The 72,089-nt window shown below is 32.4% G+C and overlaps 5 protein-coding genes across 5 annotated transcripts; 2 read left to right on the forward strand and 3 right to left on the reverse strand.

Annotated features, from left to right (window-relative positions):
* Positions 1-2,035: 2,035 nt before the first annotated feature.
* Positions 2,036-2,407, reverse strand: LOC131657550 (AT-hook motif nuclear-localized protein 27-like). Its single transcript, XM_058926934.1, has one exon. It carries the CDS (start codon positions 2,405-2,407, stop codon positions 2,036-2,038), a length of 372 nt encoding a protein of 123 aa, XP_058782917.1.
* Positions 2,408-8,904: 6,497 nt separating this feature from the next.
* Positions 8,905-13,640, reverse strand: LOC131660315 (L-ascorbate oxidase homolog). The gene is made up of 8 exons (XM_058929535.1): positions 13,280-13,640; positions 13,040-13,149; positions 11,898-12,168; positions 10,759-10,861; positions 10,315-10,660; positions 9,799-10,164; positions 9,598-9,676; positions 8,905-9,478 (listed from the first exon to the last, which is right to left on the reverse strand). The coding sequence occupies exons 1-8, from the start codon at positions 13,424-13,426 to the stop codon at positions 9,266-9,268; spliced, it is 1,635 nt and encodes a 544-aa protein (XP_058785518.1). The 5' UTR covers positions 13,427-13,640; the 3' UTR covers positions 8,905-9,265.
* Positions 13,641-44,424: 30,784 nt separating this feature from the next.
* LOC131660317 (uncharacterized) lies at positions 44,425-46,941 on the forward strand. Its single transcript, XM_058929537.1, has 2 exons — positions 44,425-44,689; positions 46,240-46,941. The coding sequence occupies exons 1-2, from the start codon at positions 44,574-44,576 to the stop codon at positions 46,445-46,447; spliced, it is 324 nt and encodes a 107-aa protein (XP_058785520.1). The 5' UTR covers positions 44,425-44,573; the 3' UTR covers positions 46,448-46,941.
* A 140-nt stretch (positions 46,942-47,081) lies between these two features.
* LOC131660316 (lysine histidine transporter-like 8) lies at positions 47,082-51,352 on the reverse strand. Its single transcript, XM_058929536.1, has 5 exons — positions 50,944-51,352; positions 50,550-50,683; positions 48,188-48,615; positions 47,982-48,113; positions 47,082-47,705 (listed from the first exon to the last, which is right to left on the reverse strand). Exons 1-5 carry the CDS (start codon positions 51,294-51,296, stop codon positions 47,220-47,222), a joined length of 1,533 nt encoding a protein of 510 aa, XP_058785519.1. The 5' UTR covers positions 51,297-51,352; the 3' UTR covers positions 47,082-47,219.
* Positions 51,353-67,724: 16,372 nt separating this feature from the next.
* LOC131657551 (UPF0481 protein At3g47200-like) lies at positions 67,725-69,107 on the forward strand. The gene has a single exon (XM_058926936.1). The coding sequence runs from the start codon at positions 67,725-67,727 to the stop codon at positions 69,105-69,107; it is 1,383 nt and encodes a 460-aa protein (XP_058782919.1).
* Positions 69,108-72,089: the final 2,982 nt, after the last annotated feature.

The raw sequence follows: 72,089 nt of genomic DNA on the forward strand, positions 1-72,089 counted from the left end.
TTAATGACATATATTAATATAATAATATTTTGAATCATATAAATTAAAGTTAATGATAAGTGACACACATTTTTGTATTTTATCCAATGACACATCTTTTCAACTATATTTTTAAATTCATTTTAATTGAAATAACTTTTTAAAAAGTAAAATTATTATTATTTTCTTCAAAAATATTGTATCTTAAAATAAAAATTATTTCAAATTATATTTCTTCATTATTAATATTCAATTACTAAAGTTAATTTTTAAATGTAAATTAACAATCATTTAAAATGATCATAATAATCTTTTTATAAAAAAATAATTTATTGGAATATTTTGATTAATAATTTATTAGAAATAATAATAAAGTAATAAAAAGTGAAAAAGTGTAAAGTGAAAATTGAAAAATGAGTTTGAAATTGAAAAGTGAGTTGGAAAAAATCAACAAAAGATATTTTTTTCTCCTAAATTATTAATTTAAATTAAAATAATAAAAAAATATTTTTGTGATTTTCATAACTAACAACTTTTCTTATATTATAGATATATGTTAGGCCAAAAGATAGCAAATTCTCTTTATAAATTTGTGAAGAATTTTCCCGACTCCCCTCAAAATTATACATGATACACCCACAAGTGATGTAATATGACAAAAATACCCTTTTAATAAAAAAAGTTAAATTGTTATAAATTTTTAAATCTTTAAATTGTTTTACTTTTATTACTTGGAGAGTTTGTTGTGGATTTTACCAAAATTTCTATCTATAGGAAATACATCACCTACAAAATTTTCAACGGATTTTGGAATAAATGTTTATGTATTTTTACCAGATTTTCAAAAATTGTTGTAGAATGTTATGCATTTTTACCGTATTTAATAATATATATAGTAGAGGTGTCATCAATTTTAAAAACAAATACTTATATTTGGCAATTTTTTGATTTTTACCTGTTGGATTTGTTGTGGATAGTATTATTATTTCTGCAAAAAATACATTATCTTTTTTTTATCGGATTTTCAAAAAATCAGTATCTAAGTTTATACATTTTTACCATATTTTTTATTTAAAAAATTGTTAAACACATACTAGATTTAAAATAAAAAATTGGTGTTTGACATTTTTTATAATTTCATAATTATTTGATTTTTTGTATGCAAATGGTAGAAAAAATTTCCCAACAAATACATACCTGCGACTTTTTCTGTTGATTTTTTAATAGATGAATTTTAAGCAATTTTTAAAATACCGATACCTATTTCTACACATTTTTAGCACATTTTTTAAATAAAAAAAAAATCTAGAAAAGACATACCAATTTTTTATTATCACTATTTAACTTTTCTTATTTGAGTATAAAATTTTTAAAAGATTTTTAGAAAGGTAAAAAATTAGAGAGGTATTTTTGATATTAAATTATGAGAGAATGTCAAATATAACTTTAGAAGTGTGTAGATTTTTTCAAACTAAGAGACTTGCTAGGCATATTATGTTCTGGTAACAGTGATTTTAACAGGCGTAAAAATTGCTCGTATAAAATAAAGGTATAAAATTTATAACGATAAGAAATATTTATGAATTATTGATTAAAAAATGGTGATAAATAAGGTAAACCACAACTTATATGCATCAGAATACCATTGTTTGTTTTTCTTTAATTAATGTTTCCTCATAAATCTTTAGAACGTGTGTACCCTGCCATATCCTTTTTTTTAAATATTTTTTATTATTAAATTGTCCATCTTATACAAACATACATAATTTGTGTACTGGAAAATTCACTATAATTAACTAAACGCACCATGATAGATAAGGGATCATAATTAATTATTGTATGTTTATATATATTGAGTCATAAATTAATTAATTAAACAAAAAAATATGCATAATATTAATATATATATATATATATATATATATATATATATATATATATATATATATATATATATATATATATATAAATTTTTTTCCACAAATAGTTTAGTTTAAATAAAATTAAAATGTTTTTAGAATAATTGATCCCTGTAACTAAATGGAAGAAGAAAGATTTAAAATGCATCATTTGAAAAGGAGACAACTGTGACTCGCATCGGACTATAAGCCAATAGAGGGGAGATCACACTCCCTCGAATCACGTCATCTTCATCACTCCAAGGATCTGATAAGGTAATTTGTAATACTCCTAAACACTCCATTCTCGACATCGGGATAATTGTGCCATGAATTGACAGAAGATCAAACATTCCTAAAACAGATACAAATCTCCTATTAGGTTGTTGAAGCGTGACATCAGCCACCACTCCTGTTCCACTGAGGATGCGGATGGATCTCCCACGACTTCGAGCAAATTCAAATAGAATGCTTAATAGATCGACTCCAGCATCAATCTCAATTATGTGAGGAGTGAGTCCAATCGGCATGTTGCAACAGTCAACAACGAAGGACGATGCTTGATGACTATTTTTTGTGGTGGTAGTAGTACCTTATGTTTAGAAGAACAATTGCAATAAATAGGTGAAACTCTTGGGATGAAAAACAACGTCGCCGCAGGTGAAGTTCTTGGAATGAAAAACAACGTCGCAATAAATTACGTTGACCAAGGATACAATTTGTTTTATTATTTATATATATATTTACACCATCCACAGATTCACTTGCTCCAAAACCACTATCATTACTTCTCTTTTCATTACATTTACTTACTCTTTTTGACAATTATAACAATCCACCATCTCAAATAAATCAATTATATATATTATATATATATATATAAATATTTTTATAATGAGAGATGAGAGAAACAAATATCAACCATAGAATTAAGGGTTAAATATGTTTTTTTGGTCTCTATAAATATCTCAAAATTTGTTTTTGGTCCATACAAAAAAAAGAGACATGTTTTAGTCTCTGCAGTTAAACCAATTTATATTTTATTCAACGGTGATTTTTTTATATGAATATGCGATAAAGAGTTAACGAATGTGTCATGTTACTAAGTATGACACCTTAGTGTCATTTGATCTTGATATATATATATATATATATATATATATATATATATATATTCAACTACCCTAATGTCTCGTTGTAGTCTTTAAAAATATTTAAAATCTCTAAAATACCCTTCTTGTTGCCTTGGCAAAAAATGATGATATCATCTGCATAAAGAATAAGATATGGGAGCCACGTTCCCCTTATAGCCCGCATGGGCTTGATGATTCCTTGGTGCGCTGCTTTGGTTAAAGCGCGACTAAGAATATCTTTTGCAGTTTAAAATTGTTGGGAAAATAACAAACATAGAGAAAAAATCAGAACAAAATAAACAACACAAGATATTTACGTGGAAACTCTAAAAACGGAGAAAAATCACGGTCGTTATCAATAGGGAACCAGAGAATAACATTATTGGAGTTTGAAAGGAAACCAAACTTTTCTGAGAAATGTCGAAAGGTATGACACATATGTAGCATGAAACCAAAGGTCACAAAGCAATAAGTAGCTAAACATGATAAACCAGCCCAACCACCATAGGAGGTGGTGAAAAATCCCAACATAGCAGTAGAGCAAGAATGCACTCCATGGACTCAAGTCAAAGGAAATGGGAAAAAAATTAAAGCAAGTGTCAAATGCTAATAGCAACAGAAGTTATAAGGTAGAAGTATAATGTCGGAATGACTTAGAATCACTTAGGAATCGGAACGATCCTATAGTGGTCATTGACAAAGGTGCATGATAGTTATTAAAGTTATGGGCCTTTTGTATTACCTTCGCTTATGGGCTTTACCTTGTATATTGGGCCACACTCCAATCTTGTATATATATGGCCCATTGCTTGTAACTCTACACATGGAATAATAGTGTTTTCATTCAGTTTGCATTTCAAATTTCTATTTACCGCCAAATGGCTTTCTTCTTCATCACCAATGCTATTGCAGTATGGTACCAGTGAACAAACCCTAAATTCCCAAATTCATCTTCCGCATTCATCATCATTTTTCTTTCGTTTTCTCTTCATACTTCATCATGTCGTCTTCTTCTTCTGATGAAGAAAGACCTAAACTTACTGATCCTACACAAAAATCTGATGACCCAAGTCTCAATCCAAGAAATCCATATTACTTGTATCCTGTAGAAAACCCAGGTGCCACCATTGTTGCTCCTCCGTTGGATGACAACAATTATCATAATTGGAGCAAATCTATGCGGCGCGCGTTAACCTCCAAGAACAAAATCTCATTCATCAATGGTGCTCTTCCCAGACCCTCTTCATCAAACCCTGATTTCGAGCTTTGGGATCGCGCCAACAACATGGTTCTTGCCTGGATTAACCGCACTCTCTCCCCACTTATTGCCCAAAGCACCATCTGTTTCGATTCTGCATTCGATCTCTGGAGAGATCTCAGAGAAAGATTCACGAAAGGTAATCATTTTCGTTTCTCCGATCTTTTACGTGATTTACATTCAATTCAACAAGGGGATCGATCTCTTTCCACATACTTTACCGATCTAAAGATTCTTTGGGATGAACTCGAGTCTCTGCGTCCCATCCCATCTTGTTCATGTCAAACACCCTACACATGTGACTTAGCTAAGGCTGTGCGAAGCTACAAGGACATGGAGTATGTGACTTGCTTTATGAAAGGTCTCAATGACACCTATCATAACATTCACACTCAAATACTGCTTCTTGATCCTCTTCCCAATATAAGCAAGGTCTATTCTTTGATAGCATAGCAACAAACACCTTCATCATCTCTTACTTCCACCAATCCCACTATTCTTTCTACCAATTCCAACCCCAAACCCAAAGGCAAAACATATTCCAAAACCCCTATGTTATGCACTAATTGTAGCAAAACAAACCATACCATTGAAAACTGCTACTTTAAGCACGGTTTTCCTCCGGACTATCGTTCCAAGAACTCCAAGGATGCGGCTGATTCAAAATCTACCTCTTACATCATAAATCTTCCTGGATATTGGATTCTGGCGCATCCCATCATGTTTTCCTTCATTCAAAAAATTTCAACAATTCAATCTATTAGTCCTGTTAGCATACATTTACCTAATGGCACCTCTTTATTTGCACATTATTCTGGTTCCATTATATTTGATGATAAGTTCCAATTGCACAATGTTTTCTATATGCCAGCATTTACCTTCAGCCTCATATCCATATCTAGACTTTGCATTTCATCTCCCTACACAATCACCTTTTCACACACTTCCTGCTTCATTCAGGATGTGTCTATCAAGCAAATGATTGGACGGGTGACCCAGCATCATAATCTCTACATATTGGAAAAATTACCCATACAACATGCTCAATGTAACTACACTAGTCAAAAGGATCCTTTGAATTGTAACTACCCTTTATGGCACCATAGACTAGGCCACCCTTCTTTTGATGTTTTACACTCTATGTCTAAACAATTTCCTATTATCAAAATTTATAAAATCTCTGATTGTTCTACTTGTCATCTAGCTAAACAAACAAAATTACCTTTTCCTACAAGTACTTCCACTACTTCTAAATGTTTTGAACTTGTTCATATGGATATATATGGACCAATTTCCCATCCTTCTATGGATGGTTACCAATATTTTCTGATTGTTGTTGATGATTATTCTAGATATACATGGACTCTTCTCATGCATACTAAGGCTGAAACTAGATTGCATATTAGAAATTTCATAACATATTGTCAAAATAAATTTTCATGTACTATTAAAACTATAAGAAGTGATAATGGTACTGAGTTTATCATTCCCTCATACTATGCATCTCTAGGCATTATTCATCAAAGAAGTTGTGTGGAAACACCACAACAAAACTCCACAGTAGAAAGAAAACATAGACACCTTCTTAATGTCACTAGATCTCTTTTATTTCATGCTAATTTGCCTAAGTGTTTTTGCTCTTTTGCCTTATGTCATGCAACATACTTAATTAATAGACTGTGCAGTCCTATCTTACAACATACAACCCCCTTTCAATTGCTTTTTCAAACTGATCCTTCATATACAGATCTTAAGACTTTTGGCTGTTTGGTCTATGCCTCTTATCTTACCAGAAATAGGCACAAACTTGACCCTAGAGCCATCAAATGCTTGTTCCTAGGATTTCCTATAGGAATTAAAGGATACCTCTTGTTTGATTTACATAACAGATCCACCCTTATCTCAAGAAATTGTTCCTTCAATGAGGATGTTTTCCCTTACACACCTCACCCTAATCCTTCTTCTACCACTCCCTCACCCCTTGACACTCACACTTCTACTATCCCTTTTCTGTTTGACCACATCTCTCATAAACCTTTATTAACCCCTGACCCTGCCCACACACATCCTTCTGGTCATGCTTCTCCTGTACCTAACAATTCACCCAATATCACTCATGAAAACACTTCAGAAATCCTTCTCCCCACTAATTCTGATGATACCCTTTAACAGCCTATCCCTATCAATCTTGCCCCTCAGCCTGAACTGCCTAAAACTAGAACCTCTAACAGAATTAGGTCTGCACCAGCTCATTTAAAAGATTTTGATTGCAATGTTGTTTACTCTTCCACTTTATATGACATATCTAAATACATGTCATATTCTACTCTATCCCCTGCATTTTACTCTTATATATCTGCTATTACTACATCCTGTACACCAACCAATTATAAGCAAGCCATCCAACATCCACAATGGATTAAGGCTATGAATGATGAGATCTCAGCTTTGACATCCAACAATATTCGGCAACTCACTACTCTTCCATAAGGTAAGAAAGCTATTGGATGCAAATGGGTTTACAAGACAAAATTTCACTCAAATGGCACTATAGAAAGACACAAGGAAAGGTTAGTAGCACAAGGCTTCAACCAAGTCCAAGGTATAGATTTTTTTGAAACTTTTTCCCCTGTTGCTAAACTAACCACTGTAAGACTCATCCTCTCTCTTGCATCTTCATTAAATTTACACTTGTTTCAACTTGATGTTCATAATGCTTTTCTACATGGTAATTTGGATGAGGAAGTCTATATGTCTCTCCCTAAAGGCATGACTCCCTCTTATCCAAATCAATTATGTAAGCTACTCAAATCTATCTATGGCCTTAAGCAATCTAGTAGGCAATGGTTTGAGAAGCTTTCAACTGTTTTACTATGTAACAATTACACTCAATGCACTTCTGACCACTCTTTATTTATACATACTTCAAAACAGTTTTATACTTTCATTCTCATTTATGTTGATGACATCTTAATTGCAGGCAATAACTTAGATATCATCAATTCCACTAAACATACATTGCAACAACACTTTCACATCAAAGACTTGGGACACATGAAGTATTTCTTGGGACTTGAGCTGGCTCGCAATACTGAAGGCATCAATATATGCCAGAGAAAGTACACTCTGGATCTGCTGGACACTGCTGGATTGCTAAGCTGTAAGCCCTCCTCCACACCTATGGCTCGTGACACAAGACTCACCTCCACAGATGGCTCTCCATTACAAGATCCAAAGCCTTACAGGCGCTTGGTTGGTCAATTGATTTATCTACTCAACACAAGACCAGATATTTCATATGTTGTACAACAATTAAGTCAACATATGAACTCCCCAACCGACCTCCATTACTCTGCTGCTCTGCGTGTTCTTCGTTACCTTAAAGCCTCTCCTGCCCAAGGTCTTTTCTTTCCCAGCAAATCCATCATTCTACTCAAAGCTTTTTCAGACTCAGATTGGGCAACTTGTCCTGAAACACGAAAATCTGTCACCGGATACTGCATTTACCTTGGTGATTCTCTCATTTCTTAGAAATCCAAGAAACAGCCTATTGTCTCCCGAAGCTCCACTGAAGCGGAGTACCGTTCTATGGCCTCAACAGTTTGTGAATTACAATGGTTACACAACCTTCTAACTGAGTTACACATATCTTTCCTCAAACCAGCTATCCTCTACTGTGACAATGCATCCGCAATTCATATAGCCAATAACTCTTCCTTCCACGAACGTACTAAACACATCGATCTAGATTGCCACTTTGTCCGAGAAAAGTTACAACAACAATTGTTTCGTCTCCTTCCTGTTTCTTTCACCCAACAACTAGCTGATATTTTTACTAAACCTTTAGATCTTAAGTTGTTTTCAAACAACATTTCTAAAACTTGACTTATACTCCATATACCCCAAGTTTAAGGGGGAGCATTAGAGTTATGGGCCTTTTGTATTACCTTCGCTTATGGGCTTTACCTTGTATATTGGGCCACACTTCAATCTTGTATATATATGGCCCATTGCTTGTAACTCTACACATGGAATAATATTGTTTTCATTCAGTTTACATTTCAAATTTCTGTTTACCGCCAAATGGCTTTCTTCTTCATCACCAATGCTATTGCAATAATAGGGTCTTAGAATGTGAGGGGTTAAATAACTCAGGTAAATTCAGAGAGATAAGCTCCTGTCTCAACCAAATGAATACAAACTTGGTTATCTTAGTGGAAACTAGAGCTAAACAATCCAATGTTGTTTCCGTAAGGAGGAAATCAGGTTAAAGATGGTCTTTTATGGACAATCATTCTAAACATAATAATGGTAGAATTTGGCTTTTATGGGATGATTAAAAAATAAAGGTGACTTGTCTTTCAAGTACTGAAGAATTCATTCATTGTAGTATTTATGACCTCAAGGGGGATCTGAAAGTGTGGTGCACTGTTGTTATGCTTTCAATACCTTTGAGCAGAGGAAAAATTTGTGGAAAGACAGAGAGAAAATCCATCAAAAGACAATGGTTCCTCATGGGTGATTTCAATAATGTGCTTTAAGCTCTGAATAGGAATGATGGTAATTGTGTCAATGAAGTTGAATATAAAGACTTTGCTAGCATGAAGAAAAATTTTGAGCTCTTTGAGAAGGACAATTATGGTGATCATGTCAATCTACATTTAATAGAGTATGACGATGGGACCCATGTCAATCTACATTTAATACATCAATGAATCACCTTCTCAGCTAAGTGCAAAATACCACAACTTCTGCAATCTGTGTAACCTTACTTTATAACAATCATAGTAATAAAATTCTAGATAATACAAAGGGAACTTAAATAGTACTATTCTTCTTTTTTGGCTTGGAAAGAATGTGACCTCGAGTTGAGGTCATTTAGACTCGAACATGTTCATGATTCGACCGGAGCACAACATATATATTTGAAACACTCAACAATAAAATTACAAGTAGATAAGTTAACTACTTTTCATGATTCTAAAGCTGGAATGCCTTCAAAGGGGTCGTGTGTGTCGCCCACTTGCCCTACCACAGAGACGTGCATTCTTTGGAATAGGAAACTCATCTCTGATTGAGGTTGATGCGGTGTAAACACGCAAATAAAACTGTTGGCCAAGGTACTGTCGCGCCCAAAACTCAGTCCTCAAGTTCCACATTCCAACATTGTCGAGAGCAATATAAATAGCAGTCCATGAGTAAGGATATACCTTAACAAAATCCAAAATCAAATAATGTATTAGTCAGAAATAATCGGCATCAGTAACTAACAAACTGAATGTGTACCCACAAAGTCATAAATAGTATTAATTCTACTCTCAATTCTCACCTGAGTGGTGCAACGCGCGACTGCGTCTCGGAGATTGTAATTGTGTCTGCTAGAAGTTGTCCACTGTCCTCCATCCATACTACAGATAAACAAGTGTTCGATTTTAGAAATTCCAGACACAAATTATCAAGAAAGAGTAGCTATCAAAGAAAGAAACATAAGTATAAACATGAGGAGAAGTTAAATGTGTGGTGTACTCACCCAACCACAAAGAAAGAGTAGCCATCAAGATGATAGCTCTGAACGATGTTCTCGTTGTTTTGGAAGACAATCTCAACGAAAGATCTGTAATCAGCTTGCAAAACAGATGTATCGAGGTAAATGCCACCACCGGTGGGTCTATCAGATATGCTTCCAACACGAAAAACGCCAGAAATTTTGAAGTAGTCAGCGAGCTTAAGAGGAGTGTCTGGTGAAACATAAGATACACTGTTGATTGCGTATCTTTGCTTGCCGTTAACTTGACCAGGAGAACTAGACAGAATGATTGTCTTGGTCGTGTTTATGAGACCATAATGGTAGGATCCTTGTGGATTAGGCCTTGGTCCACTTGCTGTAAGGTTAGTCCTGAAAATGTGGATTGTAGCTTGAGTCACAAGAATCACTTCACACACTTTAAATAAAATACTATCTTAGTCAAACGATTTATCCTTAACCGAAGCTCATTAACCGTTAACGATACTTAATTATCATTCAAAGTAGCTTAAAATAAAGTACCTGATTGATCGAGCCTGGTTCAAAGACCAGTCAACTTGGATTGTCGGTCCACCAGGAGGTGGGCCTGATACCGGTCCTGCAGAGTTACTATAGCGAAGTACGCCGGTAGTGGTGAGGATCTTCGGCGAGAATCTTGTGGAAGCCACAATGTAGTAGTCTTGAGAAGGTTGATCAGCTGTTACTAGCACGGAATAGGATTGTCCGACATGAACATCGAGTGAGGAGTATGTAGTTTGAAGAGTGTGTGTCCCTTCAACTTCTACCAACTTCATTTTGTGATTCTGAATTCTGAAGTTAAGGGAATGTTGTAATCCCACATTTGATATTCTAAGCCTGTAGGTCTTTCCTGTTGTGTACAAATCATAGGACATTCAAACAAAATTATTATTATTTTATTTAATTAAATATTTATGTAGCTTATATAAAAAAGTAATAATTACATACCTTGTTCGACGTTGAAAGATAATCCGTTAGGGCCGCGACCATTGATGAGGATTCCATCGGGTATAGGAAGCTTCTTTCCATTATCAAGATGGGCTTTCAGAGTCTGCATATTATTAATACAAAGTTTACTTTGAGGGAAAAAATTCCATATAGTTATCAATTATCTACCCACATGGGAGAATTGAAGTTGAATTACATAATTATTATATGGATTTCTATAGAATATGTTCTTCATCTGGTTTAAATACCGAAATTGAAAGTTTATTTGATAAGATTAGAAAACTTATTAGTCAAAATTTAGTACTATGAATTTCTAATCAATAAAAAGTCCAAGTGCTTGATTGACTTATGTAAACATATACTAACTATAATTCACAGCTTAATTGGATATCCTACGTTCGAATTCAGCTATGAGAATGTAGTATTTCTCAAAAGAGAGTTTTTCCACTCATTGTGATCATTCCCGACTCAAGACAATTGTCACGTACATGACCGTCTTCGAGGACGTGCAGAGCAGACTATTGCACAGTGTCCAAAATTTGACAAATTTAGATTGTCACGTACATGGCCGTCTTTGAGGACGTGCAAAATAGACTACCGGCAGGGTCCAAATTTTGAGAAATTTAGGTTGCTACGTAGATGGCTGTCTTCGAGGACGTGTAAAGCGGACTACCATACCATGAAGGGCCCAAAATTTGACATGCTTAAGTTGTGACAAAGACCTCATAAAATATTTTTTCAAGCTAAACCAAGGTAAAATATAGTCCTTATTTGATTTGTCACACTTTAAATTCAAATTAGGGAGTATTACACATTCAGATAGTTAGGGGTTATTACCTAGTTATTCAAGTAGTTGAAAAACAAATGCAGCTGTATTTAGGTTAATAGTAGGAGTAATAAATATGAATGGTTATACAGCGTGAAAAAGTGTTAATCCCGCTGTATTGCATTGAAATTTGAAATGAATGAAGACACTGTCTCATCAGTGATCACCGCTTGCCAATTTCCCTATCCAAGAGGTAATACTACTAATTAAGATTATCGTGTCCATTTGTGGCACACAACTCAATAAAATATGAAAAAGACAAGTTAATTTTATTTCAATACACTTAAATAAGAAAATTAAAAGAGTTTGTTACCGTATGGTTGGACTTGTACCAATCACCAATAAGCACAGTGTAATCACCAGCTGGATCAGGAAAAGGAACTGGAATTCTTGGCCTACTCAGTATCCTAATACCTCCAAAACCACCAGCTGCTTTGTGAAATGCAAGAGATGGAAAATAGTAAAAGCTTCCAATTTGATCTTTCACTTGAAGTATGTAAGTAAAATTCCTCCCAGGCGGAATTGGACATGTTGTTCCAAATACACCGTCCTCAAATGAATTCCTTCTCTGCTGGATCCCATTCCTGCACCACAAACAAACAATCATTAATTAATAAAGTATTATATTTCTTTAATTTTAATTAATACTTTTAATTTTTTTTAAATACGTATTAATTTAGTTTTCACCTAATAATTTAAAATTTTCTAGTGCACGTGATTTGGAAGAAACCGAGATGGAGTAGGTGGTAAGTTATAATGGATTCCAGCAAGCAACAGCCAAGGAAATAGTAAAAGTACTAAATGGATGGGCCATACTATGATTGTAGCGTCTTAGTCCCGATTAAGACACCTCAGTTGTTAGTTGTACAAAGACATCTGATTATAGAGGCTAACATCTGATTGCAGAAGCGCATATTTGAACTCGTAACATTTTACTTATTTATCATAGTGAAATTCCGGTCGAAAGACTAGTATTAGAAAAGAAAAACTTTAATCTCTTTAATTCAATTTAGTTTGCTACATTTATTACTCCGACAATATGCTGTATTGGTTGCTTTCTTGCTACTTCATAATTATTGCTTCTAACAAACATCGTAACTGAATTCCATTAAGGATGTGTCGTTAACACACAACCATAATCATAATCATGTGCTTTTACCTTTTTAGAAAATAAAAAAAAAAAAAAATTTCATATATACAGAAAATAAAAAAAGTGTGCCAGATCTGGATCGGTGTCCAGTGACCACACATTTGAAACGGCACATGGGAAACTTCACTGTTGCTACTTTTCAAAATAGACAATTGTTTTTTGAATGCAACCGACATCAACATCAAACATACCCTTAACTCTGTCAACATTAATTAATCACATATGATATGTTTTGAGCTCCTAGTTAATGCTAGTATTAGTAATAATTAATTAAAAAATTGGGAGATTAAGAGAAAGATTTGTACCAGGAGAGGAGAAAGGGTTCATCTAAACTGTTGAAGACATTGATAATGAGGTTGTCGTTTGTAACAGAATGAATGTCTGGACCAGGGAATTGTCCATTGATCAATATACCCTGTAAAAAAACATCATAAAATTACAAACATATACATAAAACTTAATCTTAATAAATTGAAATGGTAGAATATAGGGAGAAAATATAAGTATGAAAAAAAGTGAATAAAGTTATGAGACACGAAACACACTCTTTGGCGAACTCCGAGTGGGTAAATGTCACCGTAAGTAACATTCCAGTTGAAGAATTTATATGGATCTTCAGCTGAAGTAATGTGGAAACTAGAAATAGCAACACATAGAAGAAGTGTTGCTGCTATCTCTAAGTTGAGCTTCATTTTTTGGGACTCTTTTGTTTCTCTAGGAGGCAATGTTTAGACTAAATACTAATTGTGGTAATTGGAGAGAGAGAAAGAGAGGTGGGGAAGGGAATGGGTGAGAAATGATTAGGGAGGTGCGGTGGGAGAAAAAGGTTAAAATAAAAGAGAGGGAAAATTGAAGGGAATTTTGTTTTGGAAGGAATAATAATGTTTTGGTTATAAGAAAAAGGGTTGAAATGAAATGGAGTGTCGGTGGTGGGAGTATATGATAATGGTACTTTTGTATTCCACATGGTTTTTCCATTTGGTGGTAAGTGGGGGGAAGTGTTTTTGTTTTTTTTTGCCACGGGCGAAGCACGGTGATATGCTCACACACATGTGACTTATTGTTTCAAATGACTTAACAAATGTCTCCAAGGCCACTTCTCAATGGATTTATTGATATTCTATTGATATTGCTACTACATTTTTTTAACAACCAAATGAATCTAATATCTACTTAAGATGTTTTTGGTGGTGTAAATACTGAACTCAAGTTTCAATTTGGAACATAATTCACTTTGTAATCGTTTTCAATTTAAAAAGAGAAGGTTAGTTAGAATTCTCTCTCTTTTCCATCTTCATCTTCAACTGTGTGCACCGATAATTGGTATCTAGAACTCCGATTTGATTCACATGGAAACACTAGTGTACGTGAGGCGCATGTGATTGATTTTTACTCATTTAATTCACAGTGAATTGAAGATCATAATCGGAACAGAATCACATTTCTTGATTCTGAGGAATTGGAAAACACGAGTTTTGGTGAGATCTAAGTGAATTTGCCCAAGAACTAAGATGAATGGCAGAAACGGTAGCTTGAACACAAAGCTTTCAGTATTTGATGGAAAGAACTGGAATCGGTGGATGATTCAGATGCGTGTGTTGTTTGGTGCTCAAGATGTTCTTAATCTCGTCAATGACAGTTACACGCTGGTTGCAACAACTGAAACGCAAAGAAACGCGCAAAGAGAAATTAGGAAGAAGGACTAGAAGGCATTGTTCTATATCCATTAGTGTGTAGATACAAATGTGTTTGAGAAGATCGTCGATTCAACGACGGCGAAGACTGCGTGGAACACACTGATACGGTGCTACGGCGGTGTTGCATCAACACAAGCTTCATAATCATTATATGCACCAATCTAATATGCATTGATCCAAACAATACATTCAAAAATGTATGTAATATGGCCAAGACAATAACGAGTTTTGTTACTGATTACAAACTTGAAAAGACAAGATTTTGATTATATAATGTTTTAAACTTGAGATTACCGCATAATAAAAGCTAAAAAGAAGATGTTGCTAAACATCTCAAAACATATATATCAACTTGTCATTCCCCAATTTTGACCTTAAGATCCCACTTCATTTTCATCATTCATTTCATATAAATTCATTCATGCGCTGTTTGCTAACCCAAAATATACAAAAATGTGTTTGCCTATTGCTTGTCTTACATGGTAGGTGATCGATTAAAGGACTCAGGCAAATCAGGGTTTTGTGATCTCCAAAAGGACACAAGTTTCTCATGTGCTCAAGTGATTCCCATCATTAATGTTCAAGCTCAAGAATGATTCAGTTCAATATCAACAACTTTCAAATTCATTTGGTACACCAATTAGGATTTTGACCTGATTCTCTAAGGAAGTTGACTTATAGTCAAAGCATGGTTTTTGGTTCAAAACATGATTCAAGGATCACAAATACTTCATCATAACCCACTCATATCATCCATTTGGCTAGAAGATCTTGATTCAATTTATAATTGAAGAATTGTAATTCTATTGACAAAAGTCAACTATGCAAAATATACCTTTGACTTTTGGGAATTCAGGTCAACTATGGACTTTTGAGGTAAAGGGTCATAAAAACATGTTTGATGGAACAATTTAATCAATAAAATTCAAGAATTTGAGGTTACTTGCAAAAGGGGCAAAAGTGAAAAAGTTGGAAAATTCACTAAGTCCACAAAATTACATGTTCAAATACTCAACTTTGGAAGCTCGTAACATCTTAACCAAGTCACCATTTTTCATGCTCCAAAGATCATATTAAAGAGCAAATTCCATGCAACAACTTTGTCCTTGAGGGAGAATTCTCAAAAGATGCATAAATTTTGAGTTATGAGACCATGAAATTGGGTCTCAATTACCAACACTTAGTGAAATTTTCAAGACAGATTTAATCCTTAAAAGTTCTTGACTTTGAGGCTATTTTCAACAATGATCCCTTGTGAATTCAGAGAAACACCAAACACCAAAGTTTTAGAGGATGTTTTGGGCTTTCCAAAAAGTACAAGAACTCATCCATAGCATGTGTGAGCTAGAAGATTCTAATTTAAGAAAAAGACACCATGGAAGATGTTCTTACGGTGATTTTCATGTTCTAAACCAAGTCCAAACCAAAGAAATACCTCTACAAATCTCTTTTTCAGCCTACATTGTCTCTAAATCACACCATAATCTAATCTTTACACAAATATTTCATGCATTACACAAGTGTTAGAAATATTGTCCAAGTAACATACCACTTATGGATCAAATTGCAAAAAGTCTCATATCTAAATACATAAAGCATTCAGTTTTCCATCAAATCTTGATTTAAGCATGGTGATTAAGATCTTAAGCTTTCAAATACTCCACCAAGGTTCTGCTTACACTCTACCAGAAGTATGGCCAAAGATTGCCAAGGATTTGAGCACCATGGATTTTCATGAAACTCAACATTGAATCACTTGAACAAAGGGACCAAAATCTCTAAACTTTATCTTCTTCACCAAGATGACTTGCAAACCACTTCAGATTAATTTAATATTCATTTTGCAACCTCTATAAATAGAGAAGTCAGTCTTAGGACTCAACACACCAGAATTTGCACAAGAACTCCATTGTTGCAAGCTCTCTAGCCATATCTTCGAAAATTCCATCTCCATACAATTTCTTTGCAAATTAATCATTCAAACACATCCCATATAGCATATAGACACTTATGTATGCATCAAAAACTCACTGGAACACTTTAATCAACATCTCTCATACCCATTTGCTAATCACTGCAACTCGAGTTGGCTAGAGGAATTGAGGCATTTTCAATCCAAAGTAGGCATTGCAAAAGCTTCTTGGGAGTTCACTAAAGCTATCGAAATCATCACAAACACCTCTAGAAGTGCTCTAATCCAACTTTCGATCTTCACTTTAGAGGTAAGTTTCTCTAACTTCAAACTCCATGTTTAGGGAACCATTTTGAGTAAAGCTCCATTCTATCTTGTTCAGCATGATGTGAAGATCATTAACCATCAACTGGTTGTTATTTATTGTTGTTATACACCATTTAATTTTGTTGTGAAAAATTAAGGTTTATAGTGTTTCCTGAGAAATTCTTGAACCACAGTTGAAATTAATTGATGTTTGATACATGTCTGGATTCGTCTTGAAAAATGGAGCAAATTTCATGTCTACAATTTTGCATTTGGTTGAGAATTGAATAAATTCTTATTTCAAAATATTTGAAAGTCCAAGGTTGAAGATGAAGTTCATCATTTGAACTTCTGGGCTTGATTTAAAATATATTTAGTGATTTGCGTTTTAATAAACTGATGTATGACCACCCCAGTGGTAGAATGCGTGCTTATTGTTATCTTGTTGCCTTGAGCGCATGGGTTCAAACCCCCCTCAGACCCTTTTTTGCGTTATATTTGATTTTAAGGCAATTATCACTTGTTTTGATATTTGTTGGACTGAAGCTACCTTGTGGTCATCACAAGCGTGTGGCCTGATGGTATAGCTTTTGGCTTGTAGAGTGAAGGGCATGGGATCAACACCCTTTGGCTACCAAGTTATATATTTATCACTATTTTTCTTTTCTTTTTTTCACAACTTCACATATTTATTTAGCATAGAAAAATTAATCATTTTGACTTGATTTGTTTATATACCTTATTTATGTGATATATTTTTAGACTATATTTTTTTGAAGCAATTGGGAATATATTACTATCAAAAACCATTAATACACAAGGTGATCTATAGATCCAACCCCCAAACAACCAAAAACTATAACATCAGTTGCGCAATGTAACTCCTAATCTTCCTATATTACTAGCCTCTATAAACTATACCATCGATTATACTCTGTACAATATCTATAGTACTATTGTGATTAAAAACTATATCGTTTCCTTTAATCCATATGCCATATAAAGTCTTTGTGAAAGAAATCTTCATGATACTAGCTTTCCAACCTTTCTTTGAAACAACCTACAAGATCCAATGCATTTCCTCAGGCCAAGGCAGAGGTTGATGATTATTCTTAAGCCATATCAAGACCTGGTTCCATATGGTAGCAGTAAACCTGCACTCAAAGAACAAGTGAGGGATACTTTCCTCAGTAGTATGGCAGAAGCTACAAACACTATTAGAGATCATATTGAATCTAAGAAGTCTATCTTTAGTGGCCAATTTGCCATGGCAAATCAACCAAGTTGTGAGCTTGGCTCGAGGCCTGGCAACATTTCGTTGAAACAAAAATCTCCACTCCACAGGATTATTGCCAACACACATAGCATCATACAAGGCCTTCATTCTAAACTTTCTTTGGGTCAGAAACCTATTCCAAAACTATTGATATTGTTGTACCACATCCTTCAGTTCCATAATTTTCTTTATTATCCAGGAGCTACTTTGAACTATCCTTGCCTCCATAAAATTGTGCCCTTTTAAGTAGTACATGTGAATCCATTTGGCCCACAAATTATCAGTTTTCCTACACAAATTCCATAAGCACTTGATCATAGTTATCTTATTCCACATAGTCAAGTTGATTACCCCTTGACCACCCTGGCTTTTTAGGCTGCAGACATTCCTCCAGGCCACAAGACTCTTCTTGCTAGCATCAGTATTCCTTGTCCAGACAAAGTATCTAAACATTCTATCAATTCTGGTTATAACAAATCGTGGAAGGGGCGGGCATTGCATCCAATATTGGGTGATGTCCAAGACAATACTCTTCACAAGCATGATTCTACCAGAGTAACTCAACAACTTTGCAGTCTAGTGCTTCATCCTCTGCATGATCCTGTCAATCAATGGCATGTAGTGATTAATATTTAATCTCTTACTAGTAATAGGCACCCCTAAGTATCTCATAGGCAGGTGATCCTCATCAAAACCAGTAGTCTGCACCATTAAGTCATTGGTTCCTCTGTCCATTCCACCACAAAAAGACTCTACACTTCGGAGGATTAATCACTAAACCTGTGGACTCAGAAAAGGTCTTAACAGTCCTCAGCAACATTTAAACAAAAACGGTATCACCTTTACAAAAAAGTAAAATATCATCAGCAAAGGTGAGGTTGGTGATACCAGCTTTCTCACACTTTGAGTGATAGTTGAAATCAGGATTTTAGACTATATTTTAAAATCCCAATTTTTTTTTTATTATTTGATCATATTTTGATTAAATCAAAAATAGTACTTTTTTACATCTTTTAAAGTCCCTTTTATCAAATATTTTGATTTATCCTTTACCAAATAAATTAATCAAACTTGTAGGATTCTATTAGGGTTAAGTTTAGCCTCTTTTGAGGAAGATGACATGACCTCCATTAGTTCTCACTTAAGGTTTAGTTTGTTTCCATGTGAATGAACTTTATACATATCCAAAACCCTAACTCGTGAACCTTTGATGTTTTACCTTGACTCTTGATGCAACCCCTTGTTCACACTAACTTGTTCATCATTTGCCATGATTATACTTTTGTTATTTACTTAATCCATATACATACGATATACCTTTGTTATATGTTATTATCTTTGTATATACATTTTTGACTAATCCCGCATACATGAGATGTTCATTCATTTGATCATTACATCATACTCATACATACATGATATGATTGATCTTGAGGTATGTCATCCTTTTTATTCATAAGCTTTTATACTTGAGTTTATTTGTATACATTAGTATCTTAACTCACTTTGATTACATTCATGATACACATAACATGTCTCATCCATCACTTGAGATGCTTATCCTTAATACTTGCTTGAGATGTTTGATTCCTCATTATTGCTAAAATCCACAGGATTGAGATGATATTTACTAAATTTGTCAAGGTACTCACTCTCTCTCTCTCTCTCTCTTCCTTCTCTTTTACTTTGTGCTTTATATTCTTAAAGCTTAACACTCTCCCCCTCCTGTTTTAAAACTGATTTTGAATTATTAAAGCTCAACCATTTTTAAATCAAACCTTTTTATGTATTGTTAAAGCTCAACATTTTTAAAACTCTTTCAAAATCATGCTTTGTATTGTTAAAGCTTAGCATGTCACCCCTACCTTGTATTGTTAAAGCTTGGCTCCTTTTAAAAGCTATTGTGTATCGTTAAAGCTCAACACCCAAAAAGATTTTTGCCACTTTGCCTCTTTTATTTTCCTTTTAAGGGGAACTATAAATGCTCTGACTTCCCTATTGCAGTTAAGGAGTATGTAGGCACAAGATGTGATGTCTTGCCGAGCACACTTTTAATAAAATTCTTTTCTCACCACCCCACTCTATTTCACAAACAGCAATTATAAAAACAAAACAATAATATATATTTTTCAAAGAGGTTCCTGTAGAGTAATACAGATGTGAGGGGTGCTAATACCTTCCCTTTGCATAACCAACCCCCGAATCTAAGATCTCTGTTTATTTTATTAGTTTTGATTTAAAAACTTCTCTGAGTTTTATTTATCTCTTTTTCTCATTTCCTTTGGAAACAATAAAGCGCGGTGGCGAATTTTACTAAAATATGAGTTGGGTCAATCCAATGATCTCGATCTCAATTTTTCACCACTACACAACCAACATAATGTGTGACTTCAACAGAGCACTTCATCGATTGGAGCAATAATCTCATAAGTCATTTTTTTATCCTACAACAACATGAAAAAAATATATAAAACAAGATCCAATTTCCAAATTTAAAGAAAACAATAGTGAAAGAAAGATTTAAAAGATGAAGATTAAAGTTATAGCATAAAAAGAAAAAAGAATACTCGTTTACCAACTAAGATAGTGCATGAAAGACCTCCTTAAACACAACATTTACTCAAACATGATGCATTCTCCTTGTTGTGTATTAAGCTTTTCAAATAATCTTGCCCATCCCTCTTGAAATTGCTACATCCAATTGGTCATGACTAAAAACAGGAGTAGGCAAATACAATCTTACACTATCAAGCGACTGACCTTAGGATTTATATATTGTCATAGGTATGAGACAGTGATAAAAAATTGTCTCCAAACAACTTAAATTGTCATGGTGATTCAGAAGGGAACATAAACATTCAGGAAATATAAATTATGATTTAAAATATAAAATAAAGTTCCGTAGGTACATCTACGAAACACTCTGTTTTTAACACGTTCCGTAGATATATCTACAAAAGATTTCATGAACTGAATTAATTTAAATTTTTCCTACGTTCACTATGTTTTTTATGCTTCCGTAGATGCATCTCAGGAAAAAAACCAAATTTTTTAAAAAAAAAGTGCTTCCTAATGTGTATCTACGGAAGCAGATGACACAATTGGAATTTCACCAGGTGGATAAGAGTATCAAAGGGTGTAATGAGATATTGCCTAAAGTATCTAAAAAGAAAAAAATTAGTAAGATAAATATTAAACTTACATCATATAAGAAAATGTGTGCTTGTTTTGAAATTTCAACTGGTGACAACGATTGATTAACAATTTCAAGCGGTGACGGCGGTGTTGTTTTAATGGTTAGGTTAGGGTTCTCTCGTAGCAGCAGCAAATCAACCTAAAGTAATTAAACATTTTCTTTCATTTTTATCTGGACTTCAAGTTAACGTGAGTTGGTGACTTGTGGTAAGTGGGCTGAGTAAGAAAATTGAAGTGATTGGTTGGGTTGGGCCAGCCAATATCAATTTCTTTTTGTTAAAATAAATATAATTTTTAATTTATTAATTAGTTAGTTTTATAATTTCATCATTTTATATCATTTTTATTATTGAAAAAAATAGTCGGGCTACCCGCAACCCAGTTGAACAAGTCCGAATAAACACCAGGCTTTAAACGGGTCGAGTTAAAAGGCCCTTATAATAATCGGGCCATAATTTTTTATTCAAGCCCTTTATTTTGGCGGGCTTTTCGGCCTAATCCGGCAGGCTCGATCCGTTTTGCCAAATCTATGCGGTACTGAAGCAGGGGCAGAGCGATAACTAGTAGCACCCACCCCACCTCTATCTATGTAATTAAAAATCGAGTTTTTTTTTTGCACCCACCCAAAATTAAATTGATTTTTTATTTGATTTAGGGCGGAAACGGACCGACCGATTCTAAATTTTTTTGCCTTACCTAAACTTAATTACTACTAGTAATTAAATTGCAAACATGCACCACATCGTCCTCACGTGTCATCAAGTATGAGAACATACTATTTCAATATTTTCCACATGCTGGAAAAACGCATATGTCCAAATTATTTACATGAAGAGGTTTGTCAGGAGATATTCGGTGAGTAGAGATCCACTCCATTTTCTAAAAAGAAATGGAGGGTCTATTACTATAGTTTTATGTGTATATTACACGGATTTCTAAAACATGTAACATATATTTATTATTTAGGGTTAAATATGTTTTTGATCCCTCTAAATATACTTTAGTCCCTCTAAATATTTTCTTCAAAGAATGGTCCTCTTAAAAATTTTAATTTTAACTTTTGGTCCCTCATGGCAAAATCGTAGCTAAAATGGTATCTATATTCGTCGCTAAATAAAAAACCGTCGCTAAAACCGCCGCTAAAACCGTCGCTAATTTGTAAAAACCGTCGCTAAATTGCAAGAGGGACCAAAAGTTAAAATTAAAATTTTTAGGAGGACCATTCTTTGAAGAAAATGCTTAAAGGGACTAAAGTTGAAAACCGGTATATTTAGAGGGACCAAAAATTTATTTAACCCTATTATTTATTTACTTTTATGCACTCAAAACTATAGTAATGGACTTCCATTTCTTTTTAGGAAATGGAGTGGATCTCTACTTATATTCGGTAGACAAAAGGCAATTGGAATTCGATTATTACTCATTAGTCATCAGTGAAAAATAATTTTTTACCACAATGTTCCATTTTTATAACTCAATATCCAAATTACTCCATTTTTTAACATTTCAAATATATTTTAATCCTAGTGTTGTCAATATTATCAGCGCACTATGGATATTTTAATAACTGTAAAATATTCGTGGCGCCAATCCAATAACATTGAAGACTGGAATATGAAAAAAAAAGTTTAAAATTGAAATAATTTGCAATTAATATGAAAAGTGAAGTAATTTGAATAATGAATTAAGAAAATAGGGTACTGTTATAAAAAATAAAATAAAAAAACTCAAAAAAATAAGCATACATGTAACAATGTTCCCGTGATATTCGCTGTCAGTGTCTTATCATTCATAGTCTTAGTGCTAGACACCCCCAAAGTATTTTTTATGTAAACTGTTTCTTCTCTAATCACATTCACGTTAATTTTTCCAAAAACAGCATGACAACCTTGAACTGCATAAAGTGAAAGTAAGTTTGAATTTGATATTTTAATAATACCTTTATTTCAAATTATACCAAGGATAGATGCAAAAGCCAAAATTCTATAAAAAAAAAAAAATTAAGTCACAAATCACTACTAAAACCCCCACTACAATATATTACTACGCATCATAATTAATAAAACATTTAAACATATTCCCAGACATAGTTATGAAACATTTAAAATTCATTCACAACCTATAAACGTATTTTTTTCAACAATAAAACATGGGAGTAAAATTGTAAAAAAAGTAAAATACATAAGAGTAAATTAAGGTTGATATAAACCTAAAGACTTGATATAAATGACATGTTTTTGCTTTAAAGTGACTCTACCACAATTATTAAGTCCCTTTATGACTTCTCAACCTCCTCTCTTAATAATAGAACCTATCAATTTTATATTTAGATATTTAGATGAAATCATCTAAGTTTATTTTTTATTATTTTTTTATTATAAGTGATACTGTAATATTGTCTCTAATATTGTCATTTATAATCTTATTTCGTCTAATCTTACTACACGTTCAATACAACTTTCTCAGCTCTATTACAGTTACTTTAATTACATGTTAATTTTTAACCGCTTATTATTTTGTTCACATTGCAGGTCTTACTGTCGTTCGATAAATTTTTCATTCAACTTAATCGGTACTATTGTATCATATAAAACTCGTAAGACTCTCCTTTGTTTAAGTCACACAATTTGGATTCAATGATTTAAACTCCTTTTTATATCTTTATCATTTTGTATTACAACCAATATAGAAAAATCAGATGACTTATGGTATCATATAGTCTCCAACTTTTACATCTAGCTTAGACAAATTTCTCTAAAATTATATTTTATATACTTTCACTTTTGCATAAGCGCAAGAGTTTGTAAGACTCGTCTCCAAGCCTTAAACATTTCATTTAAATCCTTCTTAGATTCATATGGAAAAAAATAATATATTTCTCAATGTTAGTTCTCGGATGTGTTTTGTGAGTACTTCAAAAATTAAATTAAATTAAAGTAAAAAAAGATGCTTAACGTTGAATGTGAATCTATTATAATGTAAAAATCGTTTGTTTGTCCACCATGTGTCCGCACACTATACATATCTTAGATAGATAGATAATAGACAATCATAAATCATTTCTTTTCTAGAGTTTTCCATAAAATCTTTTTAGACACTCTATCATAAGTTTTCTCCAAATCAACAAAATTTCATGCAAGTCTTACTAGTCCATTTGGTACTACTTCATAAATATTATATTGTTCAAAGAAATTTAGAAGAAAATGATCTATTTGTAAACATAATATTTTAAAAGTTATTAATCCAGGTAGTAAACCCCAGCTAATACACAACACATGATAAAAAAATATGCCTTAAATAGTCAGTTGATCCTTATAAGTTAGTGTGTTTTTTATTTTCGTTCTTGTATTTTTTTTTTTGGAATGATCTCACAATATTAAAATCTTTTTGGTTTTAGTCCCTAAAGTTAAAATCTCCAGGAAGTTCCGAAGAAAAATTTGCAGAAAACTTACGGATTTTCCTGCATATTTTAGATTTAGGGACTAAATCCAAAAGAAACTCAATATTTAAGGACCTTATCCAAGAAAAAAAAATACAAGGACAAAAACCAAAAACATGCTAAATAACAGGGACCAAAAGACTATTTAAGCCAAAAAATATTATGATACCTAAAGTGTTCAAATCCAAACCAATCCAAATAAAAATTACAAACCAATCCAAAAAGTAGAGTGTTCAAATCCAAACCAATCCAAATAAAAATTGCAAACCGATCCAAAAAAACCGAATATTATTGAATGTCATTTTTTGAGGACCGTGCATTTCGGATTGTATTTCAGATTGATTTTTCAAAACCGATCCAAACCGAACCGAACCGCGTGTATATAGTTTTTTACTTATTTATTTTTTATTAATATTATCTATTTATTTTTATTATTTTATTTATTTCAACCATAATCCATCATTCTTATTTTATAACATTAATTTTTAATATACTATAAGATATATATTATCTTAAATCTATGATTTATCACTATTTTTATAATATTAATAAAAATATAATTGGTAATTTGAATATTCAAAAACCGATTCAAATTAAACCGTATTAAATTGGATTAGATTTTTTTAAATATATCATTCAAAATCGAACCGTAAATATATTTATCTTTGGATCGGATAAATTTTTGCTTTAAAATCGATTCAAACCAAACCGAGGACACCCCGAAATTGATACCTGATGATACGTAGTCTGTTTACACAAATTAATACATATACCTCCTCATATCTGTATTATAAAAATTTATTGTATAAATATATGATTCATAGAGTAGTTCAGAAACATTAATATTCAATAAATCCAAAAATTGTATAAATATATGATTCATAGAGTAGTTCAGAAACATTAATGTTCAATAAATCCAAAAAATATATCAAATCTAAGAGAGAATGACATGGAGAAATGTGATGATTATTTGAGTTTTAATTGGGTAATTAAGTTGATGGAATTTTTATTTTGAAAATAAAAATAAAATTTAAATCCTCTTTTTTCTCTTCATGTAGGCTATTGAGACATGAGAGTTGGATGAAATGTGACGGTTAGAATAAGATTCTTGCACTTTTGAAAAGCTAATGTACAATTTTTCTCATTCTTTGTTTTCTCTTATACAAAATAAAATAGTATATTCATCATCAAATATAAAGAAAAAACGAGATGAGAGAAGAATTCTAATCAAGAAATCAAAAATCGAATAAAAATCGTCATCATAGATTCAACTACGTTCTTATTATTTCTCATAGAAATCAAAGTACTTTGAAAATAATAATATCTAGATCTTAAATAAAATCTATTATAATATTAAGACCATTTACAATGGTTTCAACACTCAACACCCACTTTTTCAACTCCCAACACTCCACATCATTTTCTCTCTCTTCCACCTAATAACTCAACACTCATTCAACTTTTACCTTCTCTAATGGTTTTTCACTCAACACCCTACCCCACCACTTTTTATTTTCATATTCTTATTTAAATTTTATTTTTATTTTTATAATTACATAAAATTACAATTATCGATTAAAATTAAATTAAAATAATAAATACTTAACAATTTATTTTTTAATTTTTTGTAATAAAAACAAAATTTATTTAAATAATTGGATACGATACAAATCATATTAAATTAAATTAAAATACAACACACAAGTAACGTAATTAGTATGTTACAAATAATTTAAAATGCAATACAACACACAAGTAACGTAATTAGTACGATTATTGGGTTAAAATGGAAAATTAGCAGAATTTTGAGTGTTAAAATGATTATTGGGATCCATTTCACTAAAAAAAGACACTTAACTTCAAAATAAACATTAATAGAAAAATAATAATAAGATTAAGATAGTGAAAAACTTGGTTTTTTTTCTGTGTCCAAATCAAATGAACCAAGTCTCTATTTATAGAGAAAAAAAATCATGAATTTTGGTAAAAAAAAATAAAAATAAAAAAAATAATTTGCAACGAAATAATTGAGTTCAAAGTATTAAATGGATAAAAATCTGGCTAGCCAATCACAAACAGCCACACGTCAGTGTACATTGTGTTGAGTTTTCTCAACACCTCTCTCCTCCAACACACATTCAACACTACTCTAAACACCCATTGCACATGATTTTGCCATGTTAAGTTTAAATAAACACACCAATGGTCTAATAACTTTACTCTAATACCAATTGTTAGGATTAACTTGATTTAAGATTTTGATATCATGATTTGATTTTGATATCATGATTTTCAAAGTATCTAATATATATGAGAAACAATAAAAACCTACATGTATCCATGATGACGACGATTCTTGTTAGCTTTTTAGTTTTTTGATTTGAATGCTTCTCTCCTCTCTTCTTCCTTTATATTCTTCTTCCTTCATATGTATATACTATTTTATTTTTTGCTTTCTAAAGATACCTATTTTATAAGCATATTATTCCGGGTGTCAGATTTCATCCCAACACTCATGTTCCAATAGTCATGAATAGTCATGAAGAGATAAAAAGGGATTTAAATTTTTTTTTTAATTTCAAAATAAAAATTTCATTGGCTTAATTACTCAATTAAACTCAAACAATCATCGCATTTAACCATCTTTTATTTAAAACTAAATTTTATTTACCCACCGTTAAAGAAAAGAAGATAATCTTTTATGAATTGAGAAAAGTTGCATAAGCACTATAAAAGAAATATGACATATTTATTAATAAAATAAAAAGACATATTTAAATAAACATTGCATAAGCACTAGAAAGAACTATTATATATTTAAATAAATAGCTTATAGAAAGAACTATTATATATATAAATAAATAGCTTATTGGAAAATTAGAGCACAAATGCTTATTAAAATAAACACTTATGAAAAATTTGAATAAAGTTATTTTAATAATAAAAAATAAAATAAATTTAAATTAGTTTTATATGCGCTATAAATTATTTTCATAAGTTATTTTGAGAACTTATAAAAATAAGTTCAAGAAAATTTATAAAAAATATCCTAAGGTGTTTTAATAAGGCCTCTCATGCATTGTCACAAAAACGTATATAGATAGATAAACTCAAATAAATCACTCCAAACAAACACATAGTCTAAAAGCCATGGATGCAGGAAAACCAAGAAAAAAAATATATCCAACTTGTAAAGAGAAATTCAGATGTGAATGTTCTATTTGTGAACTTAATACATCTATAACATAGTATTGCGAAGTTGATTAACTCACGTACCTCATGCAATAAAAAGTATAAAAAATTTACCTACTGATTAACTAATTAGTATTTTAAATTTTTTAATGAGCACCCTTATACCCCAAGTGGGTCATCTCATCATCACGTTTAAGTTGAAATAAGATATACACCTAGACAAACACTAGTGACTATGGACATCAAGAAATTTTTGGACCTCAAACTGAACTCCAAATTAGTGAATGACAAACTTTTCAAAATACATTCATGTTGATGTTGGTTACATAGCTTATTACATACTGTAATACGGTATACCTAATGCTAAATAATTTGATATACAGTTCATACAACTTTTTATCCGTATAATAACTCATTCAACCCTGATCATGTGGCAACAATGACTAAAACTGATACGTCATTTTTAACATATCAGCAAACCCTCCCCTCTCACTTTTTCCTTCCCTTCCCCAATATGATTTTCAATAAAAATGGTCCAAAATCTTAAGTCCCTGAGAAAAGGTCTTTGATTAAATGACTAACTGTAAAATTATAACTTGACAGTGACACTGATAAAAACTACGCAAAAGTCTTTAATGACCAATGATAAAAAGTAAGAGAGTGGAATAGCAAAGATCCACCTGAAATGGTTTAAATAGAATTGGCTTTCTTTTCCTTCCCTACACAGCCCGATGCTGCAGAAACTTTTCCGTCCACCTCGGTGGCCACTGAGAAAGTCTAAGTCAGAGAAGAGAAAAAGACAGAGATCTAAGAACTGGATGAGAGGAAGATAAGTTATTACGGTGATAACTTTAAGCGGAATTTCAGTGAAATTATTGCTTGAAAAAGCTATTAGTTGCAGCTGCGTTCTGAAATCGTTTTACTGGTAAAATACAGGCAAGGGAGGTAAAGCAGAAAAAAAACAGAAAGAGAGAATGTCAGGGAAGGGAGGGAGAGGAGGAAAGAGAGGAGGTTTTCGCTGGTGTAAAATAAAATCTCAGTAGACATGTGAGTCTGTCGTACCACGAGATCATTACGAGGTTGACTCTCTGAGCCACATCATCACATATCCGGAGTACAATGGCGAGACACTAGCTGTCGCTGACAATGAAATGTTAAGAACTGGAACCAAAAAATACAAGACTATTCAAATCTTCCCTGTAACAAAAGTGAATTTGAGATAATGTGAGGTGTCGTGGCTGCCACTATGTGAGTAAATTAGTTAATAGAAAAAGGGACATTTATCATGCCAAACAAATAAACCATTGGGAAAGAGCAAAGAGCAAACTGTGATAAGGAACAAGGAGAATCCAGAAAACTTTGTTAGCAAGGTCGGGAAGGAGAACTCTTGAGCCCCGACATTCTTGAATCCCGACGTACATTTGATTCAAATAATTGTGGTTTTCACTGAAGGGCATATCCATTAGCGATTCTAATTAGCAACCATAGTAAATTGAGTTCACAGAAGTGGATGTGTGGAACAGGGAACATGTTTAAACTATGCTATGCAACTGCTAAGACTCAGACCATGATACTATCCAATGAACCCGGGAAACTATCCAATGATTGCATAGCAAAGAAACTTAGCAGAGTCAAGGAAAAAATGACGGATACACTTCATGTGCGTTCGGGTTTGGGGTATAGGGTTTAAGATAAATTAAGCGGCCCAACAAAAATCACTTAATATAAATCTAAGAAGATTCAAATTTTCACATTTCTAAATGTTAAAATTCAAGAACCAAAGACTATTATTATTATTATTATTCATAACCCTAATTTTCATAATCAGTTACAACAATAAAAATTGACGGCGGTTTACAATAATTTCTTAACTAATTAACAAACACAAAAACAAAAAATAGCAGAGAAAAACTCACGAGTAGAACGATCAGTTTATTCATTGAAGAGACTACGAAGACGAGCAGCGAAGATTCCAGTAGAATCTCGAGAAGCTTCATCGAGCAATGAGCGCTTGATGTTGTTCATACGATCGGTTACCGAGCTGTGTTCTTCTCTCAGATCATGAACATCCTCTTGAAGTCCATGGATTTTGTACTTTTGTCCCACGGATCTCATGCTCAAGAAAAGAATCCCAGTCATGGCGAAAAATTGAATGAAGCTGTGCTTTTGTTTCATCGCGTTTGCGAAAAAGTTTAATTTCTGCTTCGGATTGCCGGCGCCGGAGGCGGTTGATCGGGAAGAGGAAAACGCCATGAAGTTTGACAACCGCGTAAGGGTCACACCGCTCAATCACTGCCTTCACCGTAGATGAAATAGCGTCTGTGTATTTGTTATTTCTCGAATAAAACTCTCAAAAAATGATATAAAGTATGTGGGGTGTGAAAAATAACATGATGCTCAAAAAGTATTTTTAGTTTTGGAAACAAAGAGGGCCCAAGCAAAAAAGCCCAATTTTAATTGTTTTGTATAAATTTTGGAAATTGCTTCTTCCACTCTAAACACATTGGAAAAGTATTCTCGTGATCAAATACACTTCTTCTTCCAAAATCTTTAAAAAATATCCTTTCATTCTCAATCAACTTTTGCACTCCAAAAATTCATTCCTGTGTTTTATCACATCAAAAGGAGCAAAATAATATGGAATTTAGGGTAAAGTTCATGTATTTCATTCCTCATTGCTCACATTAATCTAGTTTTTGAGTTGAAAAAGTGAATGTTGCACCCGAAAAGACATTTCTGGAATCTAGTTAATTTCATATGGAAGTGTGTTTCCGAAATAGTTTAAAGTACATTTTGGACAGTTTTTTGTGTGAATATTTTATGTTATTGTTTGCCTTATATATGGTGCACCTTGATGTTATCCCAAACATATTATGTCCACGGATGCCAAACCTGTTGATGTTAAGGTAGATGTTGACAACCAATCTACAAGTGGACACAATTCCGATCTTCATGATTATATGCTCCAATGAATCCGCACAGTCAGAATGTGAGATAATGGTTAGATAGAATACTTGCATTTATGACACTGAGATGAGAAAGAAGTGGCAAGTACACAACTCATCTTCGGAAGTTGAAACAAGATGACACTGGTTCTATGAGTGCCCTTTTAAGTTGTTTGGATATCTTTTGGTAAATAATAAATGGATATTTAATGTGAATTGTGATATACATAAGTTAGTTGGTTATCCCATTGCATGTCGCCTTATGTTTGAAGAGAAAGAAATCGTTTCTAACATGACATTAAACATGGTGCAGCCCAAAAATGTACTTGCAACTTTGAAACGTAAAGACCCATAAATATAAATGGATATTTAATGTGCTTTGTGATACACATAACCATGACATGTGTCACAAGTTAGTTGGTTATACCATTGCATGTCGCCTTATGCCCGAAGAGAAATAAATCGTTTCTGACATGACATTGAACATGGTGCAGCCCAAAAATATGCTTGCAACGTTGAAACGTAAATACCCAAAAATATTTCAAATATCAAGTAAGTATACAATGTTCGTGCTCGAAACAACAGGGCGATAAGAGGAGATATAACGGAAATGCAACAATTATTGAAACTTTTGGATGATAACCATTATGTACCTAGGTACCGAGCGTGCGAGGATGGAGAAACTGTTCAAGATATATTTTGGACTCATCCTGATTCCATAAAGTTGTTCAACACATTTCCTAATATACTCATAATTGATTCAACATATAAGACCAACAAGTATAGGTTGTTACTACTTAAAATTGTTGGTGTTACCTCTACCGAAAAGACTTATTATGTTGGGTTTGCATTTTTGGAAATATATAAAGGACAATGTTACTTGGGCTTTAGAAGCATGTAACACAATGTTGAAGGACAAAGAAAACACGCTGAAGTTCATTGTCACTGATCGTGATACCGCATCGATAAATTCGGTTGCAAAAGTGTTTCCTACTTTATACGCATTACTTTATAGGCATCACATCACAAAGAATGTGAGTGGTTGACTTAAACCCACGGTAAGGACCAAAAAAATAAAGGGGTGAAGATGGAAAAATGGTCAAAGCTAGCGTGATACTGGAAAGAATAATGGATGTATGAAATGTTTTAATAAATTCTTCTACGACAGAATTATGCGTCAATTTTTTTATACTTTTTAGAAAGGTGTGTGAGAAATATCTAGATTTCTTGAAATATATTGAAATTAAAATTCTAGACCATGTGAAGGAAAATATTGTTCATGTTTGGATTGATAAGTTTTGACACTTAGGAATAACGACAACTAGCCAAGTTGAATCAACCCATGCTACACAGAAGAATTAGTTGGGAAATAGTAAAGGTGGTTTGAGTAGAGATTTAGACTCTGTGAACCAACTGATTAAAAAATCAGCATAATGAGATACATATATCATTCGCTTGCAGTATTACAGTGTTAGAACAAAGATTCAGAAACAACAATATTTATTCACAGTTGGTCGGTAACATATCTCGATAAGGATTAAATTTTATTTTTCACGAAGCCTAACAAGCTGAGAAAGTAGGTTTCCAATAGCTCAAAATGTGGTTGTACACTTAGGAAGACATATGGTATCCCATGTGCTTTTCTAATTTTAAGTAAGGTGAAACTTGATAGCTGTCATACCCCAAAATTTGCCCATACTATTTCTCTTGTTCAAATCCAAATCAAGGTACAATGTTCAAAGACATCTCTCCTAAGCAAGGATTAGGGTTTTGTTGTTCTAAGGGAAAAATAAAGGTTCCAAGGCATCCCATATGGTCTATGATACCCCAAATTACCTCCATGACAAGTTTTAGGTCTCAATTCAAAAGGTTGATCACTCAATTGTTCAGAAAGTCAACAGTGGACTGGGTTGACCTAAAAGTCAACTGTGGTCAAAGTACAGTCAAAACTTCTGTTTTTGTTCAAGATCCTCACTATGAAGTATCATTCACCATGTGATCAAAAATTGATCATGGTTCATCAAGAAATGATCAGAAATCAACAAATTCAAAAGTTTCTAAATTAGGGTTTCTAGGTAAAAGTCAACCGAACTTTGACCAGCCATAACTTTCACATGGAACATCAGAAATTTCCCATTCAAAGCTCATTTTGAAGGAAATTGAATTCTCTACAACTTTGTATCTCACATGCCAAGTCCAAAAATGCTTCATTTGGAAGATATAAGCCAAAACATTACAGGTCCTTCTAGAAGATCGCAAAAAAGTCATCTTTTTGCAAAGAAGTGTACATGAACATAGAAACTTCAATGAAGATGAAACCAAAAGGAGTGTTTAAAGGACTCTTTGAGATTTCTAAAAAGCATGAGAACACCTTCATATGATTAAAAATGAGAGAGATACGCGTGGTACAAGTTGATCGATTTTCAAGAAAAGCATGAAACCTCAATTGGACAATTTTGTATTTTTGAGTTAATGGGCCTAGGTTTTGGACCTCAAACATGTTGGTGACATAAATAAGAGCCCCTAAATTTATTCCCATCGTTTTATGACATTTATTTGATTTATTTGGATTTTATTCCATTTAAATGATAAATAAATTGAGTAAAATCATAAAATAAGGAAGTAAACCCTAAAGCTTCTATTTCTAATCATCCAGAGGCCCAATAGAAGTCCCATGATGGTCCAAAACGTGAAAAGCTTGCTTATGAAGAAAATCTCTCAAAATAGAAAGATATATGTTATATTTTCTTCAAAATTCTCAAGTAAACTAAAAGTCAAGGACCCAAGCCCAACTCTTGCCCTAATTCTCATCACTATATATGCATAACATATACTCAGCACTAGAGGACGAAAATTGGGAAGAAGGAGGCAAGAGCATAAGGGTTCAAAGCTTCCAAATATCTTAAGGTTAGGGCACGTGAAAAAGAGGCTCCCCAGCAGGTTTCAGTCTCTCTCAATCATTCCATCGTCTCTCTCGAGATCCTAGGAGACCATGCCAATCATGCTTGAAGCTTGAAGCGCTCTAAATCACAGTCCCTCATCCTTACCGGTTTGACAAAAAGTCTAAATTCAATTTCTTCTTTTTACGCAATATGCATGCATTTAAATTGTATATTCATGATCATAAGGATGTTTAGGAATGTTTTGATGCATCGCTTTTAAGTTTAGGTGAAGAAACCGGGTCTCACCATTGTTAGGACTCGGAAGAGTGGAGCTTCGTTCTCTATGTTTTAGGGTGTATTAATCCAAACCGATGCGTCCAACGAATTCATAGCATGCCTTTTAATATATCTGGGCTCTTTCCCCGTTCGTTTTCGTCCGTTTTTGCAGGTTGCGAAAAAGCTTCTCGTCGGAAAGGATAAGGGCGTGCCGGAAGGGATGACCGAAAGCACTGTTCCGGTTGGCTCTCTCTTTCTGATCTTGCATGGCGTTTCCAAGGCGTGGTACTGGCCAGTCAACAAGGTCCGATTCTCTCTCCACGCACGTGGCCTCTATCTACTCGCTAGTCAAAACTTGCAGGCACCGTCAGATCTCATCAAAAATCAATCCAATGTCCAGAAAATAGCGTCCTACCATGGACCCTCAAGATTAATGCACACCTAACCAGAGCTGAGTTTTTAAATTCTTTTAATTTTCTTTTAATTATAATTCTTCTCTCTATTTTATTTTCTTTTTATTTTTCTTGTTGATCACTTTTCTAAAAAAGATATATTTACTAAATAATGTTAATTTTTATAATTATTGATTTTAATCATAAACTCGACTTTTTATTTTTAATTGTTCAATTTTATTTTCATATATACTTTTAATCAATTAATTAATAAGGTTAAAAACCAATATTTAACTCTTAGGTTTTGTTAACTTCGATTCATTTATAAATCTTAATAGCCTTAGGTTCATTGGTAGGTGTTGCCCATTAACCTTGATAACGTTTGGCCCTTTCAGGGTTTGTTTTTGCCTTACCCTTTTTGCCTTGATCTCTGTTTTAATTCTTAATCTGCCACGTTATAATGGTTGGGAATTTTAGTGCACTAACGCATTTTTCTTTTGTGCAAATTTTCAGGGTTACCCCAGTATCCTCCGACTACGTGCCGTTGAATCAAAAGCTAAGTTTCTATTTCTTTTCTTCTTTAAATATCATTTTAATTTTATTTTGCCTTTGCCTAAAATAGGGTTGCCCCGAATAGTCAATGAATCTCTCCTACACTAACTCCCTATTATTTTTTGTTTGATTCTCATATTTTCAGAGTCAATCGAAGGTTCGAGGGAGATCAAGGCTCAAGATAAAGATTTTAAAACTAATTATTATTCCCTCTTTATTTTCTGCTTTCATTCCCCATCCCCGCAGGTGTTTATTGTAATAGCGTAGGAAATTTTATTTCTGCCTTTATTTTATTTTAATTTCGTGGTTAGTAATTTAGGGAGTGATAACCTTGAACTGAATCTAGAATCACCTAATTACAAGATAAATATCATCGAAGTTAACCACGTGATTGTGCACCCACACACCTTTAGGGTAATCCCTCTTGTTGCCTTATTGTTGCCTTATCACTTGCTGCCTTGTTGCCTCTAAGTATACTAAATAGTCAAGTCCCTCGATTCCGAGGATACCTAAAGCAAGGTTGCCTTAAAGAATAAAAATCATCTAGTCCCTCGATGCTGCCTCGGAAAAATAAGATGATTGTCCCGATTGTTAAGGTATCCTCGCATGATGCCTAAAAAGATTAATGACTATTATATCCTTCTCTTAGACTACCTGCCCTCTTTATGGCGAGGGACAGTCTTATGGCGAACGATATCTCGATGACTCTTCAAACATCTAATTGAAAGACTTCCTACCCTCTTATGGTATGGATAGACCCTTTCGCCTGAAAAGCTAAAAGAACAAATTTCTAAACTTAGGGTAGTTGCTATTAATTGCTTGCTTTTTTTTCAAATTCAAATTCAAATTCAAAATCTTTTCCCACTTCTTTTCAAAGAAACTTTTCAAAAAGACTATGCTTATTACAAGCTAAAGTTTTGATTCGAATTTCTATTCACACCCTATTTTTCAAACAATTCAAAAGGTGAGCTAAGCAATTAAGAGCCCATGGATAACCATGGATACAAAGGGTGCCTTACACCTTCCCTTTGTATAACTTACCCCCCGAACTCAAAATCTTTTCAAAAGGTCTTTTTCTGTTCTTTTAGCCTTTCTTTAAATTGGATAAAATAAAAGTCGGTGGCGACTCTTGCTATCCGCACATTTCAAATAAAGTCAGTTCACCGTATTACAGAACTGGCGACTCTGCTGGGGATGCTTTCGAATAAAAGAGGGGTTACCTTAAAGTTTAGGGTTCACTTTAAAATTGTTTGATTTGTTTGCTTTATCTTTAAAGGCTGTTTTGGGTATTCTGCTGTGTGAAAGATCCTACACCCGAATCTAGTGTACCTTAGGTATGTGGCAAGAGACCAGGGAGGCTGTACGACATGTATCGTTATGGTTGAACAGGTGGCCACCATTAGTGCGACGCTTTGGTTTGTCCTGATGGACCTTGAATATGATCGAGGAGACATTTGGCTACCGCGTGGTGTCATAAGAACTAATTCGCCCTTAGAACCCTAGTTGAACTTGACTTTGGCCTATAGGAAGTAGCGAGATAGATGGCTTTGGATTCCTGACTAAAGCCGATTGATACTCGATGCTACACTCATTGAGATTGGACTCTTGGGATGCTTTTGGCTGGCCGATCGAGTGCCATGTTGAGACAATGCCCGCGAGAAAGATCAGGGATATGAGCACCATAGAACCTGATTACTATTCTAGGACGGTTTGAACCAACTAAACGTCAGTGGGGAGGGTACTTACCTACGAACTTCATGCAAACCTCTAAACCTAAGGACACTTGTGTGACTTGTTTGTGTTTGCTACTAACCTTTGTTTTCCTTGCAGGTTTCATTTGTAGGATTTGTTTGTCCTTATTACCTGACGACATACCTGATGCATTGCATAACATCATGACATCATAACATCATAAGCATAACATGATTTAACTAACCCTTTCAAGGATCTTAGGAATTTAGGGCGCACAATTTCATGTGCTTTTATCAAGGACTGAATTCCTATCAAGGGGCAAGAGGATTTATTTTCCTCTGGCCACATACCTTCCAATTCAAAGACTCAGCACCTATCAAGGGGCAAGAGGATTTATTTTCCTCTAGCTGTGTACCTTCAAATTCAAAAGTACAAGTATCCCGAATCAGAGGCTATGACCCACTGGATATGGTGAGCTTGATTCTCAAAGAAAGACATTCAAAGACAAAAGTTAGAATTCTTCAGGCAAAGACGCGACCAAACTATTTTCTAATGTTGCTAACTAAATTTCTAAAGATCCTTGGAAAGATTGCATTTGCATTCATAACATCACATAAAACTAACTTTTCCTTTCAGGTCGACCAACTGGTAAGAAAAATACCATCGACAAATCAAATCCTAATCAGATGAACATTCTGGAAGCTTGACCCCCAGACTTCTGAAACATTCCAATCCGATATACATTCTGGAAGCTCGAACCCCTGACATTCTGAAAGTTCCAATCAGATGAACATTCTGGAAGCTTGACTCCCAGACTTCAGAAACATTCCAATCAGATATACATTCTGGAAGCTCGAACCCTGGACATTCTGAAAGTTCCAATCAGATGAACATTCTGGAAGCTTGACCCCCAGACTTCAGAAACATTCCAATCAGATATACATTCCGGAAGCTCGAACCCCGGACATTCTGAAAGTTCCAATCAGATGAACATTCTGGAAGCTTGACCCCTAGACTTCTGAAACATTCCAATCAGATATACATTCCGGAAGCTCGAACCCCGGACATTCTGAAAGTTCCAATCAGATGAACATTCTGGAAGCTTGACCCCCAGACTTCTGAAACATTCCAATCAGATATACATTCCGGAAGCTCGAACCCCGGGCATTCTGAAACATTCTTATCAGATACACATTCTGGAAGCTCGAACCCCGGATACTCTGAATCTCTACACCAGTTCCACAACAACGACGCAAGCCAGATGCACCTAAGCGTCAATTCACCAAAATCAATATGTCGTTGGCTCAAGCATTACAACATCTGTTGAAGATCAGATTGATTACTCCGAGGGATGCTCCTAAGAATTCTAACACCTCCACTCCTGGCTATAAACTCAATGCGAGGTGCGCGTACCATTCCAACATTCCTGGACATTACACAAACAATTGCTGGACATTGAGGAATAAGATTCAAGATCTAATCGATAACAGGGAAATCAAATTCAACCCTCCCGAAACTCCTGTGGTGATCACCGCTCCTATGCCTAGTCATGACAAGACTGACTGACGTCTAGACGGACGAACTTTTGGATCATTAGATCTACTTTCATTTGCGAGTTTCTTTTTCTGTTTGTTTAAACATTTGACTCGTGATAGACATTATCTGTTTTAATAATCATCATCAGTGCATTGCATATGTTTGTCTTGAACAAATCATTTCGCTACCACTCATTTTAAATTATGTCTTTACTTTGCATATGATTTATTCAACTCCTGCTAAAGCTGTATGCCTTTTGAGGGAGGATGACGAAAATGATACCGCAACCTCGTACAGTATGCTTTTGAACGGACTATGTTGACGATGTACAGGCATTGTTTTAATTCCTAAACAGTGGAGATATAAAGATGTTAATCCCTCGTAAACCCCCTTTGAGCCTAAGAAGTAGAAATTTCTTTCTCATAGAAATTAAACCCTTAATCACAACCTGGGGCAGGGTAGTTACTCAGTTAACTCAATTGTACTAGCTGTTGTTTATACAAATAATGATGGGTCCTCTCAACCAGTAAGTCATGCAGTCAATATCCACCAAAAAGAAAAAAGCTGTTAAGTCAAAACCTATGAAGGAGACTTATTGAAAAGTCGAAACATCCCGCTAACTGTAATCACAAAATAAGCAGTTCCGGCAAAAGTTAGGGATAACAAAAATCAAAGAAAAAAATAGGTCACTACAAATCCTCGACCAAAGCAAAAAGAATCACAAAGAAGGATGATTGACTGTCCAAATAAACTTCTGGTGCTTCAACCACCATCAAATATCAATGTTAACACTTCAAGCTTTGCTAAAGATGAAACGCAAAGTTAACTGAGCATAGGATCGAAGAACATCACGAAGATGGGGATGGGTATAAATAAATTTTGAGCCATTATCCTTTGTTTCTTAAACCGTGAACCAAGCCACGTTACAACCCTTGAAAGTCCTAACTGAAGTGTGGTTAGTTCGAAAGCATACTATCACCAAAAAGGTATCCTGACTCCTTAAGGTTTACCAAAAATGTTGAGTTGATACTTAGTTTTTACAAACATCACGTTTTACAAATATCACGCTTTTATATCTCCTGTTTTAATGTTTATAAAATTAAAAAAAAAAACTCAAGACAGACGTATGCATTGCATCTCATGAATTCATTATTAAACATATTCTGCTACATAGTTTCAAATGTTAGCAACAACAAGAATTTGCACAGGGTATGACTGATGACTCAAAGTTATCTCGACAGAAGAAATCATTTCAGAAGCAACGTCTCCTACGTATACAAGGGGCATGACACAATTTATCCTGTCGATCTGGGGCAATCAAGTCAAGATTCCAAGAATCTCTCAAAGAATGCCAAACAATCAAGGGCATGCACCCAAGTAGGTCTAAAGCTACTTCCCGATCGATCAGGGGCATCATACTAAGTTTATGGCTACTAGGGGCAAGTCACCCATAGTACATCTCATAAAAGTCCTCGCGAGGAGAATCTCTTCAAATTCCCTAATAGATGGGGCAAAGTTATGCAAGGCATGTTGAACACTTTGGTCAATACTCATTAGTGTGTTCCAATCAATACAAATCCAGGAATGGTAGTTACTATAATACTGGGGGAAACTTTCAAGACACCCATGTCTCCCCACAGAGCCGGGTTCACAAGATCATATCCCCACAGAGTAATCATTAAGAAGATATCTTCAAATGCTCTCGTCCCGACAAAGACATGGCTCCCCAATAGAGTTTACATCTTCAACACTACCGGTTCTCCAACACTTTGCTCTTCTCCAACATGGTTTACTAATATCTTTTATCCCCAGTCAGGGTACATCAAATTACTATTCATCCCCAAGCAGAAATCGTAAATCCCCAGCTACACATCTTCAAAACAAGATCAAATATCCAAGTCACAATGATACAGAGATTTATTTTCTCAGAACAACATCAGTCATACATCATATACATCACATACATATTCATACATTGCATACATTACTTCATGATAAACATACGGGTTTCTCATTTATTTGGAGAGACTCGTCATATAATACATGCATCATGACATTGCATATTTCTAACTTTGTTTTCAGGTTCCGCCTCGACAAGCATTCCTCACAGATATAATCGAGTTGAAGATTCATTCTGACAAGCATTCCTCTCAGATATAATCGAGCTGAAGATTCATTCTGATAAGCCTTTTACATTCCAAAACTTCATCAATTAACTTATCAACTCTAACGTGCAAGCATTCTCTATCAGATATGGTCTAATGTATGACCCGTTCCGGTATTCTCAGTCAGATATGGTCTAATGTATGACTCGTTCTGGCATTATCCTTCAGATATGGTTTAATGAATAACTCGTTTTGACATCCTTCATCAGATATGGTCTAATGTATGACTCGTTCTGGTATTCTCCTTCAGATATAGTTTAATGAATAACTCGTTCTGATGTCCTACTTCCAGATATGGTCTAATGTACGACTCGTTCTGGTATCCTTCTTCATATATGGTCTAATGTATGACTCGTTCTGATATTCTCCTTCAGATATGGTTTAATGAATAACTCGTTCTAATGTCCTACTTCCAGACATGGTCTAATATACGACTCGTTCTGGTATCCTTCCTCAGATATGGTCTAATGTATGACTCGTTCTGACACCCTCCAACAGATATGATCTAATATTCTCCTTCAGATATGGTTTAATGCATGACTCGTTCTGACGTCCTCTATCATATATGGTCTAATGTATGACCCGTTATGGTATTCTATTTACAAGATCTAATTCTATCATCACGAACGGTGTAGACGCGATCATCTCTCCAAGATCTAATTCAGTTACTACGAACGGTGCTGACACGATCAACCTTCCAAGATATAGCTCTATCATCACAAACGAGGTAGACGCAATCAACTGTCAAAGTCTAAATTCTGTTACTACAAACAGAAATGACACGATTAACATTCAACAACTACTTCTCAACATACTAAGCTCAGATTCAACCTAACGCATGACTCATGTTCATTCTCTCTTTTTCATTTTTTTTCTTATTTGCCCAGTCTAGAGGAATTACACTTAGAATCAATATATTCTTCATTAAATTGTTTAATTTTCTATTTTATTAGTTTTTAATTATTCAAAATTTTCTTCTTATTTCATTTTTACAGGTATGAATATGAGATGAATGGAGAAATTATACATAGAATTGAGGTATTTATTGTTCAGTATTTTTTATGTATCTCACCGTTGTATTCTAACTTATGCATGTAGTTTTTAAATATTTTTTTTTATAATCAAGATATATTAATATAGAACAGAAGTTCTAACAAACTCGGTTACAAAAGGCAAAGACCGCCAAAACGGAAAAAAACACCGACAAGAAACTAACTTAAGTAATACAAAGGGGATTTGCAAAACTCATAGAAGTTGCAAGGTGAGGGATTAATTTTCCCTACAAAAGACCATCTCCAAACAAGCATCTTGCAAGACCAAACCAAATCATTAACATTGCAAATGGAATTATTGAAGATAATGTCATTCCTATTAACTATTAAGCCAAAGACTCCACACAATTGCCAACCAAATGCATCCCTCTTTGCCTTTCCGCACTTTCTTGTAACAAAAACAACTCCAATTCCAAAAGCTCTCTATAACTTCATTAGCTTTTACTAGATCCATTCCTATCCAAACGGCCATATTAAACCAAACCGCTTCCGCTATCCGACAATCCAACAACAAATGGGGAACAAATATGTTTTGTTTTTTAAAAATTGTTTTCAACTTATTTTGTGCAGCTATGACTTCAACCGTTAATATTGACATTTATAGTATTAAGGTTATGTTGAGATTCTTCTTCATCTTATTCACACACTTCTCTCTTCTTTAATCTATATTTGATATGTTTATTTACAATTGATATTTTTCTATAATCAATAATTTGGTTAACAAATTCTTATGTATTGCCATAAACAAAATTAATATGTATATTATATGTAAAATGACACAAAATTAAAATAAGTAGATCATTTGTGATTACTTTTAAGGTCATATCTTACTTTTCTTTCTCAATTAAATTTTGTTTTAATTTTATATAAAAAAATCACATTGTATTCTAACTTAATAATATATTTTATTTTATATATTTTTGTTTTTTGTTTAAATTTTATATCTTGAAGTATACAAATAATAAAAATAAGTTATAAAAAACATGGGGTAGAAGTGGGTTTCAAAGGTTTTTTCTATTTAATTAATTTTATTTTTATTATAAGATAGAAATATGAGATTTTTACCTTTATTGTTTGTTTTTATGTTTTAACTTATATTTTCTTTTAATTTTGTATGCAGATATATTAACATGCCGTGATTTTTATATCTATAGATATAAACATGTCATAGATGAAGAAATCATATTATTCGGAGGTCAATGATGGTTTGAAATTTGTAATTTAATATATATTTTTTTCTTTTCAACTATGGTTTTAGATTTGTGATTTAATTTATAATTTCTTCTTTTATTTTGAAGGTCAGCGATGGTTTCAAGTTTTAGATCTTAACTAGGGGTGGCAAAACGGGACGCCCGCCCCGCCCGCCTGCCCCGCCTTATGCCTGCCAAAAAACGAGCGGGGCGGGCATGCCCGCCAAGTAAAATGGGCATAAAAGTCATGTCCGCCCCGCCAAGATGACGGGTTGGCGGGCGGCGGGCTTACCCGCCTATTTTTATTTATATTTTTTTAAATAAAGTAATATGTTTTTTTTACCTTTTAATTAAACTTTTCACTTATTTTTTAAAATAATTTTTTATAAAAGCAATTTTTTAACAAATTTACTTAAAAAAAATTAAGTATATTTATAAATAAATGTATAAAATAAACCATCAAGAATTGCAATTAATAGAATTAACTAAAAAAAGAGTGAGTTTTGGAGGAGGGCGGGGTTTGGTGGGCGGCGGGGTTTGGCGGGTTTTAGCGGGGCGGGCTTTGGCGAGCGGCGGGCCTAAAATCCCAACCCAACCCGCCATTTTTTGGCGGGTGCGCGGGTCGGCCCGGCGGGCCACGACCGGTTTTGCCACCCCTAATCTTAACCAATTTTTTCTTAGTAAAGATCATTTATCATACACACATTTTAATGTTATATAGTTGCTATGCTATTTTTTTTTCTTTTTAATTTTACTTATGTGTTTTTATGATACTGTCGTATTTATCTTTTAATCAATTTTTAGAATAACCTTTCATCAAGAACATTATCATATTATTTATATAGATAAATAATTATTTTTCTATAATATCTATTTAAATTATTAATACTTTTTGTTAAATTTATGTTTAAAATCAGGGCCGGCCCTGTGCATGTGCAGGAAGTGCTACAGCACAGGGCCCCAGATTTTAGGGGCCCCAAAATTTTAAAAGGTCCAATTTTTTTTCCATAAATATTAATTGAAATAAATAAAATGTTATGATAAAAATTCAATAAATCAAAAAATGATATAATAAAAACTCAATACATACAAAAATTGAGATAGATCAAAATTCAAAAAAATTTGAATTAAATATATTATTGATCAATACATAAATATAATTTTTATGGGTCTTTTTTAATTATTATAATTGTATTTATATTTTAAATTTGGGCCTATTTTCAAAATTAGATCGGGGCCTCTGCGTTGATTGGTCCGACCTTGTTTAAAATACAATTTTTTTATCATAAGAATATGTTAAATTTATGTTTAAAATACAATTGATTTATCTTATCAATTATTTAAACAAACCCGTGCATGGCACGGGTGTAACGACTAGTTAATTAATTATTTTATTTTATTTTGATATTTATGATTTATTAAAAGTTTTGGCGAAAAATTTTGGTGGGAAAAACTTCTAGAATTATAATTTAGTATGATTTAAAATGTTTTAAACAAAAATATACAACATTATGAAAATCAATTTAGAAAAACCAAAAGAAATGAGCCGACCATATTTAAAATATTTCTTAGAAAATAAAAAAAGCTTAATAAATTTTTTATGATATAAAAATGATAAAATTGTTGTTTTCACTAAGTAAGAAAGAATGCTTTTGATAATTAAATTCAATTTTTTTTTTCTGCTAAATGATGTGTCACTACTCTTAAGTTATATGAGAACATGAGTATTGACACTTTAATCTCAATATTTTTTTTAAAATTATGTGTCATATAACGTGACAAATTCTTTTGTTGAATAGTAGTAGTATAAAATAAATTAATGTGTAGTAATACCTTAAGAAGAATTAATGATGAAATTGAGTCAAAAAAAAAAAATTTAATGATGATATTGACTTATTTTTATTTAGGTGTACAAAAAGAATGGGCTCATAATTATAAATCTGAAACAATCGTGATTGATTGGGCTTGTACTATAAACCCCGCACGAGTTGAAACCAAAACTAATTGATTCAACGCTGATTGGTTCGTCTTCGTAACTAACGAAAATCATTTTTCTCTCTGAAAAACTCGCCATTTTCATTCTAGAGAGAGAAAATCAGAGAGAGATAGAGAGAGAAAGAGAAAGAGAGGGTTTCCTATCATGATTACACGATCGAATCTTGCGGAACAGCTGCGAGATTATCAGATTCGATCCAAGCATGACTGGGCCTCCGTCTCCTTCTTCTCTTCTACTTCTCCCAATATCGCCACTTCCAGGTATGCCAATTTTCAAATTATTATTATTATTATTCACCATGTTTATTATTATGCCGAATCAATATCAAAGCATCAATTGTTGATTTTTTTTTGTTTTCAATTTGTTCGAAAGTTTGCATCCGTTAGGGTAAATTTGATTTTGATGGAAATTGTTGGTAATATGATTGTTGTGTAGAAAGAGCTGATTTTGGATAGTTAGCAAGGTTTGAAGGGAAACATAGGTTTTGATTCATTGTTTTGTTGGCTATAATTTTGAAATTGGCGAATGAGAAAACGGTCTTCAATTACAAGTTTCATATGTGATTGAGAAAATTGGCTTCAATTATCAGCTTCATGGGCTACAGAAGCAACATCAGGGCGTAGCTAGTTGTTACTTAAGGGGATTGTAATATGAATATGAGAAGGTTGGAATGATGTCAAATTATTTTTTCAAACCAATGTATAAAGTTCCATGTAATGTTGGGCAGTTAAGAATCAAGACGAGAATAAAGTAAGTGTAACAGAGATAAGGATGTTACATTGGGATAGAGGTAAGACTAGGTAGAATAATATTAGAAAAGGAAATATTAGAGAGTGTCGGGGTAGCCTAGAAAATATGGTGGAAAATACACTTAGATGGTTTGGGCATGTAGAGAGAAGACTTGTAGATTCTGTGGTAAGGAGAGTAGATCAGACGGAGAGGAGTCAAACAACTAGAGGGTAGAGGAATACCTAGAAAAACCATTAGATAAAATTATTAAGAAGGACCTTGAGATTAACGATTTGGATAGAAAAATGGTATGGATAAAACATTATGGCAGAGGTTGATCCATGTAGCTGACCCCACTTAGTGGGACAAGGTTTGGTTGTTGTTGTTGTTGTTGTTGTTGTTGTTGTTGTTTTAGCATAATTGTTTAGAATGAGAAGTTTGTCAAACAAAAAGTTTCCTTAGCAACACTAATCAGCAAACCCAACATTGATTATTCCATTTGGATTACTTCCTTCCAAGCACTTTTGACCTCAGATCTACTGCTGCTTTGAAAGTGATTTGCTTGTTTAAGGGGGCTCTCTGTAAATGTTTCGGACTTCATACTATATAATCTTTTTTACTCAATCGATGACATGCAAATTTGCTAGCTATTGTTTGACTAGGCATTTGAATCATATAATGATCAATTGGTACACTTTTTGTTGAACTCCAAAAAAATGTATTGCTAACAAACAGAAAATAATGTGCTACCTATTATATTGAAAACATTGTGGCAAGAAAGGAATGTGTACTGTTTACTGGTGTTGGCTCCACCTGATTAAGCTCTTTTTTACAAATGTTGGCTTAATGTATTTATTGTTATCTAAAGTAATGAAAAAGAAAGATTAAATGTGTTATTTGCTTGATTGATAATTGTTTGATGCAATTGATTACGACGTTGATTTCAGGCCTCAAATTTCTTATAAAATACTTGCGTCGTGGAGTTCTTGTTAAATGGCTTGATGTCTGTTTATTAATGCTTTTAAGGTAACATGATATGACGGATATTGATGTTTTTTGTTTACTCTTTGTTATGGTGCAGGGTGGATGTGGTGGTCTTTGTAATATGGGAACTAGTTGTTTTAGCTTTCTTGGTGTTTTCAGTTGTTTCTTTGTACTTTAAGCACATCCGGCTTGCTTTTATATTAGTCTGCATCACAGTGCTATTACTTTTATGCATGAAAATTACAAAGCAAGTAAGACTGGCAAGGAAAAAGAAACGAAGGATGCTTCTTCCATTGTCAATGTAAAGTGGTATCAAGAATTGATCTTTGGTCTATTTCCTTTTCTCTCACCACCTTTTTACCAGAATAGGGTCTCGACCATTCATGAGCTTTTTACCTTGATCCAGCTTCCCGTTCATCATTGAATTGTGTAACTTCTGATTCCACCTATAGCAAGTTGACTAAAGAATATAAACAATGTTTTTACATCAATACAGGCTTATCCAATTGGTTCATGTTGATCCTTATCAGAGGTGGTGTAACTTAGTTGTGCTAGGATCTTGTCACACATATCTATATATTTTGAATTTCTTTCTGGCTGTTTATGGTTATGTATACTTAGTACAACTGATGCAAGTTACTGTAAGTTTTTGACTCTTTTGATAGTGCGGCGAACTTACATGTGAAAGTTCAAATACTCTCGGGTGAATTCTTGTGTAAAGACAACATTGAAGCTGAGTAGTTTTTTAAACTGTGTGATATTATGCAGAAGGTGCTTAATTTTTGGCACATTCCACTTATACTAACTCCGTTCTATTTCCACATGTTTTAACATGAAGTTGTTTAATGATTCATTAATTGTATAGGCCATTAGATTTGAGTAGTTGTGGTGACTATAAGTGCAGCATTCTACCGTATCAATTGTCAATTGGTCACCAGTAACAGACCATGTGTGTGCTGATTTGCCTTTTTGTTTTCGAAACCCTATCAAATGCCGGAAAGTCAACTTATGGGATAGTGATATATTTATTTTTGGTTACAAGGTAGTGATTGAGAATAGTATAATTCAGTTTTACTACTATGGATTGAAGAAGTGGATCTGAATGCCCAGTGCCACCATGCCCCAAATGGCTCCTGTCACAACCAGTACACTTAGAATAATCCCTACTGCCCCAAGTGTCGAGTTTAGGTACCAACTTGTGCTAAACCTTTTTGGTTTCTTAATCAGTATCCACATGAAACAGGGATAAGCTAAGGTTATTGGCAGAGCAATGCCTCCAATGAGACCTGCCAAACTCGGCAAGAACGGTAATGCTACGGAAATAAAAAATGTGAGGCAGCCGAAGAGACTTCTGAAGACTATTCGCAGCGTCCGTGGACAAGGTTTGTTTCTTTTGCTGATATATCTGAATTCTAGATTGTCAAGTATTGGCATTGCGTAAATTTGGAAAGAACTGAGGCTGTTGATGACAACTAGCAAACTCGTCAGAGCGATGATAAACTTTGATGTATCATGCTCATGGTATCTCTGCAAAGCACTTAACATTCCTCCATTTGAAGGTATCTGTCAACAAATATCACCAAACTATTCATTAGATTATATGTTCTTGTTAAGCTAATAGTTGAAAGGGAGAAACTTTAAGACCCTACCCTATATTTTTAAAAAATCACACGATTTCGAAAATATACACCCGAACATGACGAAAGTCGAAAACTATGATTTTGTCTTGGAAATACACATTTAGATGACACAAAAATTGTGTCTTTTCTCAGATGTGTATTTTTGAAATAACTTAAGAGCTAAGAAAAGTTACTTCCTAGTTAAGAACACTACACTTACTAAATTTCCATAGGACCAATAGCTTCCAATGGCTAAAGGAAACAAACAAAAGGCAATGACTAGATAAGCAAACATAACCCCTTTCCACATTGCCAAACGTGATGGATTCTTTGACTCCGAACGTATGGTTCCCTGAAACAAAAACACAAATCCTTAGAAAAATCAAATTTTTTGACAATGACTAGGGTCTATGTTTCTTACACTACCTGTATTTCCAACACAAGATTGTGACCTCTAAAAGCAAAAGCAATGATTCCAAGTGCATTCAATACACTAAAAATCCTAGTAGCTTGTGATTGTCCCATTGGTGACTCATATGACACATTAACAATTCTACCTTGGAGTAAAGACACAATCCATATTATAGAACAATAACCTACAGCAGTGATAGCTCCTATGAGAGAAACCCCTGCAAATGAATTGAGATTTGGAAGCTGAGCAAGCAAAATGGCAGCCACAGTGAATACCAGATACCATTCTATGGTTTTGAGTTGGTATAAGCTGCATGAATCTCCACACAGAATCTGGAAGAATATCTTCATTGTGCCACCTCCAATCATAATCAGTGTCACACATGTTCCACCAGATAAATACTGGACTGGGAAAAGTACCAATATTTTTCCTAGCTTTTCTCCTGCAATTTTGTTTATCTTTTGGTCATGTCAATTGACTCAGATGATTAACAAACACTAGTTGATCTTGTTTAAGTCAATCATAACTATTAACTATCAATGGAGAAGAAATTTTAAATTAGTTTATCTTCTACTTTTCTCTGTTTATGTTATCCAAATTAGGGACAAACCTTGTCCTTGAATTCATAGGTATAACTTTTGAAACAATGGAAATTGATTATAGGTTTAACTTTTGAAACATTGGAAATTGATTTTAGATGTGCAGGATTGATTTTACTTATGTTAGAATTTATAATTTTTGAGGTTAAAGTGAATTTCGCATGTTGTTCAACTGACTTTTATTTAAATATATTTAAACATAAACTATTTTATTTTCAATTCACTTCTTCTATTTAAAATCAATTTTACTTAAACAATTCACTAGAATTTTTTTTTATGGAATAACCAAACAAAATACGAAAATCTTTTTTGAGATACAAAATATGCATTTTAGACTCGTTTGTTTCTAATCAATAAGCCACTTTCTATATATGTAATCTTTCTTATAAAATAAATTCCAAATTTTCATGTGTTAATAATTTTTTTCAACACTGTTCAAATTTTATAACAACTTTTTTTTATACACATAAAATTATTGAGTTCATAAACATGAATTATTCAATTTGCAATCCATTTTAAAAGTCCTAAAATATTGATTTAGAGTTAAAAAGGTAGTGCGCTGACGATGTAAAATATTTTTACACTGTTAAAAAGGTAGTGCGCTGCAATCCATTAAATTACTTTTTAAATAAAAGAATGATTTAACTAAATACATGGTGATGATCAGCTGAGCTGACAGTGTAAAATACATCACCTCTTTTCTTATTGTTTTATGCTATAAAACAATTATTTAAAAAGTTAATATAATATTGAATTAATTATATAACTGCACACACAAAATGAGTTTCTTTTTTATATGAAGATTAAAAAAAATGATTTTTTTATGTTTCTAAAATTAATTTTTATGAGATTTTTTCAAATAGTAAAAATTTATTCTCTCATTTTTTATATATTAATATAATAGTTTTGACATCCAATAACTAAAATATTCACTAATAAAATCACACGACTCTTTAAAAAGATATAATTTAAAATTAAATTTTATAAAAACTATTCAACACAATTTGTGATTTTTTAAAATTTTAATATTTAAATTATAACAAAATGTTTAAAATATTATTTTATAAACAAATTATTAAACCAATATTTTAAAAAATTGTACTTTTTTTCGTAAAATATATAATAAAAGATATTAATTTTGTTACTAATTCACTCCTACAATTTATTGATAAATTTATCTTTAAATGAATATAAAATAAAAGATAGTAAATTTGGAGTTATTTGTTTAATTTTTTTGTCAAAAAATAAGAACATCAATTAAATGATACAAATTGATGTTATTTAAAAAATGGTCAAGAGTTTGGGACAAGTTTTATTTTATGAATAAGTTATTATGAGGTGGAGAATTTTTATTTTTTTGGTTAGTTTCTTGGCAAAATTAAATCATTTTAGTTGTAATTAAAAGTAGGAAGTTGTGAGTTTCTATTTGATTTTTCTTGTAATTCTGTTTTTAATTCGATTCATGAAGACTTTCTCTGTGTAAAAATGAAAATAGACAGCAATTATAAATACTTTTTTTTTTACCAAATATATCTGTATACAATTAAATTTAAAACTTTTTGTGTACAAATTGTTCTTTTACATATGAACTTACCTACTTGTTAAATTAAATAGAGAGACTCTGATGTTCTGAATAAGTTAATTTTAGTTTTCATTATAAGATTTTTGTTTATTTTATAACCTAGTACAAACAAAAAATTATATTTGTTCTACTGATAATTTTATTTATATTTTTCAAAAATTTTAATCATAAATAAAAAACCAAAACCAAACTTACCAAATGCTGCCATAGCAAGCTTGAGGTACCTGCTATGACGTACCCCTAAGTCTGATTCATGAAGCTGAATCAATAACCATAAAGTGTATAACTGCCATGTGAAAGCCACACATAGACATAAAATTCCCCAAGTCCTGCACCAATATCACCAACTATAATTAATAACATGAGTTTGGAAAAAATAATTAGGATTTTATTTAACCTATTTTAATAGTAATTAAGATTTATGAGATCTTATTTAATTGTGGTTTAATAGTAAAAAATTTGAGGCCCTGTACGATAGTCCGTCTTGTACGTTTTCAAAGACGGACCAGAAACTATAATTTATTAATTATTAATATATCCAAACATAGGAACATGTTTTTCTGTGCAAAAAAATAGTAGTGTCACTCACCAGCCTAGTGTGGTAAAAGCTAAAGGAAGAACAAGTGCTTGAAATCCAATTCCAGAACAAAGAAGATGAAAAGCTGCATAATAAGCATTTCCTTCTCTACAAGCAGTGATTGGAAGCCAATCATCTTGTGGGTCAAATTTGGTGAATTCACCAACTTCTTCAAACATGTTTTCAATGGCTTTCTTCATGGGACTTGCTATAGGAGTGCTCATAAAACGAGAACCAAAAGGGCTTTTAGAAAAACTCATTGAATTAGGAGAATGTATTTGATGATTAATTTGAAGTTGTGGTGGAGTTGAAAATGATGGAGAATTCTGTTTTTTCATTATTTCTACTTCCATCATTTCTTCCATGATGATGAATTGCCAAAGTTTTGGCTTTGTGGGTCACTTTTTTTTTTGAAGTTAACTTCACTTGTTTGAGCTTAATGTTAGCACTTAGCATACTTGGTTATATTTATAGTAACATAAAGAGTAATAGATGTGACTTTCTATTCCACTAGTTCTTCTAATCTTAATTAATCAAGTGATTATAGTATTCTTGGTTGTTGATGCTTGTATAGTGTATCTTTGACTATTCTCCACTTGGTTTGGGTGGCTGCTAGAAACAAGTGTAAGTAATTAAACCTTGTCATAATCATATGGCCGATTTTGCTAGAGAGAATGATAAATATTAACTAAATTATTATAATTGAAACTTATAAATTTGAAATATGATTTTATCAAATATTTAAAATAATTTCAACACAATAAAAATATAATATATAAAAAGAGACATCTAACTTCGATTTAAAATACCGTCTTTCGCTCTTTTAAAGACTTGAATTTATTTATAATTGAATTAGTGTTGAAGTGTTCCACTATTTCTTTTACGCAATCTTGCATTGATTATCTTCATTAGTAAGATGATCTTTTTGTAGTAGATGTAAAAATTGAAAGAATTAAGATAAGACGCATTAGTCGATCAATCAAATAATATGTGTTTGTCATCCATGTCTTTTTTAGAGCTTCACACAATTGAGACATAGTTGACAAGTTATAAAAATATGGATAACCAACATGATGAAAGTGTTGACATTGATATCTCAAACTAATTTTCATGCTCATTAAATTCCCTAGGATAAAGCTTATTTACAAGAGCATAAATATTATTTATATTAAATGCTTTGTAAATATTTTTAGGAACCAAACTATTGCTTACACTTAAAGCTGTATTGTTTGTTCACAAAATCTATGATTCAATTCTTGGAATTGTTGATCAATTGTGACACAAAAAAGATTCACTCTAAAATGTTAATCCACAATGATGTGACCCATTGGATGACGCAAATAACTTTCACGCTCTATATAAACGGCATTATAATCAGGATAACCAATATGTTTTTCAAAAAATAATATTACATATTTCATTAAACTATACCACCAATCATCTCTCAACTTTTGAATTAATGTCTTTTTAGTGGTGACTAACAACATATAATTAAGTATATTTCGAGATATCTATTGTAAAGCTTGACATAAACGATCTGTAATTCCCATATGCTCTCTCATCATGTGCAAAATTAATGTAAATTCAAATGATTTTATAAACTTATAAGCAACAATAGCATCCCTACGTGTAGCATAACTTCTCCCAGTTTTTGTAATATTTGCAAGAGCCACATAAGTTAAATTATGCAAATATATAATACTACAAACAAAATAAATATGTGAGCTCCAACGTGTATCTCTAACTCGTTTCAAAGTGCTAATATGATTTTTTTCCCTTTATTTCCATAAAGCTCACCAATCTCTAGCAAATGTGAAATCTTCTCTAAAATAAAATTTTGCAATTCACACGGCACTTATTAAAGGAACACATAACTTTGATAATAAAAGTCAAGTGTGAAAAGAAATCATGAACAAGAAAAACTTCTCTTGAACCAAAGCAAGTTGTAATATATGTGCAAAACAATGCATGTAATAAGTATAAGGACAATCCTTGAGAAATAATGTCTGTAATGCATTCCAATCCTCTCTCATATTACTAACACCACCATACCCCTTCCCACAAATGTCTGAAACATTAATATCATGCCAGAAAAAAAACATCACAAATTGTATTTTTAAGAGTGACAGTCATAGTGTCATTAACATTCACGAGCTCAAAAAATAATTCTTAAATATTTACCACTTTTATCCATAAACCTCGAGATAATACTCATTTTCTCCCTTAAAGATTTATCATTCGATTCATCTATTATGCAAAATTTAGAATCCACAATCTATTCTACATGATATGCAAAATTTCCTTTTGAATTGAATGGGAGGTATACTTTGAATTATAGGGAGCATTATATGATACTACTTTTGCAAGTTTATCATTATATGATGTTAAGAGTTTAACCATTTCAATAAAGTTACCTTTATTTTTTATTCAAGTGATTCTTCATGACCTCTAAACTAACAAGCTTGAAATGTGAGCCAACGATTGAAATCAATAGATTTCTTGAGACGAAGTATATTTTGGATGATTTTATTGTCCCCTTGCACATTAATAACATTTATGATGTGAATTGATTGATTGAACAAGTATTGAGAAGATTTCTAAACATTATTGTGAGGTGAACAATGTTCTCTCCAAAATGATTAAGAAAAACACATTTCTTTTTTGTATTGACCTTTCTCCACATTTTAAATTATTTTCTAGTAACGACTTTAGCTCCAAAATTTTCACTTGGTTTTTTACCAAACAAGTAAAAAGCAAACAATAATAATCATCATTAGTTGGAGAATACTCTATCTAGGAATGAAGGGAAATCGCGATATAAAACACAGTGAAAAATAAAAATTTCCCTTAAGTCGGTCCTTACAAATGAACATGATCAGTGATAAATTGACTACCTCTTGTGGCGGTTAGTTGCTGATGAGAAATTTTAAGAACAACCACGGGCGCTGAACAACAATGCTTCTATTTAGTTCACATGAGCATAATGCCTTTAATCTTAGTGCTATTTGCTACAAATGAATACTTAGAGAGAAAGAGAGAGACATAGAGACAGAGAGTGTGTGTGTGAGTGAGTGAAAACCACAAAACGTACCACATTTCATACTCGATTCACATGACATTTTATGTTATTTTGTCTCCTTTTTATTATGTTATGCTAGTATTTTGTGTTTGTTCCAAGTATTTAATAGGTAGGAGCCTTCTGTGCAAAAAAAAAAAAGGGACATAAGGACCAAAAGGAAAAAATACCAAGACTCTACACTCATGGGTTCACCATGGCGCTTGCCATGACGTGGCAGCTAAGGGCGCCACGAAAAAGACAAGGAAAAGCCAAGAAGCAGCGTTTTGGACTCACGACAACTTCCATGAGCCTCAAAAACCCCACGTTCTGCACTTTGAATTCATGGCGTTTGCTATGAGGCCTTGGCGTCCGCCATGAACTTTAAAGGTTGAAAATTAGCAGCAATGTTGAATTCAGTTGCTCCCTACTTCCAGATTTTTCTCCAATTCTCTTACACGATTTCAGGATACCTTCTACCAATTATAACTCTATAAACATGGCTTTAGTTTTCAGTTTTCGTCATCTAAGTTTTTTAGAATTGATTTTAGGCAGAAATCTCACTTTTGTAAAGCAATTATTTCTCACACTGAGAAATTGCTGCACTTTAGAGTTAGATTCTGAAGATTTGCAAAAAAAATTTGATCGTTCGTAGTGTATTCTTGCCGACATGATTTTCTTGAAATTTATTTCAGATATTTCTCAGTACTAGTTTTTGAACCATTTTGGTCTCAGTATGCATTCTTTTGTTTTATGTGAGAACATGAAAATGAATCTGAACTATTAGATTTTAAAATAAATGGTGAAAATTATGTGTCATTTTTTTTCTCTCTCTCCCCCATTCTTAAAATAAATTATGGATCATTTTAAAGAAAAATGCTAACATGTTAATGATACTTTCATTAGAAATATTTTTCTAAAATGCGTGTGTTCAACTTTTTAAAATTTTAAACATGATTTTATTACACTTAAATTTTTCTAATTATAGTATATTAACATGTGCTCTTAGAGCACATGTTAGCACGACCCCATTTTAAATAGTCCAAAGAGTCATAAATGACTTAGTCTTCAATAAACAAAGGCTTTATGATAAAGTACAGGAAAATATCATTTTAAATATAGTTACGAGGTGTACAATGCATAGGAAAATAGCTAATCATATCTAAAAAATTGTACCTAAGTTTTGTCAAACAATAATATTTTTTTATTAGAGCTATGTTATTTTAATATTAAATTTTAAATATTATAGTTGGCAGTGTATTAATGTCAAATTTTCTTTTCTTAAAAAAAATTTAGGTCTATAAAATCAAAACTTCAATATTTAATTAAGATGATGAAACTTATTTGTTTGCTTAGCTCAATTGGTAAAAGGACTTCAAATTTATTTAGAAGGTCTTGAGTCAAATTTTGTTTAAGTGTAAAAGCCACTTTTTATTAATTTTTGTCTATTAAAACTAATAATTTTCTAGATTCTTTTGTTTTTTAAAACAATGTTCTGGATTTTTTAACAAGAAAAAAGTATTGTAAAAAGGATTTTTTTTATCTATATAATCACAAATCCATTTTAATATTTAATAAATTTAGTATTATTAAATTCTTACCTTACCTAAAAAGTGAAATATGAATATTTTTTTGTGTTACGCTTGCGTATATAAAAGACTTAAAAAAATTAAGAAAAGATTTTAGTTTAGAGTTGATAACATGACTTTTTATATAAAGAGAAATTAATATTTGAATTTTGAAATTATTTATTTTGAGAAATATTTTAACTTTAATTTAAAATATAAATATCTAACTTTAGCATTAGTTTCATTGTAAATACTGAAAATTTTAATTATAAATATTTTAACTGTCTTCTAAAAATCAAATATTATATTAATTCGGTTTGGGAATCAGGTCTAGTATCAAGTGAGTCAAATATTTTAATTTGAGTTTTATTTTAATAGTCACCTTAAGCCTCACATTATGTTGGCCGACCATCTAGACATATATATATATATATATATATATATATATATATATATATATATATATATATATATATATATATATATATATATATATAATTTCAAATTTAAAAAATTTAAATTTTTAAATATCATTTTTTATTATATATAAGCCTATCACAGATTTGAAGTCTAGGGGCTAAAATGAGCAGATGACGTCAGCAAAATAATATTATTTGCGTAATTTGATCATCATGCATAGTCCATAAGATTCAAAAACTTAGCTAACAACATTTTCCTAGATGTTTCTAATCTATATCACATGCTTTGTTTGAAATATAGTAATACCCTTCTTTTTGGGTTACTTGCTAGCTTTTCTTTAATAGGACACGTGGAATTTGGTTTTTATTGTCTCTTGAATCAACGAAGGCTCGAGGAACTCACACATAAAAGCCATTTTGATAAATTGAATATACTTTGTGTTAGTGTAGATAATTGCATGTTCTTAATCCCTTTTGAAACATAATTGGGTCTTTTAGTCGTATGCATGGCTAAGGCGGCACCATCTTTTGGGAAAGTTACTTTAAAGCATTCTTTAGATTTTTGACCTTCTTTTCAATAGCATATAGTTTGTGTTTCCTATTGTTAGGCATGGCAACGGGGCTAAGACTAGTAATTGTCTTAGGAATCAAAATAAAATAATTTGTTTTTCATAAAAAATAATATTTATGGAATTGTAGAAATTGTGTCAGTTAAACTTGACAAATGTATTTATTTTGGGTGAATTTTTTTTCCTATTATATCAGAGATGTTAGAAGACGATTGTATTTCATTGATTTTTAGAAGATGTTTTTGTTAAGAGGACGATGTATGATTGATCTAAAAAATGATATACTGATTTTTAATACGTACAATAAGGTTAAGATAAACATTTTTAAAGTATGTAGCATAAGAGAGACAAACAAAATTACAAACAAGTCAACATGGTCAACAACACTAGTCGAAAGTATGTAGCATAAAAGAGACAAACAAAATTACGAACAAGTCAACATGGTCAACAACACTAGTCAAAGATATATTTTAAAACTGTTAAGTATTACTTGTAAATGATCTAACTAAGGTGATGAATCTCAACTGCCTCTAGAAGAGACGATGTTCATGTGTCTCCTTCAGGGAGGTATTACCTCGCCTTTCAGATACTTCTTTATTGATTTTATTCACGATGATAATATATTAATCTTGGAAATATATAATATTGGATGTGCATAATAATTCAAACGCATTGTATAAACTTCTAGATGCGAACTGGTGTGAATAACTTATCAAATAAGCACTTCTAGAAGTTGGTTTTTGGTTCTGTCGAGGCCGTAACCGGTTACAGCATGTGGTTCCAGCTTCTGAATTCTATTTGAAGTAGGCGTAACCAGTTACGGGTCTGAGTCTGGGCAGTTTAGCTTATTTTTTAAGTTGTTTTTTATTCCACTTGTTTTTGATAGCATGTATAAATATCCCTCAACTGTAACATTTGTTGTTAATCCAATTACCATATTTTATCCATTGATCACCAAGATATCTTGTGTATGCTCTAACATTTGGCATCAAGAGTCTTGGTTGCGATCCTTAATTTGCTGCAAAGATGACTATTGTATCCAATGATCGAGTTCCCACCAATATTCCAACCATTGATTCGAAGAACTATGATAAATGGTGCAAACAAATGATGGTATTGTTTAGCTATCAAGATGTTCTTGAAGTGGTTAGCAATGGAGTTACCCCACTTGGGGCAGAAGCTACAGATGCTTAGAAGGCTACACACAAGGAAGAAGAGGAGCAAGTGAAAAAAGCAGAAGAAAAGAGATGGAAGCGTTCAAAGAATTCATCACTGAATCTGATTTGATAGATTTACCAACACATGGTAGAAAATTCATGTGGTCTAGACCAGGGGAGATGTGATAACTCGCTTGGATAAATTTCTCATTACAGAAGAATGGATCAGAACTTGGCCAAATTGTACTCAAGGGGTTTAGACAAGGTTTTATCAGATCATTGCCCCATTATGCTCTGTGGATTAGAGCAGAAATGAGGTCCAAAACCATTTCAAATATTAACATGCTAGAAAAATATTGATGGATATCACAACTTTGTAAGAGAAAAGTGGACCAACATGGAGGTGGAAGGTTGGGGGTGTACGTTTTAAATGAGAAGTTAAAAATTATCAAAGATAAGTTGAGAGAGTGAAACAAAAATAACACCTAGAATTTGCAAGGTCAGATTAAGGATGCAAAAGAAAAGTATAACAATCTCGAGTTAAAAGGCGAGTCGGAGACACTCTCGACGGATGAAATAAATTTGAAAAGAGAATTATCAAAAACGTTACATAGCTTGACGAATCTTAATGGAAGTATCCAATGGCAAAGTTCAAGGATTTGATGTCTAAAGGAAGGAGTCGCAAATACCAAATATTTTTATCGGGTGCATAAATAAAAAAATAAAAGAGAATGAAATTTGATCCATAGAAGTGAATCGGAGATCAAAAACTAATTGAAGCAGATGAAATAAAAAATGAAATATTCGATCACTTCCAAAATAAATATCAAGTAGAGGGAAGACCAATTCCAACCCACATTGATTTTAAAACATTGGAAACATAGGCTAATTAGGAACTAGTTCAAGAATTTATTGAAGAAGTCCGCAAAGTGGGTTGAAAAAGTGAAAGTTCTAAAATTCCAAGACCTGACGTAATTTTATATTTTTAAAAAAGTTTTGGGAGGACATCAAATATGAATTTATGAGAATAATGACTGAATTTCGTGCTGTTAGTCTAATGCTAAAAGGGGCAGACTGCTCATTTTTAGTGTTGATTTCGAAGAAAAATAATTCGACGAAGATAGGAGATAATAAGCCTATATCGTTGATAGGATGTATTTATAAAGTGATGTGAAATTATTTGGCAAATAGGTTGAAAAAGGTTATCGGGAGTGTAATTTTAGAAACCCAGTCATCAAATTTCATTACAGGCCGACAAATCTTAGATTGGATCCTCATTGCAAATGAAACAGTAGGTGTAGAAAGAGGCGATATTATTCAAAGTGATTTTCAAAAAAGCATATGAGTTGATTGGGATTTTTAGATTTTGTGATGCAAAAAAAGGGATTTCATGAGAAGTGGAGGAGGTGGATATCAAAGTGTTTAAATTCGTCCACAATCTCGGTACCAGTGAACGGAAGCCCCATCAAAGAGTTTAAAGATGAAACCCTGACTCAGACAAGGAGACTCACTTTCTCCATTTCCTTTTTCTTTTAGTGGCGGAAGAGTTAACTATTTTGATCAAGAGAGCTATTGAGGCAAGGAAGTTCTTCGATTACAAATTTGAATTGGGAGATGATAGATTTTCACATCAAGAATATGCCTATGATACTTTGGTTATAAAGGAGAAGAGGTGGTTAAATATTCGAATTATAAAGGCGAATCTGTTGCTGTTTGAAGTAATTTCAGGGCTACAAGTAAATTATCACAAAAGTTCATTGATTGGAATCAATATCCCCAAGAGCTGGATGGAAGAGACAACAAGCATACTGAATTGTAAAATAGGATCTTTGCCATTTAGTTGTATGTGTTTCCCAATAGGCGCAAATATGAAGTCGAAAGATAGTTGAAAACAGGTGGTAGAGATAGTGAAATCTAGATTATCATGTTGGAAGCATAAACACTTGTCCATCGGCGGTCGAGTAGTCTTGTAAAAATCAGTCTTGTCCATGAGTCCAGTTTATTTCCTCTAGGCTCCAACAAGTATCTTATCTAAACTAGAATCTCTTTTTAAAACATTCTTATGGGGAGGCTGTGAAGAAGAGAGAAAGATAAATTAGGTAAATTGGGAAAAGAAATGTAGGCCATTAGAGGATGGGAGATTGGGGATTAGAAATATGAAATTGTTTAACGATGCATGCTAGGAAAATAAAAAGCGAGAGAAAGGGGTTATGGTATAGGGCTTTGGTGAATAAGTATGAGATAATTAATAACAATCCATTGTATGAGGGTGTAGAGTTCAATCGTCTTGGTGGAAGGGCCTTTGTAAAATAGGCTTAGGTTTTGTGGATCTCCTAAACGAATACTCAGAGAAATTGAGAAATGAAAATATTTTCATAGATAAATAAATTTGTGTTAAAGATGACACAAGAGGCCAAATTGCTGTCTTGGAATTGTTTGTGAATTAAAATTCCAAGATGACACAAGAGGCCAAATTGCTGTCTTGGAATTCATGATAATATATCGCAATGGTGTATGAATCCTAAGGCTTGTCTCGACATAACGAATGATTAAAATCTATATGAGTAACCAAGGAACAATTATGACAGCGGAGTTCTAGGAGATTTACCGATTCCATGGTTGTAAGGTTCTTAGTTGTCAATTGGAGAGAAGTGGCTGTGGCTGCACTGATATGCTTTTCCTGTCTGAGCAGTGACAGTGCGACACTGCACTCTGCAGTTTTGAAGTCATGAAGTAAAGTGTCTGTGCAGGCTTAGAATCATGTATGATGCAGCTTCTGGTGCGTATTATATGGTCGGATTTCATAGTATCAAATCTCGTGTCTTCATCAGGCTGTCGAGTAACAATGCACGCACAATGCAAATTGTTCAGCAGCGTGCATTGTGCGTGCAAGTTCAAGTCCCAGAACATCAGCAAACAAATATTAAAAGGAGTTTTAGTCAGTGTGGGAGTGTGTCAAAGGTAGTTTTGTGTCTCAAATTGTTTGGTAGACTGTAAGAACACGACCGTTCAGAATTAGCAGCATATATAATCTCTAAAGATTATATATGTCCTTAAAATTATCACTCAAACAAAATTACAAATTAATTTATTTATAAATTTGAGTTAAGTTTTAATTGTACTTTTTTATAAATTTTATTACTTTTAAGTTAAAATTATATTTTGTAATTAACTATTAAACTATTTATATTTATAATTTAGCTATTTTATAATTAACGTAATAACTTTTAGATAATCTCAATAATTTAGTTAAATAGTTACAATTTTATAAATAATTTATTTAATAATTTAACTATTTACTTTTTAAATAGTTAATAATAGTTAAAAAATAAATTAATAAAGATTAGAGTTATAAATAATTAAATTAGTAACATAATAATATTTTAAAGTTTTATCAATGGTATATAAAATGCTCACGGTACTTGTATATTCAGTATATTAAAATATATATATATAAGTTTTTTGATTAGTTTATATGTTCTAATGATAATTTATTGACATATCATTAATAAAATATATATTAAAAAAATAAATAAAGATTAAAAAGTAAACAATTAAATTAAGAGAATAATAGTATTTTAAAGTTTTATCAAAATGAAAAGAATTAATATTTGAAAAGAAAAGAATTAAAGTAACAAAATGAAAAGAGTTAGTAATTGACAGACATAAATATAATTGAATACAACAGTTTCTTTAAAGAACACTTAATCTAATTTTAAAAATTAATCAATTAATTTTATCAGGCAATTATATAATCAATTAATTTTAATCTAATCTTGGTAATTATATAATTTTAATTAATACAAATTAATTATATTATTAATACAATTGATTCACTTTGATTTTTGTTTTTTTGTATCAGGCAATATTTCAGAAGTGTACTTCTGAAATATTTCAAGGGGGTGAATTCGGAAGTGCATCTCCGAATTCACTTTTTTTTTTTGAAAAAAGAGTGTTTTCGGAAATGCATCTCCGAAAACACATTTTTTTTCATAAAAATAAAGTGTTTTCGGAAGTGCACTTCCGAAATCAATCTTTAAAAAAAAAAGTAATTTCGAAAATGCATTCCGAAATATAGGGACTTTTTGCAATTTTCGCCGCGGGTGACCAAGAAAATTAGGGGGTTTACAAAGAAATTTCCTTCAAAAATTCAATTTTTTATTTGAAGATATTTAAACTTTTTTTGAATCAATAAATGATTTGATTAATTCAAAAAACGGTTAATACAAGGCGATCTCATCCGATCCAGCCCTTATACATCAAAGCACCTAATAGAGTCAACCTCTAGGAAAACAAAAAAGACCCTACATCATCAACGATGCTAAGTATGGTCTAAGTTTACCATGCTCCCAACATCTATAAACTATAGTATCAATAATGCTCTTTCCAATCCTATTATTCACAGTATTCCCAAATATAGTGTCATTCCTCATTTTCCATATGGCATATATCGTTTCAGGAGCAGCACAGCTAATAATTCGAGATCTCCAATTCTTTCTTTTGCAATTTTTGATAATCCAGTCAAGCTCAGCATCCCAAGAACTAGGAACATGCCTTATATGCATCCAGTCCAGTACTTCTTGCCATATAGCTTTTGTCCTGCAACAATCAAAAAATAAGTGCTGTATGGTTTCTTGACTAGGGCAGAAACAACATACATCCTCATTCAAAAGCCCAAACTTCCTAAGTCTAACTTTGGTAGCCAATCTGTCATTGCAAGCTAACCAAAGTATAAACATGGCACGCGGTCGAGCAATGGTGTGATATATTATGCTGCTCCAGCGAACACGACTATGGTGTTTTTGCAGGCTCTTATACACTTGCTTCATTTTGAAATCACCCATCACCTGCTGCTGTATCTGTGTATAAAGAGGTCTCATATCAAGCAGTTGATTCATGATCCAAGAGTATATTGCCCTTCTTTCTCCTTGCATAACAGTTTCACCCTTCAAATAATAAATGTGAATCCATTTGATCCACAAATTATCAGTTTTGTTGCTAAGGTTCCATAGGAGCTTTAGAAGACAAACTTTATTCCATACTTCCAAGTCAACAACATTGAGGCCACCATACATTTTTGGAGTGCACACTTTCTTCCACGAGATAGGAGACTTTCTAGAGATAGTGTTGGCACCTGTCCAAAGAAAACTACGGCATATACCATCAATTTTCTGCAGAACCGCCTTGGGGAAAGGAAGACAGACCATCCAGTAATTTATCACAACAAATGGAACACTTTGAATAAGCTGAAGTCTGCCAGCATAAGTGAGCAGCTTAGCACTCCAATGGTTCACTCTTTGCATAATCTTCTCAACTAAAGGAAGGTAATGTTTTACTGCCAAACGCTTACTAGTAAGAGGAATCCCCAGATATTTGAAGGGGAGGGCTCCCTCCATGAAACCAGTGCTACTCTTAATCCTCTCTTTGCTATCATTGTCTACTGCACCAAAATAGATAAAACACTTTCTAGGATTCATCCTGAGATATTTAAACTTTCTAAGATATTTAAACTTTAATAAAGAGGCTTAATTTAAAATATTAAATTATATCTTTTCGTTTAATTTTTTTAATTTGAAGATGTTTAGTAAATTACCAAAAAAAATTGTTATAATATCAAATAGATTAACAATTTATATAATCATACAAATTTATCATTAATCATTAAGACATAAAAATACATAATACTCATTCACAAGAATTTTCACATAAATTGTCATCCAAAAATATGTAATTTAACAAATTTCAGACACATGACACTAATAATTTTTTTTAAAAAAACATCTTTCTCAAAAAAATTTCTTTAAAAAAAAAAAAGTAAAACACAAATTATTAAATATACATTTAAAAATGATAATAAATAGTATAAAATAGATATTGAAAAAAAAAAATCCTTTTTACAAATACATGTAGTGTTCTTACTAAAAAGTGCAATAGAGGTAATCTTATAAAGGGAATATCGTTTGTGGTATTTAGGATTGTCTGATTGTTGAAAATTTAAAATATTTATGTATGTCAGTCTATTTTACATTTGTGGTTGGTCTGATGTTAAAAATACGAGTCTGTGTTTGAAAAGCGTCCGTTGAGAATAATCTTTCATTCTAGTGTCACACTTGTGAATTGTGATTGGGAAAGTTGACGGTAGACCTTTTAGAGTTCGATTGTTTAAACTTTCTATGTATTTTACCCAAATTTACAAGTTGAGGAGTGCCCGATGTTAAAAATTTGAGTTGTTGTTCATCCAAGGTTAGAAAGAGTAAGTTTAGAAGAACATTATTTTAGTTTAAAACTTATGAATTATGATTTCTGAAGGTGATGATGCACCTCCGAGAATCGATTGTTTAAACATTTGAATTTTTATATTTATTAGTTTGTTTTACATGTTTTGGATGGTAATGACCTGGTTTTAGTGGCCTCGATCAATTTTTAATAATGGACTAATGGTTTAGAAAACCCTAGTGGCATAGGTAGAAACTTGGGCAAGGAGGTCTTTTTGCAAAATACTACCAGTTGAGTTTTTTTTTTTTCATTTTTCTTGAATTACTTCTTATTTGGCAAACCACTATATAAGGTCAGTCGAGTTAGTTGAGAAGAATCATTTCTAATATGTCACTTTTGAAATGTGATAGTAAATACCTAAAAGTTCGATTGTTTAAAATTTTGAATTTTATTTTTATTAGTCTGCTTGACATGTTATGGATGATCCGATTTAAAAATTCGAGTCGGTGTCCATCTAAGATCAAAAAGAGTTAGTTGAGAAAAATCATTGATAAAAAATATTTTAACTATATTGTTGTATTCACCTTTTTTTTTAAATACAAATTAAATTTATTAAATTGAGAGTGATGTAAATAATAATAATAATAATTAGTTAACACAATAAAAAAATTAAAATCAAAAGAGTTATTCATTTTGAAATTAATATTTTTTATTATAGACACTAAATCGACTCTAAAAATATATTTAAATTAACTTTATATCATACAATGTTATTTGTTTAAAAAAATTATTATATCATAATTATTTTAAGAGAGAGTTTAAATTTTTTTTATAAAAATTATGCCACTATATATGTCAACTGTAACTATTTTAATTTTATAAAAATAAAATAGCAGCAAATAATATAAAAAAAGAAAAAAGAAAGTCAATTGCCTCACCCAAGTTTTCCACTATTCTTCACATTTCATATACTTGGAGACTAGACTTTCCAATTTGTAATTTGTACTGGAAATTATATATACATGACAGGAAACATGGAACTTTTATTACAAAATGAAATGATTGAATTTATAATTATCAAAAGTTACTTGCAACAGTTAAATAAATCACCTTTAACGTATTATAATTGAGTAATGATATGATGACACTGGATTTTTACATCTGTATTCTACACCGTATATTCATGTGAGTGGTAATATTAAATTGTGTACAAACTCAAATTTTGAGGAATAATTAAAATATTAAAAAATTATAAAGTAGTAGTTTTATACGGTGTAGTGTCATTATATGGTGTACAAATAGCAATGCTGATTATAATTATGACATAATTGATGGGTAGCATTTTTCTTGGGTAACGAAGTTGGACTCTAAACGAGAAAATTTTACCTCATATTTATACTATTATTCCTCTATCTCTATATTTTTTAAAATATTTCAATTCTATCCTTTTATTTTATCAATAATTTTACTATTTAATATTTATCATTTCACATGCCTACCAAAGTGCATCGGATAACTTACAGCCAAGTTTTTTAGTTTGTAATTTTTCTTCATCGGATAACTTGCAGTCAATTTCTCCGATTAACAACTTTTCTTCATCAGATAACTTGCAGTCGAGTTTTCCGATTTGTAATTTTCCTTCACCGGATAACTTACAGTCAAATTTTTCGATTTGTAATGTTTCTTCATCGAATAACTTATGCAACAATAAAAACCTATGTCCTAAAGTAAATAAAACGGAGATCTATTCTAATAGACGTGGTTTTTACAACTTAGTTTGTTTTTCCTTTAGGCACTACCTTATTCAATTCAATTACTTTTTTACCTGCAAATGCAATGTAAGCAACATGAAAAATTATGGTCCAAAGTAAAGACAATAGTTGTCTAACGGATAACTCATAAGCAAGTTATTCAAAAATTAAAAAAAAAAAGTTTAGGCAACAAGGAAAAACTGTTTTCAAGTGTGGGATATACAATTTTTCTTAATAAAGTTCCTCTTGCTTACTAAAAAAAAGTGTGGGATATACAATTTTTCATATGTTGCAAAAACCATGTCTATTAGAATAGGCCACGATTTTATTAACGTTTCGGACATGGTTTTTCAATGAAGAAAAATTACATATTGAAAAACTTGATTGCAAGTTATCCGGTGAAGAAAAGTTACGAATGAAAAATTGGACTGCAACTTATCCGGTGAAGGAAAATTAAAAACCGGAAAACTTGACAGCAAGTTATTTGGTGAAGAAAAGTTACAAACAGGAAAACTTGACTGCAAGTTATCCGGTGAAGAAAAATTACAAACCGGAAAACTTGATTGCAAGTTATCCGGTGAAGAAAAATTACAAACCGGAAAACTTGATTGCAAGTTATCCGGTGAAGAAAAGTTGTAAACCGGAAAACTTGATTGCAAGTTATCCGATGAAGAAAAGTTGTAAATCGGAAAACTTGACTGCACATTATCTGATGAAGAAAAATTACAAACTGGAAAACTTGACTGCAAGTTATCCGGTGCACTTTGATAGGGGTGTGAAATAATATATATTAAATAATAAAATTATTGATAAGTTAAAATGCTTTAATTGAAATATTTTAAAAAAATATAGGAATAGAGGGATAATATTAGGGGTATGAGATAAATTTTTCGCTAAATAATATCAGAGGTGAATTTGTTTCAAAGATTACAATTGCATTCTCGGAAATCTTACATTGAAAAACAACAAATCCAAGTTTGTTTCAAGTTTTTAAAAATTATTCCTAAGTGTTATTTATTTCAAGGAACATTTTTTCACATGATTTTTGCTTAAATTATTCATACTTAATAGGTAGGAACCCAACATTATAAAATTTAACTAATTACAACTTCCCACCACTACTCTAATTTATTTTATATTTTATTTTTATAATTTTAAATTAAATAAATATTATCAACATTCCTAAGAATTTTAGTTTTTAACCAAACACTCGCTTAAAAGTATTATTCCTAGGAATAATAATCGTGAGAATAGAATTCCAAAGAATATAAGTTTATAACTTGGAATTAACGCACCCTAAAATACTGTTATTTTTACATCACATTTTGCACTAAATATTTACACTAACTATTGATCACCGCATTTTTACGTTCGACATGATTTTCTTTAAGTAAAGAATAATTTTTATAAAAAATTATTTTTTTCATATTTTAATTGCAGAATTTGATTAATGTTAAACATTTATTGATAATGAAATAATAAATTTGATTAATGAATTATAAGTAAAATTGTGATTAATAAATATATTTTTGGAATTAATATTATGATAAAATTCGTTAATGACAAATTTAATATTTATGTTAAAAAATAATTTTAAAAAATAAAAATATTTTTTATAAATATATTTTTCATTTAGAAAAACACCGTCAACCATATAAATAAACTACAAAATACTTTCATAAAAAAAAAAAAACAGTACTTAGTGCTTAGGTGTAGATATTTGACTTAAAATGTAGTGTAAACATAACACTGTTGATAATATCAAGAGTGGTTATATTATATCGTCTTTTATTTCATAAACCAAACAGTAAAAGCGAGATCCTTTTTCTAAGAATTTTACTTTCCTTGCCAATGGAGTAAAGTAGGTAAGTCCAGTCTAATTGTGAGATTAAAACTTTAGTAGTGAAGAAGGTATGGGTGAATCTCAATTAAAGTGGAGGCTTAAGATTTTTTTTAAAGCATATGTACTTATCTTGTTCATAAGGTAAATAATATATGAATGAACATATGATTATATATTTATACTCACTTTGCAAGACCATTTTATCTTATTACATGATGGCATCCAACACTCTTGTAGTGAAATTTGCAGAGCTTGATGAAGCACTGCGAGCGGAGGTAATCCCAACCCCCAAGATCCAAACGGTTGCAGGGTATCTCCGAAATAGAAAAAGATTTGTGAAGCAATACTCTCCCAAGTCGGTGTCAATAGGTCCCATCCATCATGACGATCAAAATCTCAAGTTAGGAGAGGACTTTAAGCTTATCTCGGCAGCAAAATACAACCATATAACCGGCCAATATGATAATATTGGATACAAAAAGATTGCCAATAACATTGATAAAATCAAGGGTCTTTATGCCGACTATGTTTTAGCCAATACTGAAAAGTCTCTAGAAGGATTCAACAGCCTTGACGAAAAGCTGTCATGGATATTGTTCATGGATGGGTGTTTTTTGCTGTATATTATGTTATTTGTGAATGTTGATCCTCTTTATGGACCTCATGAACAGGATCAGCTGAATATTAGTGTTGATCCAGCCTCTACGGAGTTAGTTACAATATCGGAACATCTGAAAACTAAAGCTGATCAACTTGTTCTTGTGATGAGGGATGTGCTTTTGTTGGAGAATCAGCTTCCTTTTCTAGTACTGAAGCTATTGTGGCATGGTGAAGACGAGACTACATTGATACGTACTATGGAGAAATTTCTCAAGGGTTATAATGTGACCACACCGGATAATGACACGACTCTGTGGGGGCCAGACATTCAAAAGAAATTACTGGATGAGCCAAAGCCAACTCATCTTCTTGATCTCCAGCGTAAAATCTTACTCCTCGCTACAAAGGAACAAAGTGGGGAATATTCAGAAGAAGAAGAAGGCAAGGTGATTACATACAGGAAAATAGAAGATCTAACAGCAGTAGGAATAAATCTTCAATCAAGCGGAAGACGATGGACAAAAGACATAGATTTCTGGGATGGTTGGTTTAATGCGAAACTGATTCTTCCTGAGATTGTTGTGGACGATACCACAGCTGTTTCTTTCCTGAACCTGGTAGCATATGAGTTGTGTCCCGATTTTAAGAACGATTATGGAATAAGTACATTCCTGTCTTTTATAAGCTCGCTCATTGACGGTGCTGAAGATGTCAAGAAATTGAGATCAGAAGGTATTTTGCTGAATTTACTTGGGAGTGATCAGGACGTTGTTGATCTTTTCAACATCATAAGTGAAGGCTTGGTACCTAAACAAACAACATATTATGGAATCAGAGCTAAAATAGAAAAGCATCACGCTAAAAAAGGTAAGATTTGGATAGCGCAGGGTATTCACATTTATCTCAGTAATCCTTGGGCTATCACTGGTGTCCTTGCTGCGTTTACTGCACTTGCTCTCACTTTCGTTCAAACATGGTTTACCGTTTATCCACACTAGCTAGCTCCTAATTAAACATGGTTTGCTTCAGAATTTTCTTCTTGTTTGGAAACTACTTTACTTCACTTCTCAAAGGATTGTAGTCTTCACTATGAGTATCTCATAAATAAAGAGTGCCTTTTGCTTTGGTTGTTTTTTTGAAGAGGTGTGTGGTTGAATTAAAACATGTAATTTTCTTCATTCAAGTTTATTCAAATTATTGTTCTGATTGATGATTTAGGTGTTTATGTATTGTTGTGTGTTTATTGAATAATGTATTCACACATTATAAGTGAATAGACCAAATTTCCTAATAGTTTATTAATTTATTTTAGAGATAATACTCAATTCACTATATGTTATATGAGAAGAATTTTAAAAAAAAAATTCTTCGTACATAAATGAGAGATTTCTCATTTATCTTATAAATATTCTCTTATTCTAAACATTCATTAAAATTAATCAACAATTTTAGTGTCACATTAGCTTTTTTTTAATTAATTATCATTTATTTTTAATGTTTTTTTTTGGCTTCCATACGTTATTAGTTTTCATTTCAAAAATTTAAATATATATATATATATATATATATATATATAATTAAAATTAAATGAAGTAATACAAAAATGAAATAAAATAATTATAAATGTCTCATATTATCCCAAAAGCACATCCGAAGCCTAAAAAAAGCAATTCTTCCTCTAATTCGAATTCTACCCCAAATCACATTGTTCATTAATTAGAAAATCAAGTAACGAGAATCTACATTGTTTCTTGTTCATTCTTGTTAGGTTAAAGAATATTGTTGAGTCGGGGTCGAGTGCAGCTGCACCATTAGAAATTGGTAACAGACTAAAGGATGTTAGAATGTGCATACTCAAGAAGACCCTAAACTAGGAACTTGTATTCGTAAAATGAAGTCATGGAAAGAGATATTAAGGCAACTATCACTATCATAGTGATTTGTAGTCTATTTTGTCATCTCGGATATAGTTTAAGATTGTAATGCATTGTATGTACTTATTTTGGTTGAATTATGATTTTAGTGTTGAATTATGTTTGAAGTTTATAATGCACAAAGCAATCTATAGACTATAGTAGTTTCCTGGGATTGTATGTGCAGTGCATATTCCTTATCAAAGTTACGTAGCTTCTGTACAGCATATTAATATTCTTATGCTATTGGTTTCTCATAGGTATGAGAATTCTGTTGCATGGAATGCTGAGAATTTATAATGATTTTGGTATGTTAATCAAACATGGAATATGCACACTAAGAAAATTGAGGAGTGTTTCGGTATTGCAAATAAGAGTTTATTTATAAAACAAAATTATGATATCTTTTTTCATGCATGGTACTTCCGCTGTTACTCGTCAAAATGGTGGGATGATATATTGTTCAGAACTTGTTTGCAAGCAAGTTGAAGTGACTTTTACATGTGGGTTCCATTCCTTCCATCAAATGGATAATTAGAAGACTAAATCTATGTTTGGATTGATGGAACACGGCAGAGCGGAATGAAATGAAATCAGAGTATGTTTAATTGTTTGGATTGGTAAAAAAAGAATGAAATGAAGCGGAATATGATAGAATGCATTTCACCTTATTCCATCCAATTCTTCAGTTTTTGTTCCATCTAATTTGAGATGTATGAGTTGAAATTTGACATTTTAAATAAAATAGTCAAACAATGGAATAAAATGTATATTCCATTCCCCTCCGTTCCATTCCGTAATGTTATATGTGAATATTTGGGAGATCGGAATATGCAAAGACTCAGATCGGAAAATAATTGAAGAATGTAGAGTCATTTAACAAATTTAATAGTTTAAACATATTTAGTCTCATGGAAAATATGCTCGAAAATTTAAAGTTATGATGTACCTTATTAGGTTTGTTGGATAAGGCGAACTAAATTCTCTGCCGATTGTAACTTTTTTAAAATTCATATTTTGATATTTTGTTGGATAAGGCGAGCTAAATGTCTCTGCCGGCTGTAAACATTTTTTAAATTTGTAGAAGTTAGGCAGGACGTTCGCCAGATGTTGGAGGAACCTATAACTTGTTAAAGATGTGGGGATATTAGTAAAAGCCAGCATGCACTGTGATCAGAAGAAATCGAGATGTCACAAATCGAAAATTGAAGAACACAAATTGAACTCATCGGGGAAAGGATCTAACACAAAGCTATACAACATCTTAAGATATTATTAACATATTGATTTCTCTTAAGTAGTATACCAGGTACAAAGACTGGATAAAAGCGTATTCTCCAACAAGAGCAAGCCGACTCGGAATCATCGAATTGTGCCACCAGAATAATGTTAATAAAATCTATGGCCGCTTTCCAACATGGTTATGTTAATGAAATCTTTGACCTCTTTGACGTCAACCTCCATGGGGCTCTGAACGTCGGCGACGTTAATGAAACCTCTGGCCCTCGTGGCGTCAACCCCCACAGGACTCTAAGCGTCGGTCACGCCCTTGAGTCTCTAATCTCATTTCACGTCAACCCTCAAAGGGTCTGAACGTCGGTCACGCCCTCAAGCCTCTAACTGAAATTACGCCTACCTCGAATGAAGCTCTGAACGTCGGTCATGCCACAGTGCCCCAGATCTTTTAAAATATACCAAGTTAAATGAAAACTCTCGACTAGATCGATAGTCTTCTGGCACATGTCCATATACATATCATCGAGATATGAGCCTAAGATGTCTAAATCGACCCCGGAGACATATATACGGTCAAGGATTAGACAGTATAAAAGACAACAATAAAACAGTCAACAAGCTTCCGATGGGCTTGAAATAGGGTTAAATATGTTTTTCGTCCCTATAAATAAACCAACATTCAATTTTAGTCCATAAAATTTTTTCCTTCAATGAATCGTCTTTCTAAATTTTTTATGCATGCAGTTTTAGTCCCTGATATTTTCTAAAATTTTGAAAACTGTTTAATTACCTTTTAATTTTTAAATTTTTGAACAATTTTTTTATACATGT

Source organism: Vicia villosa, linkage group LG3 (genome assembly GCF_029867415.1).
Source record: "Vicia villosa cultivar HV-30 ecotype Madison, WI linkage group LG3, Vvil1.0, whole genome shotgun sequence".
NCBI lineage: Eukaryota > Viridiplantae > Streptophyta > Magnoliopsida > Fabales > Fabaceae > Vicia > Vicia villosa.

Excerpts from the sequence above, each read along its gene's own strand:
- LOC131660315 (XM_058929535.1), bottom strand. The coding sequence starts at position 13,426 with ATGAAGCTCAACTTAGAGATAGCAGCAACACTTCTTCTATGTGTTGCT. Across the intron at positions 10,165-10,314 it reads AACCAGGCTCGATCAATCAG|GACTAACCTTACAGCAAGTG; the intron begins GTACTTTATTTT and ends CCACATTTTCAG. Across the intron at positions 9,479-9,597 it reads TCGCGCGTTGCACCACTCAG|GTATATCCTTACTCATGGAC; the intron begins GTGAGAATTGAG and ends GATTTTGTTAAG.
- LOC131660317 (XM_058929537.1), top strand. The coding sequence starts at position 44,574 with ATGATTACACGATCGAATCTTGCGGAACAGCTGCGAGATTATCAGATT. Across the intron at positions 44,690-46,239 it reads CCCAATATCGCCACTTCCAG|GGTGGATGTGGTGGTCTTTG; the intron begins GTATGCCAATTT and ends GTTATGGTGCAG.
- LOC131657551 (XM_058926936.1), top strand. The coding sequence starts at position 67,725 with ATGGCATCCAACACTCTTGTAGTGAAATTTGCAGAGCTTGATGAAGCA.
- LOC131657550 (XM_058926934.1), bottom strand. The coding sequence starts at position 2,407 with ATGCCGATTGGACTCACTCCTCACATAATTGAGATTGATGCTGGAGTC.
- LOC131660316 (XM_058929536.1), bottom strand. The coding sequence starts at position 51,296 with ATGGAAGAAATGATGGAAGTAGAAATAATGAAAAAACAGAATTCTCCA. Across the intron at positions 48,616-50,549 it reads GCTTGCTATGGCAGCATTTG|GAGAAAAGCTAGGAAAAATA; the intron begins GTAAGTTTGGTT and ends ACAAAATTGCAG. Across the intron at positions 48,114-48,187 it reads ATCTTGTGTTGGAAATACAG|GGAACCATACGTTCGGAGTC; the intron begins GTAGTGTAAGAA and ends TTTTTGTTTCAG.